The sequence below is a fragment of the Ruditapes philippinarum genome, unplaced genomic scaffold (genome assembly GCF_026571515.1).
Source record: "Ruditapes philippinarum isolate M1 unplaced genomic scaffold, ASM2657151v2 ctg5823_1_1_1_1, whole genome shotgun sequence".
Lineage (NCBI taxonomy): Eukaryota > Metazoa > Mollusca > Bivalvia > Venerida > Veneridae > Ruditapes > Ruditapes philippinarum.
This window is the reverse complement of record NW_026855826.1, coordinates 72,416-144,504: the sequence shown is the minus strand read 5'-3', so window position 1 is coordinate 144,504 and position 72,089 is coordinate 72,416.

The window sequence follows — 72,089 nt, the reverse complement described above, 5'->3', positions numbered from 1 at the left end:
AATTTATATGAATCGTATAATTACATAGCAAACGGATAAACGTTACAGTAAAATGATATATCTACTCGGAATATATAGGCGCGTTTTAATTATTGTTTGCAGATAACATAAACAAATAAGTCCTCTGTCAGACTGAAGCATCTCGAGAAAGTTATTTTTGTTTTATATGATCGTCTGTTTTATTGATCAAACTGAAATGAAAATATATAAATGTTATTTTTGTTAAGTAACGTTGCAATTAATACAAGCCGATATAGTGTTTAACGACGTCGTATTTGTCGTAAAATGTAGTAGTAACAAAGATGTTAAGAGACCTTGCTAAAAGCTCACTGTCGTGAAATTGTCTTCTTTTTGATATTTCTCTTGAATCGTTTATAATTTTCCACATAACTTCAAGTCAATAAGGACTACCAATTTCTTGATTGAAAAACTAAAGATATATTTATAGCTCTAAATCAATTTAAATTTTTTAAAACCATTTTGACACTATCAGTACAATAATTGTTCTAATGTATGAAACTGTGTGTCATAGCATGGCAAGGACATAACAAATTAATCTTCGTACTGCTATTTTCTACACGCACTTATTGACATTATTAAGTAGGGTGTCGGATTTAACTAGTAAAGTTTGATTTCAATTCGGTCAGAAAATTAAAGTTATAACTGCTAAAACTTTTTTACTTAAGACAACTTCCGACGGCTTATTGCGTTTTTATTTAGAGATTTATTTTCGTTTTTATTTGTATTCTAAGAAACAAATGAAATTTAAATTTGCAAACAATTATCTAGATGTTTCTAAATGTCTGTGTCAATGCATTTGGTTAAGTGCACACTTTAGGTTATTTAATAGTCTTTTAGGCAGACTTACTAAGTTTTTATTCTCATTAATACCAAGAAACCTGTATCATTCGGATAGATCTATATCACGTTCCTTTTAGGTAACTTATTTTTTGGAAACTACTTAGTGATATAAATGTCAAATTTCAATTTCATGAAGATAGTGTAAAGGGGCGCAAAACGACGCAGAAACAATACAGTAGAATGAACAATATTCGTTTATATGGCCTCAAAGACGACGATCACAGACATCGAGCATGACAGCTGAACTGGTAGTTACTGAATTGAATAATCAGCTGAAAATCAACCTCACAATGAATGAAATCAGTCATCGCTCACAGACTGGGCCGATATCTACCGGGTAGAACCAGACCAAACAATAGTGCAGTTTGTTCGCAGGGAAGTAAAGGGAACAGTTATGAAAAATGTGAAGGAGTTGAAAAATTCGGGAATGTCGATAAGTCATGACTTAACCAGGCTTAATCAACAAGTTTTTACAGTCTGTTAGACTCAATGATAGAGATAAAGAAGTAGACGATGTTTGGTATTCAAACGGAAAAATCTTCGTCAGTAAAAGGGCTCCAGGAAAAACGGCAAACTTGAGAAACCGAACTTTCCAAATCAAACAACGTGACTTTGCGTATTGGTTACGGAAAGAACTGGCCGGAGAAACGTAAGATAGAACAGGAAAGTAGGTACGCAGACAAAGTGACAATGTCCATGACTATAAACAATGAAAATGTACAATTATAAGATAATGAATTTTCAGCTGTAAATGACTATTACACTTTTTAGATGACGAAATATGTTTATGTATATTGCTGTGTGTTTTTGTATTTTAAAATTGACTTTAAAATTATGATTTAAAATGTTAATAAGTAAAAATTATAACATGAATACTATGTAGTAAGAGATATCGCATATTTAAAATCATGAGTACACGTGCACTAAATCAAATATGTTTAATGAGAATCTTTTGTAAATAAAAACTTTAACAACAATATATCATAATATTGAACTCATTGTCTGTTTTATGTATCCGGATATCTATTCAGTCTTAATTTTCAAAAAATGTTCTATTTTTATAAAACGATAACATTAATTATGAAGCAGACGACAAATTTATGTGCAGACGAATTTTTTTGCGATAGTATGCATCAGTTTCATTATTTTTTAATGTTAAAAATCTTAAAATAAATATCATTTTGATATTAAGAATTCAAGAATCACTGTTCATGTTTTGTACACTGTTAGTTCAAAAGTTGTTGTTGTTTTTGTTTTTTTCCTTCAAGTTGTCAAAATTACAATGAATCATTTAATTATACACTATATAGATCTACGTTGAAGTTGAATTTTTTCCCCTCGCTGCACGCAGAATTGTATATGCGTTTGCTATGATGTTTACATGTTCTTTATTTGACCATGATTATTTGTATGTAGATTTTTGGTACTGATTCCACATGTGCATAAATACTCACCAGTTAATTAGTTAAAATAAAATAAAATATCTTTACCTTTAAAGTCTGTGTCGATAATGAGCCCATATATATTTACTTAAAGGCACATTGTGCCTCAGAAAATTAGAAACATTTATGTAGCATAATGGGCCTTAAAAAACATGGATTTGCACTGGGGGATAATTACTTCCCCTTGACTGATATATTTTTTTTCATGCATGCTGTTATAAAAATAATGAAAATAGTAAAAATAACAATGAACATTAAATGGCAGAAATAAAATTCAGGTTATCCCGTTGTGTAATTATGTACATGGAAGTCTTGTAAGAACTTTGTATATTTTTGTTCGTTTGTTGTTGTTGTTGTTGTTGTTTTCCTTTTTGGGTGTTCTTTTGTGTGTCTTTTTTGTCATTGGTTAAAGTAATATTTGATACTGAGCTACTATGTCAGGAATAAATATTAAAATAGTGAATGTATCAAAGATATATTAAGATTATAAATTCTACTGAGTATTACGTGAATTTAATATACCGCATCAAAAATCGCCTATTTTCGTTTCTGAGGTGACAATTGGTGTTTATATTGATAGCTGTCATTGGCGACGCCGGTGAGCGGCGTCGTCTTATATGGAATGCTTTTTATTTTTGCCTATGGAAGGAGCTGTTATTATTAGCAGTTAATTTCATGTTGAGTTAATTAGATTTATTTTGATTCGTAAAAATCAAGTAAACTAATATGTTGTTATATTTGTATTTAATAACTTTATATAAAAAGCATGTGCATTGTGATATTATTTTCACGAAATTGCAGGCTCAGTTTAACAGCTTGTCCCTTAGTTTTATTGACAATACTAAAACATGGATTTCGAATATCGTTGTGGTCTACATCGATGCTGTAACCATTTCGTTCATTCATTTATATATTTTTCAAAATTTTCTTACAAGAAGAAAGTTCACCTGCAAATGAGTATGAGTAAGGATAGGTAATGGACTGTTGTTAACGATTATCCTATTGAATTTTATCCATATTACGTTGATCTGTTGCACAGAATGGTTTTTTTTTACAAAGTGTACCAGTATCCGGATGTTGAAAGCTATCTCGATTTTCTGCAATAATACTGCTGTCACATGGTCATCTATTTTTTTAATGAATACTTTACCATTAATTTGCATGGCTAAATAAAACTGACTGAGCCTGCAACATTTCGTAATTTTAATGTTTAGGGTGTTCTCTTGGGTTCAGGTTTCAGTCTTTTAAGGGAAGTAACTCATGTTTAACTAAATTATTTGTTCTTTTCTGTCTACTCTATCTTTAGTATTACTTACTATTTTTTTGTTTTTTATAAAATTTACCAGTTGTAAGGTCATCAAAAGCAGAGAGGCCCTGATGAGTGAATATTGATATATATTTTTACTGGCTTGATATACCCTAGACCAGATTTTTCTAGTTTTGTTCTGTTGGTACATACCTATAGGTATTCTGCTAGAGGCATTTTCTAATCACTATGTGAAATTATTATTTTCTATGTGTTTGTATATGAATTGTTACTAAAAATAACCTTTGGTAAAAATGAAAAGTAGAATATTTAAGCTATACATATAGGTGCTCATTTTAAACACTTGATTACATTATATGCAGTTAGTTATACATTGTATAGTAAAGTCCTAATGGAAGGTTAAAAGAGGGACAGTATTTGTTACTGTAAGAGATATGCATTTAATGTTTAGAACACTAACACAACTTAATCTGTAACACATGATATAGACTATTTGAGATTTTTTTTTAACTTTTTATACTATACAATATCATGTATACATTATAGTTTTCTTTCTACAAGATTATGAATTCCTGTCAATAGGATTGTTATATTTTATTTTTTAATGGAACCTGAGAATTATTAATGTAATGTGCATACAAGTGTATCATTGTATATGGATATAATGTGTATTTCTGTATTTAAAGACTTACAGTTATGATGGATTAGACTTGCATTTAAATTAATTAATGATAATACATATATTGATCAGGCTACAGGTTATAGTTGTTTTATCCCAGTGTTAGCTGGCTAATAATAGTATCTATAACAGAGTTTATATATTCTACTAGATTTTGAATTCCATCCATTAGTACCAATGTTAATGTTAGGATTTCATATTTATTTAATAGAAACTGGGAATTATTAATGTTATGTGCATACATGTATATCTTAGTATATTGATATGATGAGACTTATAATATTTCTGAATTTAAAGAGTTACAGTTATGTCATTATTATTAAAGGGATGATACTTTCATTTAAAGTTATAAATGATAATACATGTATTGATTGAAAATGTCCTGAAACTTGGATCAAGCAATATAATTGATAAAGTCTCAAAAAATCATGTTTTGAATGGTTATTCTAATTTTTTTCTAACATGTGCATAGATTGAAAAGGACAGCTTCTGTCTTATCTATTTGTAATGTAGGGACACCGGTCTCAATTTTCAAGCTTCAGGTCTCCTGAGTCAACCCGACAACAGACTTTTCATAGAGTAGATTGTTACTTGCCCTTGAATAAATTTGTACACTTAATTTTATAGCAGGTGATTTTTGCCACATGAAAACCAACAAAGTACAAAAAAGTAACAAGGCACCAGACACAAAGTGGTGTGTTTGTTGCATTTTCATGTTTTCGCCCAGTGCCCTTGATGCAAAATACAAATCAGCCTTCATAAAATTTCACAAAAATCATAGAAAAAGGGTTAGTTTTTTATCCGTACAAAAAATAGATATTGTACATGTATTAGCACAGTTATGTTCACTTTCAAATTGACCGGTTATAAATAATGGCACAACCAATAGTTTACTGTCTAAGCCCTTTTTAGTAAAAATAATTATACATAATATATAAATTGTTATTTTAATTTAGACTATGAGTATGTAAGGTTTTTATTTCTTATTTATTAATTGAGAATTAATTATCTGTTGATTTAAAAATCTAAATATCTGTCACGGTTTAGAACTGTTCACTATTTAGGCCAGAAAATGTGTAAGCGTCCAGATAGTTCAATCGCTTACAGCCGCGGTACATTATTCTGTGGGTCACAGGTTTGAGTTCTGGTCAAGCTGAAAAATTTCTCATCCAGTGACTGCATATAACCATGAGTTTAATTCACTATGCTCTGTAAACATCAGAAATTCAAGGACATAAACTAATAGAGTGGGGAAATATGTTGTGGTTTAGAACTATTTCATTATTAAAGAGAAAATGTGTAGCCGGCCGGATAGCTCAGTTGGTCTTCTGAAAGTCATGGGTTCGAGTCATGGTCAGGCAGTTTAAGTCAGGGTTTAGAAGTGGTTTTTCTCATTTAATAGATTGTACTTTATTTGAAATGGACAAAGGCAGTATTGCATGATACTTTTAGATCTACAAAGCATTTGACACAGTTGATCACACTATACTGCACATGAAGAAGTTATTTTTCTTCTTCTTCTTCATGGAACTTGAAGTATCTGCCATATGTAATGACATTCTTACATGCTTCAAGTCTTATCTCTGATAGCAGCTGGTTGATGTGGCTGGTTCTCCTTCTACTACTGCTCTGAGTACCTATGGTGTCCCCCTGATGTTCATTTTAGGTCCTCTTTTATGTCTAATATATGTCAATGACATGTCTGCAACCTAAGCAATAAGCTTTTATTATATGCACAGGCACAAGTATCAGACATGGGAAGAAAAAATATGACAAGATTGATAAAAAAACTTGTGTTCATCTTAAAATTGTCACAAACCAAAAAAATGTAAATAATGACCCCCTTTAAAAATATACTTTAAGTTAATAGTATATTTTTAAAGGGGGTCATTATTTACATTTTTTTTTTTTGGTTTTTGACACTTTTAAGATGAACACAGTTTTTTTATCAATCTGGTCATACTTTTTCTTCCCAGGTCCGATACTCGTGCCTGTGATTATATGATGATGACAGGTATCCTTGTATTTGGTAAAATAAATAGTAAGATTAGTTAATTGACTATAAATTGTCTTTGCATCTTGGCAAGACAGAGTCTTTTCTTTTTGGTTTAAGTTTCAACTTAAACTGGGCCTATCCTCCAGGTTTTGTTAAGTATTTAGGTGCAAACCTGGATCAAATTCATTTGGCGTCGCCCTTTGATGCTTTGCATCAATGCTTTTCTTGTTAATATTTTGGCCCGCATTGCACAGTTTGTTAGTGGTAGAATAATTGCTTTATATAGTCTTCCTAAACGTTTTCGTCTTTCGTTTTTTTTTTGGTGCTTCGGAAGAAGAAATAGTTGCATATATAGTGGTCAACTGTAAACAATAAAATTATCAATCAGTAGGTTTTATCATTATTCAAAGTATGCAATACATATTGTCTCATTTTGATGAAAAAAAACTGTTTTGCATTTAATATCTCCTTATATGGTTCCTATTTTTGAATTCCAGGAAAGATGGAATATTTGTTTGTAAATGCTATGTTACTTTTTTTTCACGTCCTTGTGTTGTTTGTTTTCTTGTACATGCCTGGCCAGGGCAATCAAAACGAAAATGTATTTTACATGTACTATTATATTTTACAAACGTTTTTTGTGATAATTGAAACTTACAGTGGTGCCCTTTTAACGTGGTTTTATTGGAGGCCTTTAAATATTATCTCTAAACTGTAGAGGTTTAAATGGTATAATAAAGCAGAAAGAAGTATTTCGTTTTCTAAAAGAAAATAAATCTGATATTTACTGTTTGCAAGACACTCACTTCACTTTAGACATGCAAAAATCTATATACGCTGAATGGAACTGTGAATGTTACTTAAGCTATGGAACATCCAATTCCAGAGGAGTAGCTATTTTATTCGGAAAAAAAATTGAATACAAAATTAAGAACACAATTACTGATGAGAATGGAAACTACATTATTTTAAATATGACCATTTATGATAAAAACCTATCACTTCTAAGCATTTATGGTCCAAATTCTGATCAACCGCAAATGAAGAAGTTTTTAATAACGTAAGAAAAATTAGTAATGAATATTGTATAATGTGTGGGGACTATAACTTGGTCATTGATCCGCAACTTGACTATTACAATTATAAAAAATTAAATAATAAAAATGCAAGGAATACAATGATAAAGTATATGCATGAGCACTGTCTGGTTGATATTTTTAGAGAACTTTTTCCAAGTAAACGGCGAAACACCTGGCGACGAACACGGCCAATTCAACAGACAAGATTAGATTACTTTTTACTATCTGAAGCTATGCAACAATTTGTAGAGCAACATACTATTGACGCAAGTTTCCAATCAGATCAGTCTACCATAACACTGAAATTGAAATTTGATGACTTTAAACATGGTAATGGAAACATAATAATTCTCTTTTAAAAGATCTAAAATATCTTGAAACAATAAATGAGGTAATAGATAAGATAAAGATGCAATATGCTCTACCGGTTTATAATGTTGACAATATTAAGAATATTCCAGATAATGAAATACAGTTTACAATAAATGACCAGCTATTCTTAGAAACGTTACTTTTAGAAATTAGAGGGAAGTCAATATCTTATAGTTCATACATAAATAAGTTAAGAAAAAACACAGAAAGTCAAATATTAAAAGAAATGATTTCTATTAAAGCCAATTTATCAGATCAAAATGTTGATAGACTGATCTTACTAAGAGATGAATTATCTCAGATAAATAATGAACGACTTCAGGGATACCTTATAAGATCAAGGGCTAAATTATCCCTTGAAGGTGAAAAACCTACTACATATTTTTGCAATTTAGAAAAATATAATTACATTTCAGAAACAATTTATAGAGTACAAAATGAAAATGGAACTATAATTGATAATCAGGAAGACATTTTAAAAAAAACAGAAAGATATTATGAAGCTCTGTTCAAAGAAAGAGAATCTAATGAAATAATTGATTTTAATGATTTTACATATAATCTTAATAATAATAAACTCACAGATACAGAAAGCCAAAACTTAGAAGGTGAAATAACTTATCACGAGGCATCATTAGTTTTAAAAAACATGTCAAACAACAAAAGCCCCGGCTCATCTGGTTTTGGAGCCGATTTTTATAAAGTATTCTAGAAAAGAATGGTACATTTTATTGTAAGAGCTCTAAATAAAGCATATAATGTCAACCAGTTATCCATTACTCAAACACAAAGAATAATTACATGTTTACCAAAGGAGAATGAATCTAAACTTTTTCTTAAGAATTGGAGGCCAATAACTTTGTTAAATACTATATATATAAGATTGGATCTGGATGCATTGCAAACAGAATTAAAATATTTCTAAATAAACTTATTAGCAAAGATCAAACGGGTTTTATAAAAGGAAGATATATCGGAGAAAATGTTAGACTGATATATGATATTATGAACTATACAGAAGAAAATGATATTCCTGGATTACTTCTTTTGATTGATTTTGAAAAAGCATTCGATTCGCTATCATGGGATTTTGTACAGAATACCATATCTTTTTTCAATTTTGGTGCATCAATTAAAAAATGGTTTAATAACTTTTATGAAAATGCAACATCAGCTGTTTGTCAATGTGGATTCTTATCCAAATTTATCAATGTACAGCGAGGCTGTCGTCAAGGCGACCCTCTTTCATGTTATATATTAGTTTTCTGTGCAGAAGTTCTTTCTCTTAAGTTGAAATCCGTAGAAAATATTAAAGGAATACGTATTAAACAGACTGAACATTTACTGTCACAGTTTGCTGATGATACCACTGTAATGTTAGATGGAACAGCACAATCTTTAAATGCCACTCTTGATGTTTTATCAGTTTTTGCTCAGATCTCGGGGCTCAGGGTGAACTTTGAAAAGACAAAGGTTGTTTGGATAGGCATTAAAAAGTACAGCAGTGATAGCATAAAAACTAGATGGAAACTGAATTGGAACAAAACTAGTTTCAAAATGCTTGGTATAACATTTCATGTGGATCTTGAAAAAATGGTAGATCTTAACTTTAAAGAAAAAATATCCAATATAGAAAAAATGTTACACTAAAGGAAACAATACAATAAATATTGTAAAAAATTTAGTTCTTTTATATGTCAAAATGTATATTTTTAAATGTAAAACTAATAAAACAATGCTATCTTTTGCTGCTGCTATAAAGTATATTTCATATGTTTTAAAAGTAAATGAAGAAAAAGCTATCCAATGTGGAAATCTTGACCAATTTAAAAAAGACTGGCATACTATTTTAAATATATGTCAATAATCATAATATGATAGAAACCTATCAAAATGTTTTGTTCCAATCTGATTATGATTAATGTGAATCATCAAAATACTTAGGAAATAGATATCAATTTTGAGTGCATTGTTGTAGAATAATGCACGGTTTGAGTTCAAATGCGTAGTAATATAATCACGAAGGCCGATAGGCCTGAGTGATTAATTACAACGCATTTGAACAAAAAACGTGCATTATTATACAATAATGCACGAAGAATTAATATCTATTTCCATTCTAACACGTCAAGAAAAAGTATAATTATTATTATGAAGTTGGGCTTTATGTTTGGTTGTTAAATTTGTTTTCGCCTCAGAGTTTTCAATAGAAATGTCCTTTAAAGGCTGTTCCAGTGGGTTGAAAAACTGTCGTTAAATCTACTGTGTGTAGGAACATTTTGAGAATAACGAATTTTGAAAACGTTGATAAAACTTTGTTTGTTCATTTTATTTCACTCTATAATTTTTCAAGCGAAATACAAATTATTAAAGTGAAATAAATGTTAAACCTAACTCGTCTGCGATATTAAAATAACGTACTTGATTTTATTGCTTTGCACGTGCTGTTTGGCGCTACATTGTGACGTCACGTAAACAACACTTTAAACGTCTGTACAGCGTGAATGACTGAATTAAAGATATTGGTGTTCGGATTCATTTTCTTAGTTAGACCATTTTCTATCATTCGAGATAGTTTTCACAACAAAATTCGACAAAAAATATTTTTATTTATCAGATTGTTAAAACAAAATGGCGCCCTCAATGTGAAAATATACAGGGAGATAATAAGAACGGCGAGTGCATTGTTGTAGAATAATGCACGCTTCCGGCCTTCTTTGTCTATATAGGAAAATTTCCGATAGTGATAGAATTGTTCGTATGTTGATGTTAGGAGCGACCTTTGTCTGTTCAGTTTTCATACCTAGCTTTGTTTTAGCATACATGGAGGAATATGTTCATGCTTGTAGTATTTTTGAACGTGCCCTGGCCGCAAAGTATTTGTCTTTGATGTTTTTGTTGTGTTATATTGTTGTTTTCTAGTGTAAATAATCATCTTTTTTCGTATGTCTATTTATTCTATCGTCAAGCCTCCTAGCTAACCCCATTAGTATCATTAGTTTGTGTATAACTCATAAATATAGAAAAAAGTAATTATGTTTTTGTTTAAGGCATAATGTAGAGTTAGTAATATTTTTCTATGTCTTGAACTTATAACCTCCTTTACATATTCAATTTTTCAAAAAAAAAATGTTGCCGTAAATTACTTTATGTTAATACTATGTTAACTTTTCATGTTTTAACACATTATTGTAAGACTGTTAAGGGATGGACCCCCGACCCTTAAATAGTCATGCGACGGAGGCAATAAATGCAGTCACATTCGGGGCCTGAAAAAAAGAAAAAAAAAGATAGTGTAGTATGCGTACTTTAAATTATGTGTCACCTGAAAATTACAAAAAGGAATTATATCTTAACAGAAGAATGAATGTTCATACAGTTCAGTTGCAATGCTAACATAATACAACAATAAATTCGACGCTTTTCCTTTGCTGCCAGATTCGATAAAAATATTATTCTATTAAAAGTCGTCACAATACATGTATAGTTTATCCGTAGTATATTAAATCGTTATTCTGTACAGCCTTTACCAAAGGAGATAAAAAATTATGTTGTTGATCAGGAAAGTTAAATCAAGACTGTTTATGTAGTCTTACTATTACAAGATTTTAAATTATTGGTACAATGTGTTATTTGCTATTGCTCTATTGAGGGTCGCTTTACAGAGGTTAAAAAGTAAAGTATCTTAGTTATAAATGGAAATGAAATACATGTACTGCAGTACATGGTAAACATTATCATTGGTGTATAATGCAAAATTTTAATGATTTTCATTACAGCTTATTTCGGAATCAATCTAACTATTATAAATGTTTCAAAACTTTAACTAGTGATGAATTTGTTTATTGTGATATTCTGACAAAGAGGGGATTTTCTTTTCAATATACTTGAACTGAACAAATTACAACTGGAAACGAACCTTTTGCAATGTTATACTAGACACAACATTGATACTAAAACATTATTAAAAATGTATATAAAATTTTAATGTATATTTTACAATTAAGAAGAAGTAAAACACATTAAAGAACTGATGCATAATTTACTTTTTAAGTGAAATGGTTTTTTAATGAAATTTATGTAAAACAATAACTTAAAATAATTTTGTTGATAATATTTTGTTTAAGACATTACAACAAACCACAGAAGAGTTATATAAATATGGTGTTTGCAAGTGTGAGAAACATGCTCCGATATTACATATAGAACAGAATAGAACAGAACATATATTTTATTTTGAATTAAGCATATACAGCTCGTCTTCATATACAACAAAAATATACATGCATGAATATGAAAAATGGTAAGTACATATCAATAAATAAAGTAAACTAGTGAGAGTGTAATATTTACAATCCTTATATAACTTTAAACAATACAACAAGGTGGTCTTATATAGCATTATCCGGCATTCAATGAATCAAATCTTAATTTAAAAGCTTTATTACAATATATAGCTAATTTTGTTAACACTGACTTCCTTTCTGAATTCAGCAATTCTAAAAATTTAAACATGCTAGGGTTTCTTGAAAAATAGTTGGATATATACTGTTTCCTTAGAGAATCATACAAAGTGCAAATCAATACGAAGTGATATTCGTCTTCGATGTCATAATTTTTGCAAATAGTACATTTCCGGTCATTTCTATCAATATTATTGTGTCTACCTGTTTCTATTAATAAATTGTGTGATGATAATCTAAGTTTAGCCAATATATTTCTTAATTTCATAGAGTCAACAATATCCAGGTATTTAGACCTGCTAAAATTGGTTTTGATATGTTTGACAAATACAAAGAAGAACAAATATGTACACTAGAATGCCAATTTGTGATATAAATATCTTTTAAACGACCATGTAGGACTGGTATTAATATATTTAGCTTAACTGATTCTGGATACATCCACACATCATAAAATCCAGCACTTTGCAAAAGTGTTTTAACTTTAGACAACCAATTTACAGTATTAGACTTTGACTCTATCTCCAATCTCTGACAATTAACAATATAATTTAATATACAATTGCTTGATTTATTTTGGTATATTTTTAAAAAATATTTAACAATTCTTACATGACGTGAAAAATATAATGGAAATCGGCCTACTTCTGCAAATAATGAAAGAGTATTTGTTGACATTTTCACATTAAGCAACCATTTACAGAACTTCCTATGTACAATTTCAAAATTTTCTGATGGTAGGCTACCCCATACCTCGCAACTATAATTTAGAATTGGTAGAACATATGCATCAAACAGGTTGAACATAATATCAATTGGAACTTGCTTATCTCGTGTTACATTAAATAATGAGCTCATAGCCCGTAGTGCTTTGCCTTTAAGTGTGTTGGTCGCTGGTATGAACGAACTTCCGCTTGACAAAACAATACCTAGGTAATTAAACGTTTTTACAATTTCTATATTTAAACCCCCATATATCCACATATAATTTTTATTTAAAACTCTGCCCTTTCTAAAAACAACAATCTTAGTCTTATCTAAGTTAACAGTAAGATGCCTTTTGTTACAATATTTTTCTAAACTATTTAAGGAATTTTGTAAACCTTGAGCAGATTCAGAACAGATAATGGCGTCATCTGCAAATAATAGCAAATAAATCGATATTTGATCTAATGTTATACCATCATCTAAATTTTCTTGTAATAAATTTTCTAAATCATTCAAAAAGAGACTGAACATTATTGGTGAAGTTAACTGACCTTGAAAGAGACCCATTTCACTACTGAAAAATTCAGACAACGTATTTACATGTTTTACACACAATTTAACATCTTCATACATTGAATAAATTACAGAAAACAATTTGCCATCAATACCACATTTTATCAGTTTATACCATAGGCAGTTCCTATCAATTAGATCGTATGCTTTTTTAAAGTCAATAAAAACAGCAAAATAGTTTCTTCTTATCATTTATAAACCTTTCAACCAAAGAATGTTATATAAAAATAGCATCTACAGTGCTATAATCTGCTTTAAACCCAAACAGGGCATCCGTAATTTTGTCATTTTCTACAGACCATTTCTTCAGCCTGTTATATATAATCACTGTGAAAAACTTAGCAAAACAACTTGTTATCGTAATTCCCCTATAATTACTCGGGTCTGTTGAATCGCCCTTTTTATGTAAAGGAATAATTATACCGGATGACCAACATTTTGGGAAAGATCTACTATCAAGAATATAATTAAAAAGCAATTGTAAAGGATTCACAATATCATTTATACATGCTGTAAAGTACTCGTATAAGATGTTATCAGCAGAACAAGCTTTATTACTACCTAAGGTTTTTGATGCTAGAACAATCTCTTCCACAGATATCGGTTTATCAAGTTCTTCAAATGTAGCATTATTGCCTTCTGATTCTAAGAAAGTTTTTACAAAGTCATCGCAATCATTATTAGTTTCACGTTTATCATGATTTGTAGAAAGATTTTTAAAATGTTCATAAAAAGAGTCAACTGTTATTTCTTCACCCCGATTTCCTGGCGATTTCTGTTTAAAAGTCTTCCAGAATTCACGTGGTGATTTATGTTTTATTGTATTTAGAGATTGGGCAAATGTTTTATTATGATTATTTTTACATTTACGACAATAATATTTATAGTCCTTTTTCTTGGTATAAACGTTCATTCTTTTCTCATCATTTGGGTTGATATTATATTCATACATTGCCTTTTTAAACAATTTATGTTTTTCTTTGCACACTTCGTTATACCACTTTTGCCTGTTTTCGTCTGTACCAGTAAAATACACAGTTTTACTTTTTGTGCAGCGTTCAAAGTATTTCTTCCCATTTAAATGTAGAAAATCTGTGAATTTATTTACTAGTATATCGGGTACTTCTCCATTAGAAACATCATTTAACAAACTGTTTTTTAAATCACTAATGCCGTGTCTAACGTCATTTACAAAAGCATCTTTATATTCATTATTCCACTTGTAATACGTATGTTTTTTGGAAGATGTACTTGATAGCTCAGTATTAATACCGAATGAGAACGTATGTTGGTTGATTTAAATAAATCAATTAACAATTCTCCAAATCTATTCGCTGTTACGTCACACGTTGCGCGAGGGAGGGCCGAGTCAATATCAAATGTATCATCGTTTCCTATTATTCGATCGTTATCAATATAATCATGTTTTTTACCAACCCTAGAGTTAAGATCGCCCGAAACAAATACTTTTCCTAATGTGCTCTATTTATGTCATTTTCAATTTTTCTAAAAATATCAACGTCATACGTATTGTGAAAAGGAGAATTTCCTGGCGCTATATAGGTTACTGCAAGATATATGTCTTTTTCTATTTGAAAAAAATGTTTTATCCAGTTTTAGCCAAATTAAGCAATCAATGTCATTTTGAACAACTTTAACCCCCTTACGGCAATTATCCTTTATATAAACTATAAGTCACCCGCTAGATCTTCGTGCCCTCCTATGCTGAAAGCGTCTGTATGAATGGATCGGATTACTGTTTCCGTTAAGGTCAATTTTCGACTTTTTGTTAGTCCAGGTTTCCGACAAGCATATAATATCAAAGTCTTTCAATACAGCTAAAAACTCGGACGAGGATCGTTTTGCCTCGCTAAATCCTTCAACATTCCATGACACACAATTTAGAACACTCTCACGTGTAACCTATTTCGTACCGTTACCGTTGTATAATTTCTTATTGATGTACAGCTTGGCAACCTTCAAAAATGCCTCATCACCGTTTTCCCGTGCTTTTTTCATGATTGGGATTAACTGTTTTCTAGTCTCTATGATTTCACGGGGAAATTGTTCGCTGATCCCAAACGGTGTGCCGTTTAATTGTTTTGATGATTTTCTGACCTTCTCCCTGTCTGGAGAATATGCAAACTTTGCAACTATAGGTCTTATTTTCTGGTGACTATATTTCCCTATTCTATGAGCTCTATGAAGTTTAATGTTAGATTTTGCGTCATTGATTTTCAACTTATCTTCTAGGAAGAATAATATCTTGTCCTCACAGTTTTCATCTTTCTCTTCACAAAGGTTATAGAATATCAAATTATCTCTCATACTTTTACATTTTAAGTCTATAATTTCAGCTTTCAAGTCATCTTCTGAGCTTTTTTGATCACTCTTTTTCATAGACTGTATCATTTTTTCGAGCTCATCCTGCCTTTTGTTTATACTGTCTAATAAACTGCTGTCAAAGGCTCGGCTATTATATATTTATGTGGTAGATGAGAACTAAAGAACAAAGTGAACAAAATATTATCATTCACCATAATAGACGTTCATACAAAATCACTTACACTGTATCAACATTTCTTTTCAAACACCTTTTTTAAGAATATCCAAATGATATATTTAAATTGTGCTTATCAATATTTGAAAACAGGAAAATGTGATCATTGCAGACCAATCTACTTTAAAAAGTCTTAAGAAGCACAGCCATTTTATTTGATCTGCAGTCCGAAAAACAAGTAAACTTAATGGGAAAATGTCACATTAAATCACAAGATAGTGCTTGTGAACTATAAGTGTCACGACATGGGGATGGTTTTTCAAATTATGCATTAGACATTTTTGTTTAATTTGATCTGGTACTGTTGTTTTAAACAGATAAAACACGAAAACCTCGACATTCTGAGATAAAAAAAAAAACTTCATTTGAATGCGAGAGTTTCTAAATGAAAAAGAAATAACTCTGAGTTTTATGTGCAATATTACAAATCGAATTAATTTCTAAATGTACTACTTCGTGCTCTACCTCGTCCCATCTCCCCCAATTTAATTTAACTGTATCGTACCTATTCACGAGTGAGTATCTGGATCATCAATCGTGTTGTCAAAGGCGTTTACAAAGATTGATTGTTCCCGAAAAAATATAAATTGTTCGAAAGTATTCTAAGATATACACGTTGAAAACCAAATAAATTGTTGATTGATTCTAAGTGGCTGTAAAAATACAACTCCGTTACAAAATGTAAGAAGATTAAGTGCAAACAAAGTGGTTGTTTGATCAACTTGTTTTTCTTTTTGTCGTAAGTTTGTAATGCTGTATTTGATAAGCGTAATGAGAAAAAATGTATGAATAGAATGCAACTTATTAGAAAAGAGAATATGTATTTAAATGAGGTTATAATTTGTTTTGTACAAGAAACAATGTTATCATTTTATTTACTTGTTGCACACATGAGAGAGTGTGGTCACTGCATATCTTCCTTTGAACTGATTCTATATTTTTACGACACTTAGTGGACTTTTCACTAACGTTACAGGCAATAAAAATAACACTTGAATTAAGATATGATCATATGTTTCCCGGTGTATTTTCATGGCAAACATTATTGTTACTCACGATTAGAAGTGAATTATTTATTTCATTATGTAAAGTACCAAACAACGCACATTTTTACATATTACAAAAAGAGGGTTAATATAATAGCAAAGATATTAAACATTCTAGAAATATCACATCGTTTGCGTTTAGAACTTTTCTGCATAATTTTGATAGACAATTTCAAATAAGAGATATTACTAACTTAGTTTTATAATAATATATAAAAGTATTACATAATAATAAAAAAAAAACAAAAAAAAACTGATTGTCCAAATCGAAGTGTTTCTGCACTTAATTGAATATTTGTTCACAGAGGAGAGGTCAATGAAAAGAATTATAAAACAGTAATTTTGCACAGATTATGACAATATGCAATGCAAGTCCGCATTTTTGAATAAGTTAGACATCTCGAATTATCACTACTTTATCCATAATAATAAGAATGTTAATAAAATGTGCTTATCTATATTGCTATCAAATAAGTTTATCTTTGATTCGAATTTGATTCTGTTCAGCGATTGAAAGTATACTTCATTTATGTAAATTCTTCTTTCTAGAAAGAAATAAAAGGGTATAAAAGTTTAAACTATATTTCTCAAATGATTTCTGATACGAACTAAAACCAAAAAGCAATTCATGATTCGAAATGACGTAATAAAATAAAATATTTAGTGACAACACAACGCATTATAACCAGATTTCATATTTCATATAAACATAACCGCCTCCGTGGTCGAGGGGTTAGAGTCGATGACTTCTAACCCAGTTACCTCTCTGGCGTGGGTTCGATCCCCGGGAGATGCTTTGGTAGTTTAGCGCGGAGGAAGGTAGTCTAGTACTGGTGTAACTCTCCAGGAACGATGGTTAGGAAACTACCCGCCTATATGACTGAAATACTGTTGGAAAAAGGCGTAAAATGAAACAAACAAACAATCATATAAACATTTGCGAGCATATAATGACCATACTTTATTACATCTAGATTATATAACTGATGCAGCACATGAACAAATCTACATAAGGTTTATGTCTTATTCAGGTTATATTAAAAACGTTTTGAACAATTCAACAGGTTTTTAACAAAAGAACGTATAAATATGATATTTAATCGAATGAATAACGCTGTTGTAATGATGTAAAATGTGTAAATACTATGGAAATATATTGTACAACAGAAATTCCGTGGCTTATACAACAATTCAAATATTTTGTCATGTTTTTCACTAAATCGTTTAGTCTTACACACATCTTGAATATATTATCAAACTTCAACTAGCAATGGTGTTGTTTATTGTTTTTGTTATCTATTGTTAAATAAGTAAGATAATTATGTACGTAATAAAGGAAACAAGTTATAATCTGCTACAATATTTTAGAATAAATCTAAATGACTGCGAACGACCATTAAACGTCAAAAGGCCAACAAGAAAAAGTATTCTATTCATGCAGAAGCAATAACCATTTTGCAAAAGGTTACCATTGCCTTGTACACCATCAATCTTTATGACGTGAGCTACGTAATAAAAAGAGAACTTCAAACAGAATAAATAGATGTGCCAGTTAAACGTGTATCATAAAGATTATTTATATGTCTGCAACAAAAATAAAATACTAAATTATTGTTCGAATGTTTTATTTTGATTTGTATCTGATGTTCTTGATTGAAAACAAACACGTGGAGAATTGGTTGTGCTTTATGGGTTCGATAATCTGATAAATTGTTTGTTTAAAGTGTCTGTCGGGAAAAAGAAAAGTGAAGGATTTCCTATCGTATGGATAACTTAATAAACAATTTGCAACCTTTGGTGTGACAGAGAACATATTTCGCAATTCGAATCTATACGAAGAATAGATGGATTGCTGATATTTTGACAAACAATGCATGACAAATGTAATGACTAAATTGGAACCCTAAAATTAATTTTCTGGTATATCATTTTCTTATGGTATGTTCAGCAGAATTTCAACAACCATAAAACAGTCTTTCAGAGTTTGACCTCTGCTTGTCATGTTTAAGAACCGTTTAAATACAATTATTCTATATACTTTTAAAAGTCTACAATATAGTGTTGTACGTTATTAAAAAAGATAAAACATGAACTGTTGTCATTTATGCTTCCGTGATAAAAGCACTGTTTTATATAAACTGTGGAAACACTCTGTTTTACAAATAATGAAGACAGGTACACATTCATAATGGGTAAATTAATGCCATAATTAATATTGACAATAAAGACATGTTTTTTGATTAAAGGCAATTTTAATTTTAGATAATACTAAATGGCGTTATACACAGTGATATTAACTAATATAAAGTCATAAATTTATAGTTACATAAAGTATGCGATTGCAATTTTGTGTAATTCTACAGTTTAGTTCTGTTGTAGAAGGACACCACATATTTTATTTTGAATTTTCTAAATCATTATGTTAGATATATTAATGGTTTATTGTTGGATTTTAACTAATTATTTTTAGGTTCACTGAATACAAATACATTAACATATAAATTTATAAAAATATATTAAATAAAATTAAAGTGACATTACGGTCAAGTTGAGCTGAAATAACTTTATATTTCAAAAGGTTTACTGTGAAAATGGAGTTTGACCAACAGTTGATATTGGAAAATGTTTAGGATAAAATTATAAATCTGCCATAAATATAAAATGACTGCCCCACTCTTTTTATAAACTAAGCGTTATAGGTAAACTCTAAAGGATATTTACAGAAATTTCGTTTGGATCTTTGCGCTATTTATTGTTTATGTGAACTTAACTATTAAATTGAAAGGAATTATGGCAAAATGAAAAAAAGCTTATTATGATCTTCACCCGTTCACTTATTATATACCCTTGGATGGGCATAATGTCACTCTATTATACTCTATAATTATACTCTTGTTTATAATTTTAATGTGTTTTATTCCGTTTAAAATTATGTTTTTTATATAACTTCGCAGCATTTATCTAAATTGAAATTTTCTATTTTTGTAATGTTGATCGAGGAACATAAAATGTTATCTTAAAACAAGTAAAATTAATGCTATGATGTTATCATTTCACAGTTGTCTCATAAATTTGTTGTAAAATACACATTTGTGACTTGATACAGGATATTTGATAATAATATTAAACTATCCGTACATTAATCTCTGGAACCATGTAAAGGAAAGAGATGATTAAAAGATATTAAATGTACGTAACAGTTGCTCATGTGTGGTTCTTTCATACGTCCATATTAAAATTTGAAAATTTATCTCTAAAGAAAGGAAACCACAAGGTATGAGATTTGGTAATAAATACAACACAATATGCTTCAGGTATTTATCAATGGAAATAGCAGGTTCTTTGTTTTTCGTTAAGCATCAATGCTTCATGTTTAAATATTACCTCAATTATTTATTGCTACACATGAATCTAACAACATATTTTGACCTGTTAAATAATAATCGAGGTTTTATATTATCTTAAAATCTTTCCACGCAACTTTAGGAATAAAAGCGCTTGGATAAAATCATATAAATCCATATATCTGCTAAACATAAGTATTGCAAAAATAATGCTTTTACCTAGATACACATGACTCATTTCTAAGCTAAAATTATCAAAAAAAAGCTGCATGCCTTGGCTTCATCATAGGGAATAAACCTATACGTCAGTGAAATATTTTGTGAACTAAATAAAAAGTACAGTCATTTGTTCTTATAATATTTTCCGAAGTGTAACATGAAACGTCTATGGTATTTAACACAAACGAATATGTATAACAGGATATAAATAACGCATGGGTTTGTAGGTAACAGTAAAAATATCATCCCGAGGAAAATACCATATATATAAGTAACAGTATTTATACGAGGGATGATATTTTTACTGTTACCCACAAACCCATGTGTTATTTATTTTATTACCCCGAACAAATATTGTGATGATCTGAATTTGGCAACTAAATCTAACTGTAACAAATATAAGCCAAGAGAATCAATAACTAAACTGTCCTTACCTTGCAAGTTTTAAGTGCACTGTAGGCCTACTTGAGAAGCTGTTTTTCTTTTATTCTTTAGGTAAGTGATGATATCTACCAGTCATAAACATAAAATAAGCTGTATGTTTTTCGGACAACAAAACACTAACCCATTTATAAGGTTATGATCTGTGAAATCTGTTCCTTCTGCATCCAGAATATTCTTCGCATGTTTTTTGACAAAGTGCATTTAGAAAATAACGATGATATCCTACAGATGTCTGTCCACCAACTCTTTCTGTAACGTTTCACTGGTTAAAATTGTTAAATTATCCTCTGTTGCATGCTTAAATTGTCTGCATGTTCCAGTTTGACACAAAATTATTTACATTACATTTATTTTCGTTGAAAACAGATGTTTCCTGTTGACTATTCAACAAAAAGATATTTAATATGCGAAAGGGACTCTAGGTGCAAAGAACTAATCAGAGTAATAGTTACTTCGGCGATGCCCTATCGTCGAAAATAAGAATGAATCGAGAAAAAAATGGCGGCCATTTTATTTCATTTTATTTAGAAAATAGACCACGTGACCAGATTTTATACTGTTAAAAATACTGTTACCTATATAACAGTACAAAATTCGTAGTAACGTGGTACACTTGCATTAACAGTAAGAATAACTCCCAGAGACCTATGGGAAATTAGCATTACGAAAAAAGTGAGGGGGTAATAAAATAAAGTGTTCCGGGCACAAATTTTGTGCTGCTTTTTAAAGAATTGTTACCCTTTAAGCAATGACTATCTACATGTGTTTTTATAAGGAAGTGTTCAAATATTCTGCTTTCTGGATTTTTTTTTTCAAATTTCAAACAAATAATTTTTTCAGGACATCTATAATAGTATAATAGCTTAAAAGAGTTTAAAAGATAAAAATCTAGTGTTGAAGTAATTTCAGCATATTATGGGTTTCTGTATTGCAGTACGAACACAATGAATACGAATTATCACTTTTTATGTTAAATAAAGAGGGTTCACAAAAAAGTTAGAAAACCGTTGCAAAATCACAAAGCTAGAAAGATATTTTCTAGCACAATGCAAAAAAAAAACGAATTGATCCCATATGGCATCTTAGGCGGCACAAAAATATTTGTCTTGCATTTGTAAAACAATAAGGACAAGTCATTCTTCTTGTATTTAAATAGTATTGCAAATATGTTTCTTTCTTTTAACATGAGAAGCTAAGAAATGTGCTCTTAAATAGGAATTTATTTACTCTAATTTGAAAAGAGGAAGTTCTAAATATATTTTGTCACTTTGCTTAATCTTTTATGCATAATATATTGAGATATCTATTTTTGTCATCAGAAAGAAAAAAATGTTCTTTCTCAATGTTGATAAATAGATTCTCTAATATAGGTACACTCTTTTCAATATATTATTCATTCAATCTGTACAAATAAATTAAAGTTCTAATATAGAATACATGTCTATACACTTAACCCTTACCATGCTCAATATCATAAATAGGCTTGTACATTGTTCAATCTGGACAAGTACAATTAACATTTTAAGTTAAAATGACAATATATATCAAATTAAATGTTCTTACTGAAAAGTGCATACAGAATATTTTACTTGGTTCAACCTGCAAGAATTAACACTACGGCCTCAGACAATAATTTCTGAGATCTGGCATTGTCAATCAAAGTGAAATATAATGTTAAATATAAAGGCAGTGATTTGGTGTACTATAATATTATTTTTGCACCGCATTTAGTTGTTTTTGCACTAACTATATAAAAGAAGTCATTCTCTATTTTGGTTAGGAACATGTTAAAGTCCAGAAGCAGATATCTTCCAAACCGATCGAAACTTTAACGTAAACTCATCAGAATTGGCTGTATATAACTTTACGGTACTTGGAAATATTTGTAAATGGATGTGCTTTGTCAAACACGGTATCCCTGGTGTCCTTTCAGCTGCTTCAAAATACCTAATCAACTTTCACCCAAAGAGATTTCTTGTAACAAGATTGCTTTCTCATCATATTGAATATAATACAATTTCAAAGTTTTTTTTTTGAATTACGTTTGGCACCAAGAAAGACATTTTCGATGTCAAAAACAATTTTTAGGATGAGTCATTTTTTGTAAATTTTAAAGAACTCAATAGGGATTTATTGTAACAAGATCGCGTTCTCAGCATATTGAATATATTATACAATATCAAGGTTTTGTGAGAACATATCACGTTTTGCAATAATAAAGACATTTTCAAGGTCAAAGAAAAATTTTAAGATGAGACAATTTTTATAAAAAAAAACTGTTACTTACTTTTGCGATTAAGATGTGATCAAAATCAATCTGTCAAGTTACAACATGTACATTTCTTACCTTCAGTTGGTAATCGTGACACGGTTAATAAGATGTTACCTTATATTGTTATTACGAGATTTCTATTTGAGCTCTACCAAGTGTGTTCTAATTCGAACCAAGGAGTCTAAATTGATCCCGACCAATATAAATATTTTTATAATTCATATCAGAAAAAATATAACAATTGTTATTTTCTATAATTACTGAAAAACAAATTACCTTACATCATTATTGTCTGTATCGCTACAAATATTGACCTTGTATCACAGTGGTACCGTACCGGGGTTCCCATGTATTCATCGGGCATATTGCTACATATTTCTTCAAAAGTTTCCTCTGAAAATTGTTCCTCGTTTCAAGATCATGCAAAGTTGAAGTAAATAATATGTTGTAGTTTACAATATAATTTGATTATGATTGTGTAGCTGTAACATACAACGTAAAGGTTAAAAATTCTCTCAATCTTTATGCAGTATTCTTAGATGTTATCGCCCCGTATGAAATATGTTGCTATCATATAACAGTTGTCTCATAAATCTTTTAACATAAAGTTTATGACATTACTCAGGGAAATTTGATTCATTTGATAAAAGTACTTTGCCCTTAACTACAATAATCGATATGTTAGAGACATCTGCTAACGAGGTAAGACTTTCCATACACAAACATGTAAAAGAAAATTTATTCGTATTCGGAAAACAGATAAAAATCAGGTATAAACTCTTATAATAAAATAACTTGAATAATCGTGGAAGAAAGTGCAATAAATAAAACACTGACAGAGGCACTTGCACAAAATGCACTCATTAATATATTTTGTATTCATTTTCATTAGTACATACTGAACAATATTTTATAGGTAATATTGCATGGTCAATCTAATGTTTTAAAATCACTGTTTCCATTATAAGAAACGTGAAACTCTGGTTACTCATGTCCTCAAAATATAAAGATGTTCAATTTTAATCAAATCCGAATACCGTATTTTACTCGATATATTGGTATAGATATAGCATTTAACTCCTAGCTTTAAATTACTATTAGTTTATATGTTTAGAATCACCGAAATACCGTATCCGTTCTGTGTGTAATTGCTTTTACATTCGAGGATCGAATCCGAAGACTGACGGAAGAGCAAAGTTGCATTTGTAAAAGACGCTTTCTTTATTGATATAATACTTTCGTGCTATAAGAGATAAAAAATTGCTTCTGTGTGTGACAAGTGATTGTACAAATGGGCATTCGTAGCTTAATACATAATTCGTTTTAAAGACAAATGTCATTCTATATTTTTCGAGTAAACATATTTCATGCCATTTTCAAACTTGGAGCTCATGTGTGATTGAATACAATGCAATACAAACTATACAGCATAAAAAAGCAGGGCATAATACAGTGATATTTCGTTTCATGAAATATCTCCGTAATGTTCTCTCTTTTTTGATAAAGTATATTGAGAATTGAAGATCAGAACGCCAGCAACCTTTTGGGAAAAATGATATCTCAAAACAATCAATACAAACATCTCCTGTTGCAACTGCCTAATACAATTGTAGTAAACTTTAACGTATGACATCCAACAGGAAGCTCAATTGGTAAACGAATTCTGCCCTACACTGTGCAATATAAAATTATATGATTCCTTTTAAGTATTTTCTTTCAAAGGATTGTTTTCTAAATGCTTTTATTATAAATTGCAGTATCTAAACTAGAATTCTGCAAACAAAATAAAAATCGGACATTTAATAAAAAAGAGAATGGGCAATGTTCTAACCACCATACTAATTAAAATGTGATTCAATTTAATATCTCAATGAATTTTAATAAATTGATTTTATTGTCATTTTATTGTAAATCTAAAGTGTAATTACGTTAAACAATGAATACGTTAAACAGTTCATGGTACAAATAAACAATTAAATGAAAACGACACGCACACATACACACTTGCACCAGTTTGACTCCGGCATATTTTGTTTTGTTTTGAGTACTGAGTTATCTTGCGGGTTCATTCTTATGTTTTAAGTGTCACTTGTTCTAATATAAGAAATACCAGTGTTTTACAAGTAAGATGTATACGGTATGTTGCAATAATCATTAATTATGCCTTTTGTTCATAAACGTTTGAAGGGTAGGGTAATACCAATGGCATTATAACGGTCGTGGTATTGGTACTCACGTTAATACACAAAATGCTTGATTCCATGGTCAAAAATGCATGATAAATTAATTATTATTATAATTAATATTTTCATATTTCATTTATTTATCTTTTGGTGACCGAGGGACGGATATTCCGATCCGAACCGCAAACATATGTCAGATATTTTTTCTTGCATATTCTACCATATTCCATTATATTTTAAATTTTTTATCTTTATTTTCAATGAAAATTTATATCATTACAACCGTAACTACTTTCATTCAACAGCGTATGAATTACAAAATCATTCATAACGGTAAAATGACGTCATCTTTATCGTGCCATTGTACAGCACGCGACTCATCTGGAACCACCCATGCCAGATGAAATTTCCGGCATGGGTAAAACTAACGGAAACGCCAGTCTGATATGCAAGAATGTATTTTCTTGCATATAAGACTGGCGTTTCCGTGAGTTTTACAATGGCAGGGTTAGGATGACGTAATTTTACCGTTATGTTTATATGCTGTTGTAAGACAATACTTACGGTTGTTATGATATAATGTTTCATTGAAAATAAAGATAAAGTATTTCAAATATAATGGAAAATGGTAGAATATGCAAGAAAAAACATCTGACATATGTTAGCGGTTCGGATCGGAATATCCGTCCCTCGGTCACTCGCCCATAGGCGGGCTACCTCGGGACGGATATTCCGATCCAAACCGCAAAATAAGACAGATATTATTATTGTTACAATCGATGATCTAGTTTTTAGGGTTTATCTTGGATCAAAGTTAGCCCCGCATTTGGAGTAAATGGACTTTATTTTGTATATAGTCTAAGAATGAAGTTTTGAAAAACCACGACAAAAGCTGAGAAATATTGGCAGTGGACCGCTTACAAGATTATACAAGTTCACATTATAAAAAAATGAGACTACATGTTTCATAGACAGACAATATTTTACAAAATCCCAAAAACAAAGAATATTTAGACAGGCGGAAACAAACATTCATTACAGTAGCTATATGAGACAGCTTAAAATATATTTTGGTATAAAAAAAGTTTTACAATGTACAGATTTGATGAGTCACGAGCTTTACAATTTTATAACAGGAGCCTGTCGTTCGTTTTTGTTATCGCGCAGTTCATATTTCTTCCGCTGTTTTTGTTTCTGTACAGTTACAGATATACCACAGTTACAAATCATATCATAATATCTATTCAAAATTTTAATGGTACGATTGAGCTTATCTCGAAGCAGAAATAACATTTAAAAATGGGTCATGAATACAGTCAAACAGCACGCATACAACAGATACAATAACACAAAACATTAAACTTTGATATCAGTAATCAATGGCTTTATGTATTGTTTAATGCTTAATTGCATGCTTCTGTAAGGAAATTAATACTTTTTGTTCCTTGTCCTTCATCAATAAATATTTAACTCCTTAACGGACGCACATCATTGATACTCATGCACATATCCAATGTTATTATGAAAACAGATTTACAACAAAGTTTAACTGGCGTGTCAAAGTTTTTTTGTTGTGATTTTTGTGTGTGCCGATGCATCATTTACAGATATTTATGAACAGTGGTGCCTCATTATCCTTCTTATACGTTTTATTTACTTGCAATGTTTACTTCATAATGCTTCATCGTATTGCGTTAGAAATATAAAAACAAAAACATTAAATAAAGATAAAAGCCGACATTCTGAACAATAAAAATTACACAAGACTGTTTTTTGTTTGTAAAGTAAGCACGTTCAACAAACAATAACTTTTCTTTTGTTAATAATTGGTCTGTTTTTTACTAAGTTAATGCATTTTAACATTTCTTTTTACAGACGCAACAAAATATTTCAAAACATTTATTGCACTGATTTCGCTAAGACAGATATATTGAAAACAAAATAAGTTGCTAGCTTTCTGTTTGACAAATACTTATCATTAAATTGAAGTCTTCTCCGACTCACTAACGTCATTGTTCCACAAACATGGCATTGGATCCAAGAATAATTTTGTAAGAAAAGAAATGATATACCTACCTTTTTAGTCAAATCAATATTTTATTGCTTAATACGTCAACTTATACATTTCATTACAACCCATTTAACACACAATAAATGTATTCCTTTTTGTAAATTATCAAAGTAAAGATTTAAATAATGCGTCAATATATATCTAATGACGATATCATTATAACTGAAAATTTATGTACCCATTATCAATTACATGTATCTTGAAATTCATAAATAAATCAAAATAAAATACATCATCTTTTTTCGCTAACAAAACAGTTGTGCATACCATAAACTGTTTGATCAGTAGACAGAAGAGCAAGCATCTGTCTCGAATCAATATGTTCAAACAGTTTCTAAGATAGATAAAGCACAATATGGTGCAAAATCTTGTTGTACGGGAAATGAATTTTATAAGAACATCAATTTTACAGCATTACTGATACGAAATAAAGATAGTACATACTCTGTAATATGCGGTAAATCTACGAAGACAAAAATGAAACTGTATTACTCTGAGTATTTTATATATGTTCGGAACTTTTCTGTACAAAGTTGTTGCTTTTATAACTGTTGTTTTATTAAAAATGTTAGAGCGTTTTGACTGACGGTCAAGCCGCATTGACCTAGCAGATTATATGTGTATATTTATTAAGAATGTTATTGACATTGTAATCAGCATTGAAATGTTACCAAGAACAGTATCTCTGATGAATATCTAAAGGTATTGCTACATAGCTCTAACTCCTTTGACCTTAAGTCACAAACAAGAACATAGAGCAATATAAAAACATGTTACAATTTAATGTTTCGTAGTGGGAACTTTTAAGATGACCGTATGTCTTTTCCTGTTTAATGTCCTGCCTTCTGGGCTCCTTGCCTGTGGTTCTGTAATGCTGAGTTGTGTTTGGTGACGGACGCGTGCACTGTATACTGCAGTTCCTTTTCATATTTTACAATACATTTAGAAATTAAGAGTATATCAATAATATTATAAACATTATTTTACGGCTTAGCCTTCAAATAACTACTATTAAGATTATAAGTATGTCTGCAGCTATCACAATGGATATAAAAAACGCACAGATATACTTTTTTGCTGTTGGAATGATTTATAATTTGAGTTCCTTAATGTTTACATTTTATTTATATGAATGCAGAAATGTTTCTCAAATGCGTATCTGTTTCTGTCGGTGTGCTTCACAAATGAGTGCGCTGTTGATGAGAGTGTAGTTGAACAACGCCTGTCTGTGTTGATAATATATAATTAACAAAAAGCTACTCCAAGGGGGTAACATATCAATGTGTACGCAGTATTTCGATTTTTTTTTTCGCAGTATCATAATGTCTATTTCCTGTAAAAGGTTCGTTATAAGACATTTTTCGTACAAAGGAAAAATAACAAAGATTGAAAATATATTTGTGAAGTAAATTCTACAATAAACTCACTCCAGTTGTGTGAAACTTTCAGTTTAATCGACGATTTCTCAATCTATGTAACATTTCAACGCCGGATGTACGCAGTATCCGGAATCAAAATCGCATTCAACGCGAAATACTGACAAGAAAAGAAAGACTTATAACTATAGAATAATATCTGTGACATTGTGTCAAGGCATTTGGAATATGAAAACTAGAAGTAAGGACATCTTCTTTGCAACAGAAATTGAATTCAAATCTATTCTGATTGCTTTACATGACTCATTTTTGTTCAAAATACCGGTTTAAAAAAGTGTTCGCGGTATCAGAATGTTGAGGATGCGCGCGCATGGTGTGACCTCCTTGTACTAAAATGCTTTTTGATTCTCAAATTATATCAGAGTTTACAGATCACCTTCAACTGAAACCTTCAACTGAGCAAATCACTAGATTCATTTTCATCAGGTTGTTTTTTTCAATTCAAACTAAAGAAGAACTAAAATGACACTTTCTTAACCCCTCACCGCCAAGTATATTTTTGACTTGTGAGAGGCTAAAAATGACCCCAGATCGATCATCAGGTAACGTGTAACCAACGCTGAAAAGCATTTGACTCTATCGCAATCCATTGAGAAGTTGCAGCACTTTGAAGTCAATTTTGATGGAAAAAATCAACGCAAAATAGTGATTTTTGGCAATTTTGAGATGCTCCCTCGTTGCCATGGTAACAGGAAATTTAGGCCTGTACATGTTGTTGCAAAGGCAATGGTCCAGTCAACACTTGTGTAAAGTTTGATTAGTATGGAAGCAGTTTTTATAATTTTATTGCAATTTGAACTTGTAACGGGAAACTGTTCAACGAAAACAGCCATTTTTCACAAAATGCTCATAAGGTAATGGGTTAAACAAAATATTAAGTACCAAAATAAATATGACGTTGTAAGTATACAACAAATTCATTGGGATCATTGATAAAACTGATTTTAATTGTCTGATAGGATAAGCAATTTATGTGAAATTATCATATCATATATCATATATCATATCAATTGCTCATTTGTACATTCACGGACACAGTTTGATATTAGGATAGTTTTGAAGACGATTTTTCGACATGAAAAATAAATTGTAATGAACGAACTTCCTCGGGCACATAACAAATACAAAGTGATTATATATATATTGTAATGAAAATCATGAAATAAGTAATAAATCTGTATGTTACGATTGAAACATTCCGGAGCAAGTTTTCCCATGCGGTTTGCTAATATTTCCTCATTTCAACAGCTATAATATTTATCAACATATTCCATGGGGATTTCGAATTCTTGCAACAGGATTGTTGTCACCGTTCGTTTTGTAAGAGATTTGAAGTTTCAATATAATCTCTCTGTGAATGCATTAATCTGTTAGTAATTTGACAGAATAGTAATGTCAAATGAATGGTAGCATAAAAATATTTCGCAGAAACACACTTTCAAGATAACATTAATTTACTTTTTCATAAACTCATAAACACATTTCGTAAAAATCGATAAATCCGCAAAAATCCATGAACATTATAGCTTTAATTATAAAACAAGAGGATTTCATCTTTTTGTCATCTTGCACGAAAAGTTATATGATATTAATGTCAATGGCAGAGACGTTGTTCATCTTTTGCTGAACTTCTTTGTTTCAATATCAATTAATTCAAGAAATTATATGAATATGTTTCGGTATATTGGAACAACAATTTTGTAAATTAGAAACGACATATGTCAAGAAAGTGTAATTGATCGACTTCATTCTTATGGCAAACTTTACTGGTAACGCAGTCAGTTCTAAAACTGGGAAATTATAAAATAAAATGTATATAACAAGGTACATGTATATAATTATGTTTTTACTTATACTTATTGTAACTCCAAAAATATAACTGTTTGTATTCTATGTGAAGGATGCTCTTTCGACTAATTCTTTGAGTTTATTATTCTAATTTGTTGGACAGACCGACACTACTTGGATACGTCTTACATTTTAAGCAAAGACGTTCTGTCCGCCTAAATAGCACAACTAATTAATTGATGGCATATCGCTTTTCCTTTTTTCTTTTATCAGCTTCGAAATGTACATTTGCAATGCAATTATTATTTTTAGTGATGAATTTATCCATGCTTTATTTGATCGTCTTTTCATAAATGAATTTCAAACTGCACCCATGTATATGTAAATTATAAACAAGGCAAAAACAATACGTACGAAATAATTCATGCTTAAACATAACAAGGTTACATGGTACATTTGGAATATTAATTAACTCGCAATATTTTCTTTGCCATTACAATAATTTTGAAGAAAAAAAAATCTATGTAAAATTGACAGGCAATTATCGGTCATATTAATACGTTAGGAAAATATGTTAATTTCATGTTTAGAAAGCATTATGTATAAAAGATAAGGCGTTTTTTATATAATGAACAAAATAAACATGTAAAAAAAGCATCTAGAAAAAAATTGAGCATTTTAGATCCATTGTTAATATGTCTGAAAAAGTAAAACACGTTTGACTGTCAAATCAAATAATAGTAACTAACCATATGATTTGTTTGTTGTTATTTAAAACATTTGTTTCGTTTAAATATTTATGAAACTTTTCACAACTAGTCTTAAGCGTCTAATCTACAAAGTTAGTATAAAAACAAGAGAAAACAGCCAGACATTTTAACGGCATAAAAGTTGGGTTATTTTACCATTTAAAACAATAATGGTTCACTAAATCCGTGTGAAAATAAATCATTTTCTAACTTGTATTTCCGTTTAAGATCGTCACACTGATTTTACTTAACGCACATTTCATATTATTGAAATTTGTCCCTTTTGTACCTTTCCCACAAACGTCGGATAAGCATTAATATCACTGACAAAACTTCCATAAAATGATTAGATTTGCTCTGTTGTCTTTTGAGGCGCCATCGGGCTTGTTTGTGCTTATTTTGTATTACGTTATACGAGAAACTTTGAGATGTTAGACTAATCAGTGGTTTAAAACCACTCCTTTTTACTCACGTCAATTCATTTGTTAATGTGTTAAAATGTTATGGTTATCTGTAACTCAGTATTTACTTGTAAACAATATTACTGAAACAATTCCAACGACGTACTAAAAAGATTAAAGAAGATTTCCTACAGCGATTTTCCTTGGATTAAGTACGAAATCAGAACAAATGTATTGTCTCATTTGGTCTCCTTACTCATTTACGTACATAACATTTTTCAAACAAAAATGATTTATCTCAAACTTTTGACATTTTCTATTCTATTAGGGAGGCAGATGATAATTCATTCACATTACTTTGAGAATCTATGAAAAAATATTTAATTCAGGAGACAGAAAATGTTTAAATCACACCGAGTAGTGAAAATGCTTTTAGGTGAATATTGATTGATTGAAACGCTATGTTATAAATTAGCTTGCTGCTCGTGAGAAATACAATTTCCACTGCACGGATATTAAGATTGCAAGAACTCTTTACCTTATTATTTGATATATATCTCCACCGAGAATATTAACATTTATTTTTTCAAAGAAACAAAGCAAAGGTATATTACTTAATTTGAAACATTAAAAAATAATACTTTGTCGGAGAAAATCTTAATGCTGACTAATTTATGTAAATTTACATATTAAAGACATTCAAGCGGTTTTGTATGTACAGGTTTTGTGTGTGTTTGTTTTAGGCGGGATGGTGATGGTAGTAAAGAGTATGTTTTTGGGACAATTGGTTCAGTTGTCACCAATTCGATTTATAACACTAAATTTTCTGAAATATTATTAAGTATGCTTCATTAAATTAATAAAATATAAGTTTCATCGGAAAATCTAGAAAAAGACAAACAACGAAAATTGAAAAGCCTGCAAATGTCTAAATTTGCGACTTGAAAAAAACAAACATCAAATGGTTAAAACTGTTATCGAACCTTTCAGTAAAGACCATATAGTTCTGTTTGAATTTCTATTACATATAACAAAAATGCAAAACCAACATGACTGAATCTATGTCAAGAGTAAAATCACTTATTAACACAGTTATAAACATTCTAATTTGACAATTAAATTATCGTTATTTACTTGTTGTAACTTTAAACAAAAAACATTCATACATTGTGTCAAACAGTTCTGTATCCCATACGCTTTTAAACAGTTGTTTACGATTGTGTGTCAATCACAGAACCTTCAAGCGTGATCTTTTTTAATGTCAGTTATTGTTGAATTATACCGAGTCCATGCGTAAATGTAGATGATATTTTACTGAATGTGTCAAATTCTATGATCTAGCTTAGAGTTATTGTAAGGTGCTTAGTTTAAAAGACATAATTAGCATAAATTATTGATATTCTCCGACTGGTTTTCATTTGACAGATGAATAAATTATGAACTATTTGTAGGATGGTATGATCATGATAATTCTATCTTAAAGTAAGAATGGATTCTCAAACTGTTAGACAATTTTAAAAACGTAGCATTGTACTATTACTTTCCTATTAAAATAAATATAATTATGTTTCAATTCATATTTGATATTAAACTAGCATTTATTATGGAACCAATATAGCAACAGGGTCATGATGGCCCTTTGTCTAAAAGCTATGTATAAAGGCTCATAATAACAGTTGACTGATAATATTGATAACTATTGATGAAAGATAGGCATTATGCCGAAACTAGCATAATAATCCAAATTTGCATCCGGCACTTTGCATGTAATAGGAATTTTATATAAGAAAAGTACGATAAGTAGGATGATTGGTCAAATCCTAGGTCAACCAGTCGCAAGGTACAAAGCTGCAATTGACTATTTGGAAGTCGTTCAATTCTCAATGTTGTAGCTCTCGATACAAAAAGAAAATCACTGCGTTTAAATCTAGATCAAATTTTAACTCAAAAACAAGGTCAACAAATTTAATGGCAAAGTTCAAGTTTGCAGAAGAAATTAAAGTGAATCTAGTCCAAATTACATAACTGTAGCTTTAAAAAAAATAGGACACAGGGTTTAAGTTTTAAATATATATAAATGAGAGAAATCGATGACCAACCAATGTTGGATCAATTCTGACACCGGCCAAAATTTGGACTAACTTGGTAGAGGTCTACTAGACAATATTTCCTACTAAATATCTAAGCTTTAGCCTTTATGGTATTATACAAGAAGATTTTGTGAAGATTTTACTTTATATAATTATGAGGAAAAATTATGACTACATGGGGCAGGGCCAATTCCGACCCGAGGGCTTTAATTAAGACGAACTTGGTAAAGATTTATTAGGCAATGTTTCATGCAAAATAACCATGCTTTGGTCTCAATAATTTTGGAGAAGAGGAATTTTTGAAGTTGTTATTGTTTACACCTACAATGAAAGTTAAAGTTATCCCAACAATCAAGATTAAACTAAAACATACTCCAGGGCTATAATTTGAACACATTTGGTACAAGTAGACACTATTTCATGCTTATATCTAAATTTTAGCCTTTATGATTATAAAAAAAAGAATGTTTGTTTTATATGTTTTTAATCTGTTTCATACGTATGAGGAAATTAAATACCGCCAAGGGGTGGGATCAATAAGACTAAATGCCTTAAGTTTTAACATATGTGGTAGAGGTTCTCTAGACAAATATTTCATGCAAAATATCTCAATACATTGTATTAGCCGTTATAGTTTTAGAGGAGATTTTCTAAGAGTCGACTATAAACATAATTATGTGGAAACGCATGACACCCACGAAGGGCCAACTTTGACACAAGGCCTATAATTTGAACACTTTTAAGAGGGCCACGATACAATATTGCATGCAAATATATAAGATATAGCTCTTGCAGTTTTTTTAAGTATACAGAAAAAGCTATGATATTGATATATTCAATATTGATGCCCTTTTTGCGGGGCTATTTTTGGCCACAATGCTACAATTTATTAATAAACATTTTGTTTAGTTTCATTAAATGATGATATAACCAAAATATCAAAGTTGTAGGCCTTGCATAAGATCTATACAATATATTTTGCGTTTTGCCCAAGATGTTTAAATGCGGCAGAACCATTTGAAAAATGTTGTTAGAACTTCATGCTATGAGCATCCTATGAATATTTCATAAAATTTGAATCAGTGATTTCAAACGAGAAATCGAAAGTTTTTTCTATTTCTGGTTAAGTCAATGTGGTTGTGATGATTATAGTGTGTCATGATAAAACCTTACATCAAATTGCCTACATGACATTTAAAAAAAAGACTGCAAAGCATTATCATTATTTCAAGCATAAAATATCTTTATGAAATTGCTAGGATAAAAAATAAAAACTTCCTAAAATATGAAAAGACTGTCCCACTTCCATCTGACTATTTATTTATCACCGTACATGTTTCGCCCTCATTATGATTCGGAATTCCTCAGAATTTTTTTAGCCATGCAATCAACCCGTTTGTTACAGATATGCATTAGAAGATGTAAAAATATCGTTGTCCGTAGAAGCTAAACAAAATATATATTTTTTTGTTGTCATTTTTGTTAGAAGTAAATGTTAAATTTGAAAAACGTAAACTTGAAATAATTAAAACAATTTTTCTGGGCAAGACTGTTTTGCCGGCTTACCTGCATGACATATGAAAAACACCGAGTTCGCTCTCTCAAAATCGTAAAGCTACGTTTTTCAGCGTTTAAAATTAGGAAAACGAATCACTTTAAAAATTGCAAAAGGTTGCCGATGACCAGATGTTTAAAAATGACGAGAATGAAACAACCTATTGGATTGGTGTCAAATTCTAATGTGTAGCGTGATTTAGGAGCTGATTTAATCTGATTGTTTCCACTTTTATTATGAATTAAATGTTACAGAATAGTTGTGAAGGATGTTTATATGATATTCATTGAATCACGTGGGATGATGAATATATTCAGGAAAAGTATGGCAAAATGTAAAAAAAAAAAATATTTCATTTACATTTTAAACTAAGATGGTCAAAATGTCACTTATATAAACGTTTTACTTGCCAGGAAGGATACATATTGAAAACCAAACCTGTCATAAGTTTACAGAAACTGACGTGCTTGGTTTGTTGACGTTTGGTTATCATTCTGATCAAAACATCTTTTAATATATATTAACTATGTTTAATTTGATTGTGTCATTATCAGAAAGTGCTCTTTTTTACGGACAGATCATGAAACAAATTAACATGAATATTATTTTAAAGCCGATTGGCACATGTTAACATTAGTGTTTCGTGAAATATTTTTATTACTTAAATGGATTCAATTTATTTCGTGTATATTTATAGAGTATTTTTTTATATTAAGATATTATGTCAAGAACAAACCGTAAACGGTGTTAAAAACATTACAAAAAGTGAGAATTTAGAATGACGATGTTGTTCATAAATAACAAAAAGTTTTACTGAATATTCCTCCAACCTAACCTTTAAATATAATTTAATATGATTTGTTGTAGATATTAAATACAAATGATCATGTGACAATAAAGTCTAATCATGTGGATGTTGCAACAGTGTAAAAATTGATAAACAAGATCAACAAGGAAAAGTGGCGTTCAATGAATGCAACCCCCATATGACCCAGCAACAAGAACCAGTGGCAAGGAGCGCAGGCGGACCCCAAACAAAAACAGGACATGGCAAAGACAGAGCATGGACAGGTTAATCACTAAATGATAAATAGTTTGTAACTGATTAGGAATTCAAAGAAAACAAATAAATGATTGAATATTAGGCCCACAAAGTCAAAGGGGAAGGGGGCAAGAGACCAGAGGGAAGGGGGGGTTAATCAACCAATAAAAACTAGGGGTAATGGGGAAGATACTTACCGTAGACGAGAAAAAAGAAAATTTGGGTAAAAGATATAATAAATTGGAAATAGATATAAACCATTAGTCTATGAAGGCTGGACATGGAGGGGGGCACCAACACTGAACGCCGAACAATCCCTTGAGGATGAAAATATAAAAAAAACGACAATGCCATATAATTGATATGTAAACTAACAATGATTCAGTTTACATTCATCATAGTTATTTAGATCGGTTAGTAAAGTTTCTGTTAATAATCATGTACTTTAGATAGTGATATTGTTTTTGGATAGTTGCTCTGTACAGTTTCATTTTTCACGTTTCTATTTCTCTCTATATTAATAAAAATGGATGTTGACGAGCTGGGCAATTGTTCATACGCTCTTTAGGTTAACAAAACAGTCACTATTGTGATAAACTGCTGTTAGAAAACGACTGCCGTTACACATATTTATACTAAATTAAGAAATTAGCAAAGCCTTCTTGCTTTATCTGCTACAAAAAAAAATGTATCTTAAATTCAAATGTGTTGTATAAACACACTGTCAATTACTGACAATAAACATGGCACAATAAAACCAATTTTTCTGATTTAATGACAATATATGTCGGTAATACAGACCTAATATGACATTACGGTCAAGCATATTGTTCGCAAATAGCCATTAATTGGATGAACTGCGTAGTTGTCTACTTTTTTCAATTGTTGCAGATGTCAAAAATAGTTATTTCTTTATATCAACAATCGTGAGTATATCTTATAAATCTTATAAGATCTTTCCAACCGGTATATTTCATTTGTCCATTATTCAGTAATTTCTATTGAAACCATAGAATAGTTAATTAAGAATAAAAATTAGGATTTGATTATTTGAAATGGTAAGTAAATAATCGATCAGCAATTGGTTTTTGTTGGAGGGTGCGTCCATTGAATATCGCCTTTCCTTGTTGATCATGTTGGTTTTGTTTGTTTTTGTCTTTTTGTGTTGTTGTTGTTGTTTTGTTTTGTTGTTGTTGTTTGTAATCTTGAGAAACGCTTGATCTTTATGCTCAAATGAAGTAAATACAACTGCTTCAAATTTGCGATTTAGACACAGATTGAAATAAATGAATATAATTATTACACAGCTGACGGCATTTTATCCCATGCTTATTTCCAAACAGCCAAGCATGAGCAATGGTTACGGTATTTGATCAATACCTTTCATTTTACAATATATATAAATGTAAGGTCACGTGTTATTCATATGGAAACTTACAACAATTTCATGTTTTTCAACATCACTCTTTCTAATTTCTTTCTATGGATGTCTTACGGTATATATATATATATATATATATAATAGCTGCCGGTTTCTTTTTGCCGCGCCAGTTTTTGGCAAATTCAACCCCTATTTTTACGCGCTTTAAAAAAATGAAAACTATCTTAAATTGTCATATTTACTAAAAGGTTTAAAAGTTAATATGTTTTGTTTTTCTATCTTTAATACTTTTTTGTAAAAATGCATTTAAAGTTTGCATTTGCCATGGCAAAGTGTGTTTTGCCATGACATTTCGGCATTTTGCCATGGCAAATATTTTAGTAAACGTTTTCTATAAAAAATATCATATTATAATTCACTGGGGAAAATTCTGATTCGGCTACAACTTAATGTTGGCTTTTATAAAATTACTTCAATAAGCTTCTTGGGATTTTGAGCAATAATTTATATACTGATTTTATAATTTCATTGCTGCTCAGACTGTTGGATATTCCGCATTTAATAATCAACAATATTTTCAAATATCTTACACATCTTGGAATTATTAGTCGATGTAGATTATAGAATGTTGTATTGTGTTACGTCGTATGATAAATCGTCTATATTTCTATTCTTTGTCTATAAATTCAATGTAAATCTATTTTTGTTAAAACAAACATGTATACATACAATATATCTTATTCTTAAATCAAATTTTACTGAAGACATTTTTATGGAACAGAATTAATGCATTTATTCTATCTTGCTTGATGACATTGGAACTTGCATTATGCTTAATTCCATCTTGCTTGATGACATTGGAACTTGCATTATGCTTGATTCCATCTTGCATGATTACATTGGAACTTGCATTATGCTTATTTCCATCTTGCTACATGACATTAGAACTTGCATTATGATTGATTCCATCTTGCTTTTTGATATTCAAACGTTGCATTATTCTGGATTCCATTTTTCATTATTTCATTCAAACATTTCGTAGAGACCAATTCTTTCATTGAGTGATAACTATTAAACTGGAACAAGCCATTTGGAATACTAATATGTTAACGTCATATACCTTAATGTATGTATATATATATATACCTTTCTTCATGCTCTTTACAAACTATTTACGGTTTAGTTTTTTTTTGTATTACTTTTATGTGGAAGTCCTTTAAAACTGACTATTTTTTGTTCCCTGATGGATTTTGTTAAAATGTGACTTATTTGATTTACAGCTCGCATGGCGTGATTACTATTAGCTGTTGCATTCAGTGATTATGCTTAATAAAGGTCGGTGTCTGAGGCTTTGTGGATTATGTTTGATCATCTTTCATTATGATAAAGTCTAGTATTTGTGAACTGTTAAGGGGCGAGAACTCTGTTATCGATATCAACGATTTTTTTCCATGATTCGGCTATCATCGGAATTTTCCGTACATGAATATATTACGGAATACCGTTAGGGCCATCGTGGTTATATGTTTAAATACGACAATGCTATAAATACATACCAAGCGCTTAATACATAAATTGCAGTGGAAAGAATATAAATACAAAAAGTTAGGATTATGCAATATAATTTTTATACATGTATATGTATACAGTCTAATAGAAAAAATATGCTCGTAAACAGTTGTTCAATGGGGCAGGTATACGTACAGTGGCGGATTCAGGCCTTGGCTTAAGAGCTGCACCTACCCCAAAAGATACGTTTATGAGCTGGGATTGAATATATACGTGTAAATTTCATGTTATAGTGGTCATAGTGTAATCCCTTATCAAAGCATATAATGCTGTCATCCAGTTGTTAAGCACCTGCCTAGGTACTGCGATTGCGAAGGTCTTTATATAATGACTTGGACATTAAAAGCAAAACTTATTAATTGGCCTTTTAACTTGATAAATGTCTCAGAAGGAAAGAAGGAATTTGTTTATTTTTGTGACATGCGCATAGTCAATTACAAATGTTGGGCATATGTGTGTCTGATTATAGATCAGACATCCCGCACACACCACCACATTCACATACATTTGTGCTTAAAGATATACTATGCACATCTTTCAGTAATATATTTTTATCACAAACATTTATTGAAATCTATAAAATTCCTACTAAATATGTTTTATTGAAATAAAAGCACATACACATAATGTATAGGAATCTGCTTTCCTTATTACGGGTCAAGTAAACTTGTGCCTGTCTTTAAAAGAAACTTTCATATATATTTTTTGTAATAACACTATACATGAATATTCATACTGCCCACTTACAGTGTAAAGGATTTAAAGCACAATGTTTGTGTGCAGCCAAATTATATTTATTTTATCTTACAAAAAAAGAGAAAAAAATCAAGTTTGTACTGTACTAAGTCTTGGCCACGAGTTACATATGTATAATTAATTTTTCACAATATGGGTCTTTTCCCCATTGATTCCCAGTATTCAATAAAAACTGTTACTGTAACAGCTACATGTTTGACATCATTTTTACATTATAGATATATTTTTGTTTTTCTGCTATGACTTGATTTATGTATATTCTGGGGTAGCTTTTAGAACCCCAGAAATAAAATCCATAGAATAATCCATTATGTTTTAGTTTTACCTGTCACAATATGTGTCTAATATTTTGACCTGTGATGATTTGAGTATGAACAATTTATTGATGATAAAGATTGGTTTTTCATGGGGTTGTTTTTAATCACTGTCAAAACATAATAAAAATTATATATGTTAAGGATATATTCAATGTGAATTATGTCAATTTATGAATAAAATAATATTAAACTGTTTAATTATTTTGGCAATTTGTGTCAATTCGTGAGCAATTAAAATACTTATCAATGACGTTTCATTTTTCACAACTACAACAACAACCATGACAATGAATGAAACCTTCTAACAGTTGATCTTTTTCTCAAAGACAGATGAGCTAAAAATAAGAGTGTATTTGGTCTGTTTAGTTTTATTAAAAGAATTAAATGCCTGATACTTCTCTGAGGTATTTTATAAACATGTCATAGACCTCCTTTTCATATCGGTAAGCATTGCTCCCCTCTTCTGAGAATCTTGGTTTTAACATTGAATTCAATCGATTATGATTATGTAACAGCAGAAGTTTCAGTTCTGGAAGTCCCAAGAATAACTGAAATATGCAAACACACGAACTGTCATGAAACAGCACTGACTTTGTTTTCAAATAAACTATTTGTGACTCAAATAGCTATTTGGTAATGTATCCACTGAATTAATTCATTTTATCCATTTCAAGTTCCATTATAACATTTTATTAAAAAAGGAGATTATGGCACTTTTTTAGAAATGAGGAACTTTTTAATAATCCGCAATAACATTCTAATGAAAAATGTTTCACCATTAATTTTTGGTAAGAAACAAAAAGTACCATTCAGCAAACAATCCATATATTAAGCAAAATTATTGTTTCTACTTAAAAATTATGAAATATGTATAAAAATGTTACCTTACTCTACCCATTTTACTACTTGTCTGACCATTTTCCTACTTAGGGAGCCTAAATTAAAAAATCCTTAAAATTTACCCAAATGAGTGCCTTGTTTTCAAAGTTTAAGAAGAATACTGGTTGATATTGTAAAATATAAAAAGCTTTTACCATCTAGTTTTGATTTTTTTACACGTTGAAAATATCAGGTACCATATTTATTACTAGATTTAGCGTAATTTAGCCAATAAATACATATAACGATTAAAAAATCAAAATTAAACAGCACTTTTCTTTCCAAATGGGACATGAGAGATAGATCGACATAAATAATGTTAAAAGAAAAAACGAAACAAAAAAAAAAAAAAAAAAAAAAAAAAAAAACGTTGACCCTCCTGGGGCCTGAACCCACGGCCCTGACATTTTCAATGTAGTTAACAGCAGTTCTAGACAGTTTGAATATTCTTCAAAGCGGAGATAATGCATTAGATTAGTTATACCTTAAGGTCAGAAAATGGTCAGATTTAGGGCAGAAAAGGGTTAAGATTTGGATCTGAAAATGTTCAGATTGGGGTTGGAAAATGATCAGAAACTGGTTAGATTTAGGTCGGAAAATGGTCAGACTGAGGTCGGAAAATGGTCAGAAACTGGTTAGATAACGGTCAGATTTTGGTCGGAAAGTCAGATAATGGTTAGATAATGGTAAGATTCTGACGTCTACCTGACGTCAGATTACTACGTCAAAAAACTTTCAAATCCGACCGTTTTTCCAACCACCATCCGACGTCAGAACCTGACTTAAATCTGGCGTCAGTGTGACGTCTTGTGTTTGTTGGGTTAAGATAAACCCTTGTTTCCATTATGATCCTTACACCTAACAAATATAATATTGCATGACATAGGAAGACTAGCTTTAACATTTTGACTTAAAATAAAAAAGAAAATATATATATATACAAGAAAGGAGGATTTTGTTTGTTTGGAATTTTACGGCACGTCAACACATAAATGGTCATATCGTGCCGAATGCTATAAAAGGCTTAAAATATTATGTAAAACTTTGTAAATGACAATAGAAATGAGCAAACTGGATCCTAGAATACAAGTTTATCTCTTTCAAATAATCAACTACGTTTTTTGATGGAATTGTATCAAAGAGTTCTTTGAGCGAATTTACAGAATAAAATATATAACGGGTCTGTGAAAAATTATGACATTCAAGAAGAAAATGCTTGACAGCAAAGTTTTCATTACAACCTACACAGAAAGGGGCATTGTCATTTGTGAGGAGATAAGAGTGGATAATTTTAGTGTGTCCAATTCGGCATCGAAGAAGAACTGTTTTATCACGGTGGAGATAGAGATGGTGACACATCAAGAGATTGGTTTATATCGTGAAGTTTATCAAAAACGGCATTGTCCCAATTTGTTTTCCATTCAGATGATACGAGTTTATTTACAGCCGGTCTAAAATCACAAGCAGGTAACAATAAGTCAGTTTTTTGAAAAATTAATGATTGTTTAGCTAAAGCATCGTGTTTTAACATAAAACATTAATGTTTGGCATAACAAGACGGTATTTAGACAAGTTAAATCTGCATTTGGATAAAACAGCGTGATAGTTTAAAATATTTAGATAGCGTTTAAACTATTTATAAACATAATTTGTAAAGATATCCTCACTAATTTCGCCTATATGACTGAAATACTGTTGAAAAAGGCGTAAAATGAAACAAACAAACAAACAAACTCACTAATTCACATAATAAGACATTGTTAAGGCAGGTTAACCTAAAATTGGGACAGAATAGCATGGCGATCGGAGAAAATAAGGTCAATAAAATCTTCTTCAATACAATATAATGTTCGACAAAATAAAATAACGTTAACACAAACAAACATAATTTATTGGCAAGTCAACACTAGTATTTCACATAATAAATCTATTTTTAGATTGGATAACAACAGTTTTGGACAAAATCGCATGTTTTTTGGCGCAATAAGGCAGAACAATTCCAAAGCAACGAAACAGTTTGACAAAACAGGATAATATCCAGACAGGTCAATATAAAGGTTGAACAAGATATCACTACATGCCGACATAATAAAACATGAGTTTGACAAGATGACACCAAGTTCCGACAAGATAACACTACTGTTTCAAATAGTTTGACAATATCTAGACAATTCAACACAACATTTGGGCAAAACAGCATGCTATTTTGTCAAAAAAGACAGTATTTAGGCAAGAAATCGCCGAAATTGAGCACAATGTCATGGCAGTCTGACAAAATGTGACGGTGTTTAGACAAGTTAATACCACATTTGGACAAGACAAAACGACAGTATAACATAATATAACAGTGTTTAAACATACAAGGCTCACATTTGGACAAGATGACACCAAGTTCCGACAGGATAACACTACTGTTTCACATAATAAGACAATATCTAGACAATTCGACACCACATTTGGACAACAGAGCAGGCTGTTTTGACAAAAAAGTCAGTATTTAGGCCAGATAACGCCAAATTTAAGCACAATGACATGGCCGTCCGACAAAATGTGACGGTGTTAAGAAAAGTCAATACCACATTTCTACAATACAAAGCGACAGTATGACATCATATAACAGTGTTTGAACATACCAGGCTCACATTTGGACAAACTGACACCAAGTTCCGACAAGATAACACTACTGTTTCACACAATAAGACGATTTCGAGACAATTCAACACCTCATTTAAACAAGACTGATTTTAAACATATTGAAATCTTAATTCGAAAAGATGGCGTGCATGTTAGAAATATAAAGACTTCCATTAGGCATGTTAACACCGGACTGAACATGATAACATGCCGATTTGAAACAGTAACACATTGTTAAGACAAGTCAGCACCACGTTTTGACAAAATAACATGAATATATGACTTAATAAGACTTCGTTAAGACAGGTTCACATAAAACGTTGGCAAGTCAACATTACTTTTATACATAAGAAAACACTTTCTAAGGAAAATAAAACGAAATGTAACAACATGAGGCAGCTATGGCGTTCCATAATAGTCAGTCTATAAAGCTTGTTCATCATTGCGTATTTTTCTATTGAACTTCTTATACGGCGGCTGAAACAAAAACGTTTAAATTAAATTTATATCTTAAAAGCAGGCAGCTTATCATATCAGTACCATTCAAACAGTTATCTAAAGTAATTATAATACTTAAAGCACTATTTGTGTGTTGTTTTAAAATAAATTGTATCTAAACAGTACATTCTTCTGCAGATAAGACATTACGTTTAGATTACATATTTTATTTTTTGCTTGTTTTGTTATAATGAAAGTTACCTCGTTACTCATTAAATCAATTTATAGAAATTAAAAACGAGCAGTTGAGTTATTGAGAAAAGCAATTATATTTCAAGTACTGAAAAAGATAAAAGTCGCATAATTTTATGAAACAGTGCACTTGCGGAAAGACTTTAATTCCTGGGTGGTATTTCTATAAATCAAATGATGAATCAGACTGCTCTTGACAAAATAAATGCACAAACACTTTAAATTTAATATAGAAATAATTCTTATAACAAAACACATTGAAATATGATTTTAAGATGAAATACAACTGCATTCACCTAATTTGCATGCCTTTGAAGTCGGTAACGAGTAATTTGCACTTTCCCTCTTTTCAATAAAATAATGCGTTAAACATATGATTTGTACAAATAGATTAATAGCAAGGACATTATGTCGATATACTTATAGTTTTACCTATATTAAATAATTAAACAGTACCAAGTAAATATAAAACTGCTTTAACATCAAGATATGTTATTTATAATGTAGGTGAATTGAATTCGTTATTTGACCACGCAGTGAATAAAGGTGATTTAGATTAAAAATAATCCCACAGCAGCCAAAACGTTGTTTCTTTCTTGCATCACATTTCTGTTATATAGGCTTATTCTCTGTACCGACAATAAAAACCTGCAAAAATATCGATTGTTGATTGTTTGTTTGAAACCAATTATTATCAACCTTTAGTTGCGTTTTGCAGGTGCAACACAATACATTGCGCTTTGACCTGTGTCACATCTTTTTAATTCATATTACTTCATTACATATACATATTACACATATTGATATTATTTGAGAGGCATTTTGTGTTTTTTTCTCAGAAATGAAACATGAAGGCCACATAGGTAGCACATGCGAATTACTTCCTATTCAGACTATATTTGAATTATTGATTACTAAACACAACCTCTACAAATGTAGATATTAACTTCTTGAGGTGGAAAAAAATAAAAGAAAGGTTGTCAATTAACTTCATTCCGAAGTTCTGAAACGCCTTATCTAATGTTAAAACCATCCAAATAACCAATATCTTATGAACGATGAACTTGTCAACACAAATATTTATGATACTTTGTGTTATATGGAGTACACTTAACACAATGAAACATCAGGTTTCAGAAAGAAAAAAAAACTTGCAAAATGAAATAAAAAATCAATAAAAAATTCAATAATGTGTAAGTACTTTTTTACATCTATATTTTAATAAAAAAATAATCAAATTGAGCTTCTATGTTTTTAACAGGAAACGAATTGTACATACTGCTAAATACATGTCGTATGATATTTTAATCAGATCATATCTCAAAAGTATGAGATTGAATTATAAGCCTACTGGTTTTTCTAACAACACTCCTTTTATACGATCGCTGACACTTTTACATCATTATTTTAAGATTTATGTAACTCTATAAGTATCAGTACTTGTAATTGTAATTATCTCTTTTTCATTTAGAGATCATATATCAATGCTACCTAGCTAGAGAGCAGGTGGTACTGTTGATGGTTAACATATGAAAAACGGCATTTTATTAAAACCTCATAATGAAATACTTCTCAACACATCTGACAAGGCATTTACAAGTTCATTTTTGAATTAAGATGAAGAGTTCTGTTATTAGATATTTCTTAATATATTGAAACAGAAACGAAACTTGAAAAAAGGAGGTTATATCAAGCAATCTTAAAAGTAAAAAAAAAAATGACTAAAATGTTTCAAATGATATTTTTGAACTAGCCAGTCTTGAGAATAACATTAAATTATAACAAAGTTTTACACTACAACCTCTATACAAAAACTACTCTGTTTTTGATACACTTAAATGTTTGAGTGATATTGTAAATGCAATGAAAACAGTGTGACTATTCTACTTGTAGACATTTTTGAGAACTGAAGTCATCAAACATAACAGAAACGTGAGCTTTTAGTAAAGTTATGTGAAATAACTGACAAATTTATCAGCTTACAATAAATTTAGAAAACTTTGGCCTTTAAACAAATTTGTTTGATATTGCATATTTAAATTACAATAAAAAAAGTTAATCAATTTGTTCACAATCTCTTCCAATCAGTATAAGAAGAGTTGAAATCCTTGATCTACAAATACGATAGGAAGGGTTTTTTTATTCCAAGTATTGCCACTAAACGTGCTTCTTTTCAATTGTATTATGAAATATTTTTTCTAAGAGCAAATCTTATTTCGGTTTATGCGTGAAACAAGCTTGTCGATTTTGTGTCAAGAATAGTTCATTTCGATTATGTAAGTAGCTATATAACGCGTTGCGTTTGTCTTGTGCATGCTAGGCAGTCGAAAATTTATAATTAAGAAATGATTATTTTTGCGACGTAAAATGAATGGTTGAAGTTCAGCAGTGGTGAAATCAATTATAAAATTTGTTCTATAAGTGAAAACCCATCATATATCAAAGAACTTATCAATACTCTCCGTCATATATTTTAGGCAATTGAAATGGAAGCAATCAGTAATGGGTTTAAGGAAGACGCTTTTTTTTTTCTTTATTATAGACTGTACTTTCTGAACCTTATTTTGCATCATATAGATTACAATGAAAACATCTTTGTAAAAAGTTTTGCTTTTATAATTTGAAACCTATTGATTGATTACCACAGATGCTGTAATATATTCTTGTCGTGTTTTGTAATAAATTTCTTAACCTTCGAAATTAGGAAAATAATCTCTTGGCATTTTTTGCAATAAAAAGTAGATATTTCGCTTCCGGCATTTAACATAATATCAGTGAATCTTAAGTAACAATTGAGTTATTAACCCTTAGCTTTGTTGCAAGATTTAGGATGAAACAGAAAGATCATCATTAAGAAAATGCATCGGAAATTAGTTATAGAACAAAGACATTTCAGGTTATGTTTTTGACCAGGTTATTATTGTTTAAAAACTTTTCGTGCTTGCTTTTAATCGGAATACCGATCTGTGTGTGCTTCCAATGTGTGCTTACTGTGTTGCTAAACTGATCTGAAAGGTCGAAAATATGCGATGGGAAACACAGTTGGCACAAGATATTTAACACAATACTTTACCGATTGAAACTTTGCAAAATTAATATGCTTTATAGCCAATCCTCTAATTTCTGAATAAGTCAGAATTTCTTAATAACTTTAGGTATTTTTTGTATGTGACGAACACACATAAGACATGTAACAAATATCAATTAAGAAAAGTAATAGTTATAGTACATGAAACGAGTAAATTACGAGGATATAACATTGGCTGGGGCGACATCAAGGGATGTTTCTGCAAAAAAATGGCGAGGCCGTTAGGTCGAGACAATTTTTTGCAGAAACATCCCGAGATGTCGCCCAGCCAGTGTTATATCCTCGTAACTAACGAATTTCTTATACTATAACTGCTTTATCGCAATGGCATAATGTTTTCATTTTTTGTTATAGATATAAATAAATAAATCGTTAGCTACATTACTGTTATTTATGATAAGGCAGTTGTTTACATGTTGTTTTCGCTGCCACAAAAAAGATATTCAAAAGACATCCAATGTTTGAGGCAGATTGTAAACTGTTACCAATATTGATTCAAGATTAAAGGTTTTTTTTCAGTGAAAATAATTCATTCCTTTTGATTGTACCTTTTGATTAAATGAGAGTAAATTTCATTTCATTAATTATCTTTGTTTATATTTTTGATTGCATTTATTTTTTTTATTTTTTTTTATTTTATTGATTCCATTTTTATTGCTACTCGGAATGTTCGTTATCACTACCTCTGTGAAAAAACTACATTGATATATACAGGGTGCGAAAAAAAAACTCAACCGCTATATAGCAGCAGTCGAGTTTTTTTCCTATATGAATCAATTAAAAAAACTGTACTGCTATATATCAATACAGTTTTCAAATGCTCATTGAAGTGTACTGAGTGTGAACAAAGGAAAAGTTCCAAACCATGCGATAATTCTATTTACCAAGACAATGATCAGATAATGAAATATAGGCAGAAATATGACAATGCCATCAAAACGATAACATATCAAAGAATGGTACAAAACATGAAAACCGTAGCTAACATTTTTTTGTATAGATATAATCATGATTAAATGCATTTCTCTTAATACATACCTTTAATTATTGAAGCATGAAGAAAACTTATAATATATATTTTTCTCAAGCTATATATAAGATTAGAAATATTCCGAATGTAAAAAATGAAAGTTGCTACTCATAATTTAATTTGCAGTTATAACATGAAAACTCGAATATGTCTGTAAAATACTAAATTGCGCATGCTGTATTTTTTCAACAATAATTTTGTGTTATGACTTAATTTTAGTCTATAAGCTCGTAGTATTCAACTTGATTTTAATTTTAGGAAGAGAAACGTGTTTTAATTTTATATCTGGAAACTTTAATCACCGTAATATCGATACTGTCCTTTATATCCCCATTGGAAAATAGAATTCCAAAAGGAAATATTTCTAACATCACAGAATGTTTTTTCTTTATGTCATTGACGGCGCTAGGTGACATTTCTTTTGCTGTCAATACTGATCTAAGTATCTATTTCCGACATGCTATAGGGTTTGTTTCAGCTACAAAGAAATAAATCATTACACTACACACTGAGGTTTTGAACAATATGCAGCATCATGCAGCATCATGACAAGTAATAGATATACCATTGCTGCGTTGACGATTTCTGGGTTTGCGTAAATTATACCATAATCACGTGACCTTTCTTATGCCTTTACCTCACGAGACTTCGTCGTCTCGTGAGGTAAAGGCATAAGAAAGGTCACGTGATTATGGTATAATTTACGCAAACCCAGAAATCGTCAACGCACCAATGGTGTATCTGTTTTAACCTATAGCTCCGCCCAGAAACACTTACTCCTTCGATGAAAATTATACCATAGTCTGGGTATGGTATAATTTACGGTTATTGGAAATTATACTTGGAAGAATTTTACATAAGAATCACTGAAGAGCTATAGGTTAATTTTCTGTAGTCGTATTGCCACGTTTTTATCATATCATATGACAAGTTAAGAGTCTTTTTTGAAACTCACAAATAACTTAAAAGAAGCACAAAATGCGAATGATATACCCAAGGTCAAAGTTTTTTTGTCGTTTTTTTCCCCATATATTTATATAACTATACTTACAGAAAACCAGTATTTTGGTAAATAAATGAACATTATTCTTGCGTAGGTAGACTCGTAAAATGTGTATGCCCTAGAATATTTTTCTTTTTTCTTTTCAATCTAAGAAAGAAGATTGTTTGTTTAAACTTTAATACAATAACATAAATGCTATTGGGACGAAAAATTAAAAATATGAAATGAGACACAGCCTTTGAGACATTTTTATATTTTAGATAAAATACAAAGGTACCAGGAAGTATTCATTTTAATTACGTTTATTTCCTTTTTATAAAAATACTGATGGTATTCAGTTTAGTATTTTAAAAAAGACTTCTCAAATGTTGCAAAAAAATGAAATAAGGGTAATTCCTCGGAAGCCCTAATCAGAACAGAATTACATGAAATTTGCAGACTCGGTTTGATTGAGTCTGTACATCAGAGATAATGAATATGTGCAAAATCACTCTCTACACCTAGCACGGCTTTAACGGTACTCACTTTAAAACACTTAAAAGCGTTGAAATCAATGATCCTGAAGGATGAGACATATATAAACTGAAATACGGGGCAACGTTTTATTGCTGCTATACTTGAGGGCTTTCTCAATATTTGAAAAGAAAATGAAAAGAACAACATAAAAGTAAAAGAATCCTTTTTTACTTAAAACATGTACTCAGCGACACGTTTTTTTCACTAATGAAATAGCATCTGCGTACATACACTAGCGGAACTAAAATAGGTATATATTCACACCTTTGAATAACGCTCTTATCGTCTTTATAATATCAGTGTACGGAACATTCAGTATAGTGTTTTCTAATTGAAAAACAGTTCATGTTTTAACAGGAAAAAACGCACGACAGATATACGGTGCGTCATGTATCAAATACTCGTTACTTGATTTTTTAGACCTGTGAGAAATATATTAATATATACGATAAATAAACTCGCGGTGCCTTTACCACGTGTAATTTTATAATCTGCGTTGGACAAAAAGTTCTAAATACAATAGACGTCTCAATGGTATTTTCTTTAAAAACCTTAACATATTTCATAACATTAAATTCTAATCGGATAAAGTGTTTTTTATTTTTTTTTATTTTAGTGAGTAACATATCAATTGAATGTTAAATTAATATTTTGTCAAGGAGATGCAACAATAAGATCAATATTCAAAACTAAATGAGGATTTATTTTCAAGGAAACACTTTTTGAATATGTTCTTCTTTTGAACGAGAAGGCTATTAAAAATAATTAATGTAATATTAAAAATGAATTGGCAGGAAATAAAACCCGTCCTGTAACGCCTTTTGCATTGGTTTTCTGTGCGACGCAAACACAAAATATCACGTCGTCTAGGAACCGTGAAATTGAAACCTCTAGAGTGTCATGCTGAAATGAAGCCACTTATCTATGCAAATAATGCATGTATTTAACAGATCGGGCAACAGTACTTTCTACGTGATGATATTTTAAATTTTATCCACAAACCTATGCGATATTCATTTTATTACCTCGAACAAATATGTTATAATATGAAATTTTCAACTAAATCTGTGTCAAATTTGAACTAAAAGTCTTTTCGCACCCCACCTGTAGAAGGTCTATATGCGGAAGCTGGAGAACCATCGCTTTATCTGCGTCGAAAAAAGCTATAACTTCAATATGCAACTAGAATTTCATCAAATAACAAAAATCCAGCTAAAAATATTATTTTCAAACCAAGTTATGCTGAAAAATCTGTTAACAAACCAAAGGAAATTAAACCATTAGGCCTTCGTTTAAAAGATGATTTAGATAAACTTAAAATTAATCAAGACAGTATCCTTCAAAACGAAGATGAAGATGTTCCACCTTGGACTTATAACTCCCCAAAAATAAATATTAACCTTTCAAAAATAAAAAAAGTCATCAAATTCACCTGAACATTTCAAAGAGAAGATTCTAGCGATTAAGGGAGAACATGAAGATTTTATACATATATATACGGACGGTTCAAAAGAAGGTTGCAAGGTAGGTGCGGCTGTGTTTGAAAGTAGTTTTACATCTAGTATAAAGTTACCAGAAAATGCATCAATTTTTACTGCTGAAGCAAAAGCTATAGATTAAACATTGTCGTACATAGAACAGCATACCCATGATAAATTTGTGATATTTTCTGACTCGCTTTCTGTTTTAATATCCATTAAAAATAAAAAATCTGACAATATCATGATAAACAAACGTCTTTTACGATTTCATGATATACTTAAAACAAAATCTGTTAACTTATCTTGGATTCCAAGTCATGTAGGTATACGAGGAAATGAAAAAGTAGATGCTTTAGCTAAACAATCATTAAATTTTCAAAAAACTGACTTATTGTTACCTGCTTGTGATTTTAGACCGGCTATAAATAAACTCGTATCATCTGAATGGAAAGCAAATTGGGACAATGCCGTTTTTAATAAACTTCACGATATAAACCTATCTCTTGATATGTCACCATCTCTATCTCTGTCAAACTGCCATGATCAAACAGTTCTTCTTCGATGCCGAATTGGACACACTAAAATTACCCACTCTTATCTCCTCACGAATGACAATGCCCCTTTCTGTGTAGGTTGTAATGAAAATTTTACTGTCAAGCATTTTCTTCTTGAATGTCATGATTTTTCACAGGCCCGTAATAGATTCTATTCTGTAAGTTCACTGAAAGAACTCTTCAATACAATTCCATCAAAAAACATCATTGATTATTTGAAAGAGATAAACTTATATTCTAGGATCTAATTGGCTCATTTTTATTGTCATTTACAAAGTTTTACATAACATTTTAAGCCTTTTATAGCATTCGGCACGATATGGCCAGTTATGTGTTGACGTGCCGTAAAAATCCAAGCAAACAAAAGCAAACATGAACTAAAAGTACCAATAACTTAGCTGTAAATAATTACTGCACCTTTGCTTTCAGTTGTTAGAACAATGTTTTGGAGCGTTAGTCTATAGTTATAGTACATCTTGAAATTATATCCTAAATTTTAAACTAGACCCTCATTGACATTTAAAGTCTAGGGTATCTCTTTAACAATATTACAAGATTAAAGCAAATATTCCGATTAACTTTACATGCTTAAAAACGTACATATTTTCCAGAAGCGCCTATCAATAAAACCATGTAAATGCATTTAAAATATGTACGTTCTACCAGATTTGCTGATATTTGCAAACATTTCTAAACATCTCAACACACTTTAAAATAACTTACAAACATCAAACATTGCTTTATTTGTACACTTGTTACGAATTAAACTTTAAAAAATAAAACAATTAATGTTAGTTTAAAAATATTTCGGAAATGATTTTAAACGCAATAAGATGAAAATAAATATGAGATTAAGGTAATAATGTCGCAATACAGAATGTCATTGCGGATATCTTGTTGAAAGGTAGGCGTAGAAAATGCAATGTATTTTATCGTTCAATGAGGACGACAGTATCAAAATTATAGAATAAAAAAGTTCAATGTCAAGGTTTTAAATTGTAGTCTTATGAAATCATTATAGAGGGAAAAAACTTGAAGAAAAAGGAAAACGAAATGTTATTTTACTATCATGCTGAAATTGTAATTAATTTTTAAGAAACTTTCATGATTTCCTGGCAAAAATTCTACAAATTGAAATATCGAAATGTTGCGAAAAAAGAGAAACAACCGAAAGAAACATCAAACACACAAATAAACCCAATAGTACTGTTGTTATTAAACAATCCTGATAAAAAATTCAAATTCAAATGAAATATAAAAGTCGGGTTGTACTTTTCTCTGTTAATGTCTCCAATCTTGTACGCACTTTTTTGTACTTATTTTAGAAAGCTTAATACTGTAATATTTTGGAGAAAACAAATATGCCCTTACAGCTAACCTTTCCGTAAAAAAAACACCATTTTTTCTACAAAATTATTCATTTCCTAAAGCCATTCTATACCTCATTATTACGGTCGTAAGAGTTCATACATTTCTTATTTAATAAGCAAAGTAAGCCAGATTTGAACATAATAATGTTGTAACTCTTTCATTAATAGCTATATACTGGATTCGAAATAGAAAAATGAAAGGATCGAAATATATATATTTAATTGTGAGGATAACAAAGATTGCTTAGCGTCCGGATGATCCCCCACATTTCCAGATTTTGATACTAACAGCCTCCGAAATAAGTTTGCAAATCCGGAATTTTTGCAAACTCAGACACCGTTTTTAATAAAAAATTTAATACAAAAAGTAAAATCAAACAGTAATTTGGATGGAAACTAAATTGTTGTGTCAGTGTCGCATGACAGATGTAAAATATGCCCAGTACTTCATTTCAATGTTATTTTGTTGTTCGAGAATAATCGTTTCCTACGCACTGATTGTTATATTGAATACGGCTTATAAGTAGGTGCTTGAGGCGGAAAAATGTTGTACTTTTATTTTTCACGAATAAGCTCAATTAAACCTTGTTTCATTATATCATTTGGTTGCTCCATCGCTTCCCCCCTTTTCGATACTTTCAGTTTTTTTATTTTCATTTTACATTATATTTTAGAAATAATAAAAAATAACAATAATAAAAAACAAAAGGAAAACAGAACAAATACACACACAAACAGGAGAGAGGTAAATAATTCTAAATTTGCTTGGCTTCTGTCTCAATGTTATTTCAATACAGGAACAGGGTGTTGTTGTTTCGCTTTTGAAATATGTTAGCAGTTTATTTATTTATTTTTTTTTGCCTAATTATTATAATTATATAAATCAGTCAGTTTTTGACCGGAAAATGTATTGAAAAATGAAAAATTTGTTCTATCGCGTTTCTGAATCCAATTGAAGCAAAAGTTGAGCAAAAGCACTTTATTCCATATGCTCGTCACAAAACAGTTACATGCTACTTAAATAACTATATACAATATCATTTATGGATACAAGAAAAAACAACACTATTATTTTTTGCATCGAATCGATTGGCGTAAATTATATTTCGTTAGCTTTCCATTTTTCTGATATTTGTACAACATAATAACATTTGTCATGTTATTATTCTTCTTAATGTACTTCTTTATGTTCATACGGGCATCAGTTTATGGTATGAAAAATCGTGTTTATAAAACTGAACAAATTTTCAGTTTAACATCATTTATTTCTCTGCAGCTTACCAAAGCAAAGATGGATATCATGATTTGTTTTTCTCACTCCTTTTATTAGGGACATTTGTAACTGAAAAATGTAATTTGTATTTTTTGTTTGTCTTGTTTCAGCACAAAGAAAGAATATTGTAAATTATTAGATCTGATTGCGAAATGAATCAATTATAAAAACGTCCCTTTGAGCAATGCTCTAACAAATGAAGAAAACTGTTTAAATCAAATAAGGTTGTGAACATGGGATTTTTTGCTTAGTACACACGGTTTGATGCATGTGCTACACTGTTACAGGTTATCAGCAAAATGTGATTCTTTTAGCCAACGTTTTTCATGAATTTTACAATAATGTACAATACCATTTATGATTTAAAGAATAATTTGCACTTTTTACCCTGAACAATACAAACGATTCTGAATTCAATTTAAACGATATAATTAATCTGAAGGATAACATTTTATATCATTTATATCATCTAATGATAACTGTTCTATCTGGTCGTACTTTATATGTAATTAAGTTCATATTATTTATATCATAAATGTTAGACAAAAGTTATTTATGTAGAGCTTAGTACTACATGGATTGAAGCAAATGCAATTTAATTATAGTTTGCATTTGGTAGTTTATCCAGCTAACGGGGACATTGTATATATTGTAACAGTTTTAGATAATAATATTAATTATTATTCATATGCATTTATATATGCGTTCAGTCTTAATAATGATTGTATTTAATCGCTTTTGACATGAATTATCTAACATCAAATCTCACGATTCAAAAGTACAAAAAAATGATGAACGCAGAAACCAAAAGATTTATGCAATGATTAAATATGATAAAAATCAGTGCAAAAACATCTAATCAGAATGAAAAATATCATAGAAAAAAAAGTCGTAAAATATTATGAAATTTTGAAATAGAAGTCGATGGAAATACGAATTCTCCAAATACAATTCAATGGTGCTCTTTGTTTGTTGTTTTATTTTTCTTATAATGATATATTACTATTTTCACACGGGATCAATAATTGAGTTTAACAAAGCAAAACATTATATAACTATCTGCTAAATAGCTAACGTGAACTTTGATAAGGAACTAACAAGGTTTATCAATATAATTTTCCCTTAATAGGATAATAAAGACTTTATCAGATAAAAGATAACACTTAAGATGTTCCTATTTTCATTACTGGAGATGCACGAGCTAAGGAACAAATAACATCATTCATTGCAAGAATTTCGACAGTCTAAACACATTTTGTGAGTATTAAAGTAAGTATTATTTGTATTAAATCGAATGTACATGTGGAAAACTATGAGAAAATATCATAGATACGAAAGCACAGTTGTAAATGATTTTGAAGCACACATTTTATAACAATTAAACTATTTTATATTTTTAACGAAAACATGAAAAGTTATGAAAAGATTAACAAGGTTGGAACATTTTTTGTATTCATACATATTTCGCAGCCTGATTTGATGTTTTTGTTAATACATTTGTAGTTAGATGTCAAGTGTAATGCATGTTGCACCGAAAAGCAATGCATAAAGGTAGCCTGTATATTATCTGTAATTGCAAGATTTACAGCTGCGTTTGTTTGAAATATCTGAAATGCAAACAATAATGATGAAGATAAACACCTTACATACTGGTTCTGTTTAGTGAACAGTGTACAACATGTACATGTAGTAATGTTTCTGATATTGAAGCGTTACATAATGCATACATGCCATTTCACCACATTTTCTTATGATATATACAGTAAACAACCGTTTTATCGAAAGCTACTTGGTCCAACTACAATATCTAAAACTAAACAATCATTGCTTTCTGTCAGCAAATACAGTATTTTGTATTTGCAATTAACTTAATTATTATTGTAATTTGCTTGTATATCATGCAAAACTAAGCTCTGAATAACTATGTTATGGGTTACAAGTCATGAACTCACTCGAAATCATGTGAAATGCTAATTATAACAACTCATTAAAACTGCCAGTTACAATAAAGTTAATATTAGATATATTTAATGCGCTATTGATGAAGATATTTTCTGCTTATAACTTGCTTTGAATAAAAAACACATCTGGAGTTGTTTAACCAATACCATAGCCAGCGATATAATTCTGTATTACCAATACACTTTAAGTAAATTTAGATAACACAGACGATTATCTTAAATCAGGTAATACAGTCACACTACTAACAATGCATTTGCCTCTTTTAGTAATCATTGAAAGTATGTCGACAAATAACGATAAAGCAATGCCAAATAATTTTATGCATAATTTATTTATTTGTTTATTTATTTCATTTTATTTCTGTCATCTTTTTTATTGGTCCGGATAAACGTCAAACCAACACAGTAAAGGTCATATTGCGATGTTCTAGCTTACTGGTTAAGGAATGCCTTTCCTTGCATTATATTGTTACAAAAGAGCGTCTTACTACAACCATCGATGTTCCATAAGCTAGCTAGACATTGGTGAGGGATATATGGTTTGAAATAAACGACCTTAGCCACTTGGCCACTGACGTCAAACCAAATATTTAAGTTCTATCTAAGTTCTCCCTACGTACACCAATGCCTTACTAGGGCTGTATATTTTATATGACATGTACACTGATAAACATCATTATTCAAAACCGAAGAAGTTTTATTTACATTTATTCTGTCCAATAGTGAGCAGATAGGTAAAAAAGTAGTTTAATATGTCACAACGAACTGTTATCATTTTATTGAATGTATAAATTGTATAGTTTAGTTATAAATATATCGGCAGATATCAAGACTGATAACACTGTAGCAATTAATTCTCTCAATTTTCTGAATAGGTTATTTTGATTGTCAATAAAACAGATCATTATTGGATTCTGTATACATTTTATGACTCAATTACGTATCAAATTATTGAGATTTTCATTACAAAGAAAAGTACAAAAGCACTCTAGAAAGAAAGCTTCTAAAACATTCTTGTAAGAATGATCATTTAAATTTTAAGGTATAAAGTCATGACCGGACGGAACTAAAGAATGTATAAATAAATGTTTGCCTATTACTGTAAATGTTTGAAGAGAGAACTCATATTTACCATCATACAACATACATAAAAAGTATCTTTTTATTAATTATATTAATTTAATCACATTATCCGCGGCGCAGGAGTGTAATAAAGCCATTTAATAAAAACCATATTACACTAGTGTAATAACACTTTAACGTGACGTCATTTGCGCTGTATTGAAACATAGCGTTAAAGCGCGCTAATGTTAGCGTTACACTATAGGCCCGTCATTGAAAAATTACTCATTTTAACAGTTTACTGTTCTTATTTTATATATGTGATGAAAAGAATATTATATTTGTGTTGATTCAATGCTAAATTTATTGAACTCGTTGAATAAAACAATATTATGCTCGCCAGAGGCTCGCATGATATGATTTTATTCAACCCGTTCAATAAATTTAGTATTAAACTACACTCATTCAATATCCTCTATATCTTAATCTTCGAGAGAATCTTTAGGTTCTCATCCAGTTTCATAATCATTATCTAAAATCAAAACCCTGATTGACCAAATGTCACGATATTTAGATTTAATCGCTTTTTATTTAATGCATTTTATTTTTCAAAATGATTAAATTTTTTAAAAGAAGCGAAATAAAATTCCATGAATGTTTTGTGCTAGACCGATTGACTCCTGCCAGTTGAATTACATATAGAGACATATTGTATTATTTAATCATGTTAAGATCAAAATTATGATAACGAAAGTAGTTGGTGTATGTTTTTGATTTAATTTGTTCAGGAAGATGATTGTGTCTTTATTAACTAAAGAAAATTACGTTATTATATTAAATATTATCGATATTAGTTTTAATATTTAATGAAAACAAATTACCATGCTTGGATTAGATTGCTCACCTGAGATACATTGGCAAAATATATTACAAATCTCTTGATACTGCAAATCAAATACACACTGATGAATAAAAAAAGGATGTTTAAGTATCTATGTTCGACATGTGTTTATTTTATATTTTTAATTGCGACTATGGAGTGAATTTTTTTAACCTAACTCTATTGTTTGCATTATATGTTAATAATTTACAGCAATATTCAGATAATATAGGCCATTATGATATATTATCTATTGACTTACATAATACATATCTTTTAAATTTTACTATAATTGATAAATGCTGATGATACAATTCTAATATCTCAAGTTTTATATTAGCTACGCGATTTCTTTAATTATGATGTTGTACAATAGTGTACTATATGGAATTTTACCACTTTTATTAGTAAAATGAATAATAATTTCATAGTTTCAACTTTAATTTTGGTGATAATGTAGAAATAGTAAACACAATCATATAAGTACCTAGGAACATATCTTACTAAATCAGTTTTTATTAAATATGAAGTAACACCTGACCTAACATGCGCTATTGCTTATGCTATTTGATCATACTAACTTGCCTGTTTCGATATACTTAGGCAAAATATGGGGATTCGAAAGCCTCTTAAATTTTAAGGTAAACTTAGAAAATCAACAACTTTATTCATGCTGTATGAAGAAAACGGCAGGCATCCTACCGATAACAATGTAGGATAAGAATTTATCAAATAGGGTTGTTACCACAAATTGTTAAAAAATTGGCTTTTAAACAATACAAATATTTGAAAAATAAACCAAACTCAAATTTTAATTTTGATCACAGGGAAAATGTTGATTGAAGTTATGCTTGTTTACGCACCAACACAGTTTAGGTCATAAGGCGCCGGAACAGAAAAAAATGATATTGACTATCCTCGGGTTTAACGAACTTTAAGCAACACAAGGGGTCAAATGCACTTCCCCTCCTGGAGCTAAGAGATGCATAGCCTCTCGTTATTAAAACCCTATTTAGTCGCCTCTTACGATAATACAGGGATAAACGCTAGCTGCAATGCTGATGGCGAGAAATATATTGAATACACATAATTTTATGTAATCTAAAGAAAACTATACTGGACTGCATGAATGAAACAATGACGATCTGTCTCTACAACAGCCTTGTTCTATTAAAGTTATCAAACAACTTATTGAATTATACCTCGTATTTGATTATTTATGTCTAAAGTTACATGTGTAACATCTGAAAACTACACACGGGTTCTCAATGTTTGAGTCTGTGGCATTACCGAGAAAAATATTCTAATGCAGATCTTATGCTTTCAGCTTAAAGCTGATTTATTTGGGATGGAAAACATTAAACATTTGGAATTTAAGGTAGTACACCCCTAATGCACTATCTCCACTTTGAAGAGTATTCAAATAGGCTAGAATCACTGTAAAGTGTATTTGAAACTGAGGGGCGTGGGTTCAAACCCCAGAAGGGGCAACTTTTTTTTTCTTTCTTTTTTTCTTTTTTAACATTTTTTATTAATCTCTCAGATACCTTAAGGAAGAAAAAAGTGTTTCATTTTAATTATATAATTTTTGTAGGTATTTATCTACTAAATAATGCCAAATTTAATAGCAAATATGATACCAGATATTTTCAAAGGTTAATTAAATAAAAACTACACGGTAAAAGTATTTTATATTTTGCAAGACTAACCAATATACATTTAAGAAAATTTATGCAAACTTTGAAAACAGCCCCTCATTGTGGAAAATTTTAGGAATATTTAAAAAAGGCTTTTTATGCATGGAAATGGTCAAATAAGCGTTAAAAGTGGGTGGGGTAGGATTACATTTTTATACATATTAAAAACATTTCGTTTAAAAACAATCATTTTGCTTGTTTAATTTGTTACTTAAATGTCATAATTTGTTTCTCAACAATGAGCAATAGGAAAACATTTTTCATAATGATGATATTATAGATTATTTAGAGTTTCCTCATTTCTGAAAAAAGCCCTTCTAATGGCAAAGTTTTAGTTCAGAAAAATGTCCATAACTCATAAACCACACGGTAAATTTTGTTTAAATTTTGCATACAGGTGACATTTAAGGCATATAACTGTTCTATGTGGTCAATTTTATAGTTCCTTATAGTGCCCATTAGGGGTGTTCTACCTTAAATATATAATCATATACAGTGCCATCCTTTATTACCTCTAGTAAGTTTTTTTTATCGGTATAACACGTAAAAAAGTTACTCTCTTACTGCTTTACAGCACGGCATCACAGTTCAACCTCAAATGTGAAAAAAGATCAACAAGGAAAGGCGACATTAAATAAACTAACACCTGCGTCTTTTCTTAATCTCTTTTGCAATCAAAACTGATAAAACTGTTTTAACGTCGACTTTAGTACATATATAGTTATTTTAAATACAACCGTTATATAGATCAGCAAGTATGACAGTAACTATGTAAATAATTTTAAAACGTGAGGGAAACAATATTGTAATGTTGATGTATTTTCTTGATTAGCTTAGGTGGAATAATTTAATTTATGATTGCGTTTCGATCCTTTCAAAGATATATTTTTCAGTAACAGATTGAAATTAAATTATGTACAAGCACAAGCACAAACGGCAATAAATGTAAATCGCGGGCATGTTTTATTAGTTTATTTTTAAATCAAACAAATTTCTTGATAATGAATTTCCTGTTTGATATTGCTTTTATGGTATGCACAATGGATGAATATGATAATTTCCTATTCATTCTGCTTCCACATCTTCGAAATGATAACGATAAAAGATAGCATGTTGTTACATCCGCGTGTTATTTTTTGTATTATTTATATCGTTACATTTGTTTGAACATTATGTTAAGACAACATATTCTGTTGATTAGACACCTGCTGATGAGACATTTTATTGTATGCACAACTGTTTTGTTGGCAGAATTATCATTTATCATAAAGATAAAGATATGGTTTAAATTTGTAAACACATTTTTACAGCAACCACAAACCACGGGATTTTCTAGCAAACAACACGTCATTTACTTATCGGTTGAACACATAAAATTGTTAGTTTATATACCCGTGGAATTATTACTATTTAAGTTCCATAGAATTATCAGTCCGACAGCGTATTTAAGGTCAAAACAACTACCATAAATATAAACATTCTTGATAAAACGGTGGCATAGAGGGGACATCAGAAATATTTTATCTATCACGTGCGCACATGGTAGCTATAATCGCGTGTGCACGTGCTAGTTAAAATATTTCTGATGGCCCGGCCCATTGATGCCACTGTAGGATATACACAGTTAGGGAAGTGTCACACTTATTTATCAATAAATTGAAGAAACTCAAGTTCGCCGTTAAGTTATGATTATTTGTTTCATTATTTTCATATCAGTCTGGACTTGCATATGCTGATATTCCAATATGTATGATTCTTTAAATTCTAGTATGAACATATTCACTCTTAAATGTAGAATTGGTATTTTTGTGGGTGCTTTGTTTCACATGAATTTAACCCAATTTACAAAATACAACGTAAAAGAAATCGTTTGCTTAAAACTCAAATTTTTGCACTATATGCTTCCATATTTCTTTATCTCATGTAAAAGATTTATTTCTTTAACACCATACAGCTGAATGAATACAATTCAAATAATTACTTCGATTTATAAATCCAAAGGTATGTTTAATGATATATTTAATATCTTTTTTCAGAATAACTGTGTGTCTTTGCTTAATATTAAAGTTTGTAATTCACATTTTTGTATTTAAATAATTATTGTGTGCCACATACTCATATATAAAGTACAGTAATGGACATAACCTACAATTAAAGATTTGTGGTTGCAAGGGTTTGTTTATTATTTGCAAAAAGAAAAATAAAGAAAAAGGAAACCCTAAGGGCTGATATTATGAAAAGCCAAAAAAAATATTTATAGGTTCTGAATCTATTTGCCCTTGGGTCCGTTATTAATCGGGTTACTTCCAGTTATTCTTACCCACAGAGGGCATATTTAATTGTCCAAAACAGTTATGTTTTTAAAGATGTTAATATTTACAAAGAAAACTATGTCAAGCTGCTCAAATATATGTACTGCTTAATTTGTCCTGGATCGTGGAATCTATATTAATTTTTTCTGAACCCACATGTTCTTTGTGAATGCCTGCTTTTCGTGAACATTTTTAATGTGATTCAAGTCATAACACTCTAATTACATTTCATGTTTGCTAATTAAGTTTACTAATTAAAACAGTTTTGATTTATATTAAACTAAGGTGTAAACTTTAATACTGATGTCAATTAGTTCTAATACATGTGTTATAGAAAAGAGACATCTATTCATAGAAATATCAGTATTATATCAAGTAGTAGTATTATATTCATTGGTCCAATAGTTAATAATTCAAATTCAGTTTCAACGAGACTAACTTAACACATGCTACCTATACGGCAAACATGAATAAAATCTGTAGTGATATCTCTTAAATCTTAAATTATTTCATTTTTACGTGATTAAAATATTTGATACAGGTCAGTGATAAATTGGGTTTTGTTGCATTCACCGCAACTAACGCCACTGTGTTTTGGTGTCTTGTATTGAAATGAAAAATAAAAATAATGATAAAATTCGAAAACAAATACGCATACGTACATAAAAGGAACATTCTTTAAATAGCATCACCTTCGGTTTATATGTCAAACATTTGTAACATTTACTCATTTATGTCTGTTTGTTGTCTATATAAAAATATTGGACATTTCCTTACATTGAATTTGAACGATTGGAGAATTGCTGTGTAGAGATATTAAGTGTACAAATGTTTCAGGGTATGTATGTTCACAATATCGTGTTGGATATTATAATATATTTTGTTTCACATTGTTATCAATTTCTCTAATTTTCAACACTCGTATTGAAAATATTTTAAAATGCTTTATTAGTTAGTTATCTGTTAAAACCCTTGAAAGAAATGCTTATAAATATAGTATTGTATATACATGTTTCGAAGCATATGTTCAGTTAACTTCCGGTAAAAAGACAACGTCAAACCACTTGCCCTTAAGCATTGTGGTTTAAAATCCCGCCAGGGAGGTTTTATTATTTCATTTGCTTGCTTATGGAACGTCGGTAGTTCTACTCAGGTGCCCGTTTTTGCTTGAAATAGTGCACGGAGGGGCACCTGAGGTCTTCCTCCACAAATAACGCTTGAGAATCGCCATATGTCTTGTACTGTGTTGAAAAACGTAAAACCCAAGGACAACAACAAAGTGCTTTCGTTGGTGGTTACATAACATATCTTCGCATCCAATAGTACACAAAATGTATCTATATTTTCAACGGAAATATATATTTTAGCAACATAAGTCTTGGCAAATTATAGTTATTAGCAAGGTATATTTTGTTTTAACCACCAACATAATTGTGTATATAACAGAAATCGTAAAAACGTATTTAAACTTAATATATTCAACAAATTAAGTCAATGCTAATACCTTATACATGTATGCGTTTACTCGCAAACAATAAAGTAACGAATTCTTTTCAAAATAGTACGATGATTGTTAGTATGGTAAAAGTTTAAGAAGTTGTATGTTAGAAATGTCTCATGACCCAATATAGAAATGTTAACCGATTTCTCATTTGTCGTTAAAGTTGGTCCGTCTAAAAGCTTTGTGCTATATAAACGTCTTTTATTTAATAGTATTTCATGTCAACAAGATAAATTTAGAATGGCGTAGGCTTAATTTCCCCCAAAAGTCTGTTAAATCGCACACTGTCTGCATACACTTGTTTAGTTTTATAACTTAATGTAATGAGGATATAATTTGTTAACATGGAAAACATTTCAGTCGGACATTTAAATGATTGTATACGTTATAAATATTTTGATGTCTTGTAAAATGTGTCAGTACATGATCATAAAAACGTTAGGGATGTGTGCAATACTCTTTAAATTAATCTGTCATGTAGTTGAATTTCTGCATATTTTGTTTTGACAAGTTTAACAAAAAAACCTAAGTATATGAAACAACAAATAGCCATGTAAAAGACTTTTTAAAGATAATTTACATTATTTATTTCATGATAAAATGATGTATTCAACGTTCATAATAAAATCACGTGCAGGGAGTTATTTGCATTAATGCTTAATATATGAATTAACTACATAATTTTTCAAATTAGTAACATATAAATAAGACTCACAAAAGACATATATTCATACAAAATGGTGTGTTTTGAATTCTAACATTAAACTGTTCATATTTTTATCGTATGACATAATCTTTTCAAAATATTTTAAGCATGAACTAAGAATAACTTTGATAATTTGCAATCAGCATCTCTAATTCTTAATTTGCATGAATTATTGTATGATATCATTGTATTTAGACATTATATATTTTTTTTATTTCAGTACAATCCGTAGGGTCTTAAAAAAGCAGGTACGTGCCAATGTAATGCATCTTTTAAATGAAAATAACACTGCATTTATAACGGGAATCGTTACAAAAAACAGCAATCATTACATTTATGTGCAAGAAACGAGAAACAATTAACTAAAGTACAATGTTTCCATAATCAAAAGCGGAGGTAAGAGCTAATAAATAGCTAAAATGTTATAAATTTGAACGATCTTTGTACTGATTAATACATTATTTTTTAAATAAGAGTTTTACATTTATTATTAAATTGATGACGTGTTTCAAATGAACTTTTTCATGATAAGCAAGCTTATTGGTGCCTTCGATGGCCTCAGGACAAAGCAATAAGTTTTTTTCTAGGTGACGACTATTATTCGAATGTTATAAAAAGTCTTAGGTAGACTTATTACATCATTATATTGTCTTCACTTTAGGGAAATTATTGCAGTGAATGTGTTCTCAATCGGACCTTACGTGAGACAAATTATCATACGTATTGTGTAAAATGATAATTATGGATCCGCATCAAAATAGCAAACAGGTCCATTTGTTAGTACACAGATGCACCTTCTTTTCATAGTCAATAGAAGAAATAGATAGAAAATAATGTTTTTCAAATACAAGATTTTTCTTTTTAAATAACGTCTTTAATTATTTTTTTCTTATAATGTGTTATTTTGTAATAACGTATTATACGTATATAACAGAATTAGATATAAGTAAAGTAGTTTAGAGAAAAGAAAGAGGTGTTGTCATTCTACTGTATGACTGTATGAACAATATATAATAATGCAGATACGGGATAATGACTTTGCTTTACGATAACCAAAGATGTTTTTCTGCTTAATATTTATTACGATATAACCTACACACTTTTTGAAAAGAATTCAAAAATTGTTTCACTTACTGACAAATTTCTCTATACCTTACTAAATTGAATGTTTACAGATAACACAATATATTAAAACATAAAAAAAGATAATCATTTGAACATAAATATTAATACCGTGATAAATCTTTAATGTTTCTATACATTAAATAATGTTGGATAATAAAGATAACTGTATTTTAATTATTTAATTGTTCATAATATCATTGTATGTATGTTTCTAGCAAACATTGCTATTTAGTAAAAAAAAATTATACTATGAAATTGATACTACGATATGAAAGTCTAACGGAAGCATATACTCGTATTTAGTATGTGTTAAAAGCACAAATTTGCCATAATTTACGAACAGGTTTGTAGCACCAATTGATATTTTAAATATTCAAGATATGTATGCAATTTATGTTCCTTCATCGCGAAACAACAATCATTTGTAAGCAAGATTTTGTATAAATTGTATCCATGCTTAAGAATGCACTTTATGTTTCGACTTTGATTTATTCTTATTAATATGCAGTTATAGTTAACCAGTTTAAGTATATTTTGTAATATGAAACCCGATTATTTGTTGAGTAGAAGGTTAATCAGTAGGTAAATGTTGATGATCTATAGCAGTTCTGATTACTCTAAGTGATGCTGACCTACAAGTATGCTGATATTGTGTTGTTTATCAATATCGTATTTGTCACAAAGGCAAATTAAATGATGATGGACGGCTAAAAGCTTTATGTCGTAAAATCTTTTCCATTTATTGTGCCATTGCAGAGATTGAAAACAACAACAACATGACCTTAGCTGAAAGCTGTCATTACTATATCAAAATGCTGGCAAACTGAGGCTACGTTTCATAGCACTTTTGCATTATGATTTTAGAAGCATCTTTGCAGAATAAAATATATTGTGTTACCGTCAATGTTAGGACAGTATATATATATATATTGTTAATATAAGATGTAATGTGTCACGATGATGATATTGAATGAATCTGAAATGAAAATAAATCTTCTATTTTCTTTCACTATGCACACATCTTTTCCTTAAATTAATCGATGTAAAAGCAAAACGGAAAATCTAGCTGAACGACTTCTATACAAACAATGAAAGATTTGTATTTCTGTTTTGAAAAGCAATTTTTAATCATTTTCTTAGAAGCAACCGACCGTTGGTAAATTAATTATTGATTGAAAGCTTACCTGTACTTTTTGTTGCAGTAATTATTCGATGTAAAACAGATTCGATTCGAGCAGGAATTACGTAGTGTCGTTGTTTGGTAAACATAATGATTGAATTGTCCTTAAAGGGTATAAAGCTATATCTTGTGAACCATTTTTAAGATAATAACTTACAATAAATTAGATTATTTCCATAATCATAAGGTCAATTCTAATGGTCAGTTGTAGCATTAAATGTCAGTGTTATTTAACAAACATGAATATTGTATGCAAATAGAATAAAGTATTCTGGAACAAAATATTACTTTGCTAATTTAAGTAGGGTTTTATTCGTGAAACAATACTTTTGTGTATGCGCCATTTCCTTTTAAGGCAATTTACTGCCATATTTCTTTATGCAATCAAGGTTTTAAATTCAAATAGTTTTTTGCAATATATAATATATGTAGTTTTATATACTTTACATCGAGCAGAAGGTTGCCTTTTTGTGAAAATATATTAACTGTAGTATGAGGATTATAGAATGTATCACGTCATTCAACTTTGTTGTTTTCTAATAATAAAGACATTGAATGATGATTTGCCAGGAATTCTAACACGACCCGCAATTTTCCCTATTGAACATAGAGGAACCGAAAGTGTGTGTTATTATGCTATAAAATCACTGTTTGACGTTCTATATTTAGACATTTGACGTAATCATTATACACGTTACGTAACCACTAAAAATGTGACGCGCTGACAATAAGAACGGAAACAAATCAGGCGCAATTTAGCTAAATATCAGGTACGGCAGCATTTATTTGTTGATGTCGTGTTAGAATCGAAATAATATATCCAAATCGGTGATTTTATTGCTTGATAACATCACTGTTTGTCGTTCGGATGCGCATCATTATATCACTCGGGCTACGCCCTCGTGATATAATTCCTCGCATCAGAACTCCAAACAATGATGTTATTGAGCAATAAAATCACACTTTGGGATATATTATTTCTTAAAATAATCGCTCATTAACTTAAAGAGGTCTTGCAAGGAATGACTAAATTTATGAGCAAAGATACCCATCAATAAATTACAAACATTCAATCGTAATGCAATTCACGTCATTCGTTGTCTTTAAGCGTTTATATTGAAATATTCAAATGTAACTTATATTTCAGTATGCATGATTTAAAATAAAAGACTTTTGAAAAGATAATGCTTTAATATTGTATTAATAAATCTTAAATAATATGTACCGATTATTATGCCAAAATCATATACACGTAAAATAAGTACAAAATAATAAACCAAATATAACACTCACTTTGTTGAGCAAACATACATCTTTTCTAACAATCATATCTTGTCTGAGGAAATTTTTTAGTTATATTGTTTATTTTGTTTCAATGAACGACACACATTAAACACTTTACCATAAAAAACTCCCAGACCTGAGTGATAATCAACTTAATACTTGAATAATAATTTTCAAGGGTTTATAACGAACAAATCCATGGCTTATCAACAATAATGGAGGTCTTATTATTTCAAATAGGCATACTACATTAATCTAGGTTTACGTGCAAGAATGTGTCATATCTTTTACAAATCAGCAATTTTCTATGTGGAAATAGCTTTTTAATTTGCTCATGGGAAGATCCCTGCAATTTTTTGTTTTTATATATAAATTCGATTATTCTTCTACTGTGTTTTAGCCAAGATCTGTAACAAGCTGTGCAAGTCACATTAAATAAATCTGTTAAAAAAACTTGCGAAACGTTTTTGTTCTACCATAATCACATTATAGTTAATCATGACACTAAATCTCTGAAGGAATGTCATCAATTATTTTGTTAAATTCCTAATAATCTGTTGTGTTATTATATTCTTTATTATCATTATCATTTTATTATTTGGAACAATAAGAACCTTTACTAATAAAGAGAACAAATTAAAAACTAAATGATATGCCTTATCAGATTATATGAACAGATGCACCACTTATGAGCATAATACATAATAAAAGACTCAATTTATTTCCCTAAGTTCAACCAGATATTGTCTAGATTCAATCCGAAGTAATAGCATTCTTCAAACAATATTATCACTGAACTAAATATTATACTCGACTGGTAAAATGTTAAAGTGAAATGTTCTTATTTGCATAATTATGATAATATTTTTACGACATTTTCAGCTGTTCTGGCAAACATTTTAACGTTGAAAAAAATGAATGATGCTTTAAGATACAAATTCTGATATTTTTGACCTTCGATTAAATTATCAAATTACCACTACCCTTCACTTGCTTATAAAATGTATTGAAATATATGTTTTGATATGATCTGGAAAATGAGGCTTATGTTTGGGGTATTTGCCCATATCATTTAGCAAATCATTTATAATATTAGCCTTGAATAAACAAGGGCATTTTGTAAAATCTATCAAACTGTGCCTGAACTTAACACATTTCTCAGTAAATATCTTGAATAAGGCACTTAAAGCTATATGACATAAATGTACCTCCTCAATCAAATGTAATTACATTTTGGTCTTTTAATATATCTAAGACTGACAGTTCTCATTTTTCATTTGTAAATGTTATTATCACAAATCTTAGACATATGTCAATAAATCGATGAAGTTAATGTTCTTGCTGATTTACGAAAATATATTGATGGTGGTAAAACATTATTTTGGCACATATGCCTACTTTATTTCAACATAAAGGTGGAAACACATTATTGATGGTTCTAAAAGCATATATATTTCAAGGTTTCAAATTCAAGTTTATCCCTTTAAGAAAGTGCATATTCTTAGAGGTACTGTGAAAATACACACATGATATATGTTCTCCAACACCATTTTCCCTCCTTTGCAAACGTTATACTGCGTTTCGAAGTTACTTAAATATTGAATAATAATAATGATAACAATAGGAATAAGTTATCATTATATGAGTACTTGCCGAATGAATAATTGTATATAAACCTAACTTAAAGAGTCAAAAACATGTCTTTATAAACAAAATAATAGCACGTTTCTTACTACCTTCTCATTGGATAATCGTGACGTTAATATAATTCATATACACGGTTGCTGTCAATGTGCCGAGCATGTTTCGTTTTTGTCTCAAATACAATGATTCTGCTTTAGCGGCGGCTCGGGTTATAATATATGCAAACAACCATTTATATAAGGTCATATTACCTGTCAAATATCTTTATAACTGATATTATATCAATTTCCAAAGTAATTAGTTTTGACACAAGCGGTGATGTCCCGAGAAGACTGAGAAATATTTAAGCACATTAAAGCGTATGCAGCAGGTACTATCTTCCCTAGCCAAACTCATCATATTTCTTTACGTAAAATATTTATCATGTAAATAATAGCAGCACTACATAAAAAAAAACATACTTGTCGATATGGGAAAATATGTTTGGTATTCAAAGTACATATTAAATTGGGAAAAACAACAATAAAGCAACAAAAACAAAAACAGAAAAAAAAAACACCGAAACATTAAATTTATAAATATAAATTTCTTAAAGAAAAATTCAAATAATTTTGTCATATTTATACGTGTACAAATGTATTCTGTAATTATTTAATATGTAAAAATCAAGTGAAAGTGTGAAAGTCACAACAAACTTACATGAAAATTGCAGACTCAGTTTGATTGTGTAAAGTCAATACAATATTGGTGTCAATCAACTGTTTTCGTTCATGAACATAAACTGCAAGGCCCAATTGTTAAATTAATGTCTTTAGTAAAAACTAAAACTGTATTCCAGAATGCTGTTTGCTGAGAATGTTTTAAGCAAAAACGAATGTCAGAAAATGTTATATGCTCTTATTTCAGTCAATCTGTTTAATGTGCAGGTGAAGCAGCTCCAACAAAACCAAAACAGATTACTTGTTCTTATTATTTATTAAATGCATTTTTGCTTATGCACTGACTTCTTTTTTTGTGTTTTGATATCTTCATATTCAAAGAATTGAAACATTTGAAAAACAAGATAACTTTGTTTCTGGTGTTAAGGAACGATAATTGTATTTTACTAAAGTTCATCAAATATGTGTTTGTTTATTTTAAGAACAAATGTTTGCATTGTTTTCAAAGCTTGATGATAACTATAGTTTATTAAACTGATTTTGACTCTATGTTCTTGATTTAAAGTCACTGAATTATATATGTTATAAGTGTTATTGTAACTGAATGTATTTTCTAAGATCGTAAATAGTGTTGCTTTATAAAATATTTACCTATCTGTGTCAAAGAAAAACCTTCATCAGTTTTAATCGGTTTGTTTTAAGATACGTTATCAACTTGATGAAATATTTTCAAAAATAATTTGGTCGTCCCCGCGCTTTTGAATAATTTATCAATAACACAATTGTTAGATTTTATATATATAATTACTGTGGTATATGAAATTACTGTAATATGCAAAAGTATGCACATTTATCATGTTCAAAACCTCACTTGAAAATAACACATTTCCAAAGTAA